The sequence below is a fragment of the Bombina bombina genome, unplaced genomic scaffold, assembly GCF_027579735.1.
Source record: "Bombina bombina isolate aBomBom1 unplaced genomic scaffold, aBomBom1.pri scaffold_538, whole genome shotgun sequence".
Taxonomy (NCBI): Eukaryota; Metazoa; Chordata; class Amphibia; order Anura; family Bombinatoridae; genus Bombina; species Bombina bombina.
The window spans coordinates 249,974-322,062 of NW_026511039.1; the positions used below are offsets into that span (position 1 = coordinate 249,974).

Here is a 72,089-nt window from a genome sequence, read left to right on the forward strand (position 1 = left end):
CTAGTGGAAAATGTTCTCTGATCTTAATCTAATTCTCGATTATAGGCCCAAATGTCAATGTGACTAAACTAATAAAACAGAAAGGGCGAGATTACAAGTGGCGCAGAAAATCTTAATTTTTTACTAGTGAAATGCTTTTTGCAATTCTCAGGATCCGCTCGTATTACATGTTGAAAAAAATATGTTTATTCGCTACCAGTAGCTCAAGAAACACAAAATTGCTAGCAGAATTTTTGTGATAGAAATCAATGGAGAAAAAAGTGGAAAAAACACACTACAGGGAAAACGACAACATTTTTTAAAAAACACCCTACCATAAGCACCTAGCATGATAACCCCTACTCCGCCACCCCCCCACATTGCAAATACTAAATAAAATGGTTAATCCCTAAACCGCCATCCCCCACATTGCAAACTAACTAAACAAACTATTAACCCCTAAACTGCCATCCCCCCACAACGCAAACTATCTAAATAAACTATTAACCCCTAAACCACCATCTCCCCACAGCGCAAAGTAATAAACAAACAACTAAATCCCCTAACCTAATACCCCCTAACTTAACCCCAATTAAAATACCCATAAATAAAATAAAAACTATACTAAATACCTTAAAATAAATAAAAACTTTCCTGTAAATTAAAACTTAAGTTTATCATTAAAAAAAACTAACATTACTTAAAAAAAACTACATTACCAAAAATAAAAAACCTACATTACAAAAAAAACAACTAATATTTACCAAAAATAAAAAACCTAACATTGACAAAAAACAAAAATAAACTACCATTACTGCCCATCATTATTGGTGAGTACCAATTTTGGGTTTAGACTTTTGGGGGTGGGGGGGGTTGTTATTAATTTTTTTATTTTTTTAAGATTAGGGATTTTTTAATTTTATTTGGGCAGAAAAAGAGCTGAGTGTCCATTCAAATGCCCTTTTCGGGGAAATAAGTAGTGTAGTTTTTTTTTTTAAATTAGGTTTTATTTTATTTTGGGAGGTAGCGGGGATGGGGGGTTGTAATGTCAGGGGGTAATTTTTTTCATGCAAAAGAGCTGTCTGCTTTAGGGCAATGCCCTACAAAAGGCCCTTTTAAGGGCTATTGGTAGTTTATTTGTAGACTAGGGTTTTTTTTTTTTTTTTGGTATTAGAATACAAATATTTTTTTATTTTTGGAGATTATGTTTTTTTTGTAAGGGTAGGTTTTGTTATTTTTTGTAATGGTAATTGTTTTGTGTGTAAATGTTATTTTTTTTTATTTTTGTAAAGGGTAGTTTTTTTTAATTTTTTCGTAATGCTAGGTTTTTTAATTTATTGTAATATCATTTTTTTTTAAAAGTAATGATATTTTTTTAGGGTAATCGTAGGTTTTAATTTAATTTTACAGGTAAGTTATTTTTTTAGAGGTAGTTAGGATAGATATAATTTCTAGGTATTTTCAATTGGGGTTAGGGGGTGTTAGGTTAGGGGTTTAGATGTTAGTTTATTACTTTGCATTGTGGGGGGATGGCGGTTTAGCGGTTAATAGTTTCTTTAGTTTGCATTGTGGGAGATAGCGGTTTAGGGGTTAATAGTTTGTTTAGATAGTTTGCACTGTGGGAAGATGACAGTTTAAGGGTTAAAAGTTTATTTATTTAGTTTGCATTGTGGGTGAAAGGCAGCATAGGGCTTAATAGTTTTATTTAGGTTTGGCAATTTAGGGTGATGGCGATTTAGGGGTTAATAGTGTAGTTTATGGGTGTAAGTGTACTTTGTAAGGTATTTTGATTGTGGTTTGTGCAACTTTTTTATTTCGGAACACAGTTTACCAGAGCTCTTAGATTGCAGTATGGTTTGAAGCGGAAAAGACTTTTTGCGCTAAAGCGATCGCAATTTCTCCTGACTTGTAATATTAGCGGGAGAAAAATGGATTGTGCAATTGCGCTAGCACAAAATCCCTTGCGCTTCACTTGTAATCTCGCCCCAACCCTTTTACTTTTAATTTTTTTTATTGAAGGTATTCCCAGTGCAGGCTGGGAAAAGTAAGAGAATCTCTGTTAACAACAGAACCTTTTTTGGAGTCAGGTGTAGAGGATGCGATTTTAAACAACCATATATATATACATATATATATATATATATATATATATATATATACACATATACACACACACACAGGTGTATACATATATATATATATATTTAACATATAAATTTTATATATACGTATATATATATATATATATATATATATATATAAACGTAACAAAAACTTGCACTCACTGGTCTTTCTTTCAAAGACACTCATTTCCTTCCTCAGAGGAGGAAGGTGGCTTTGAGGAGGTGGAAGACCAAACACAGCAAGCGTCCCAGGGGGCTTGTTGTCACCTTTCGGGGACCCTTGGTGTTGTACGTGGCTGGGTGGAGGAAGAGACCTTCAATGACATCAGTGAGGACAAGTACGGGACATGGCTAGCTTGGTATCCAACCTTGTGCAAATGGGGAGTTTGCGGTTGTGCAAATGGACTATTTGCGGTTGTTTGCGGTGCGTTAAACGGGGAGTTTGGTCTGTCACTGTGAAGCGGGCGTAACCCTTACACTACCTGATCGATACAACATCATACCTGATGTTTTAAAGCACGTTATTCCAAACAATTTAGGAATGTTAGGTGATTTATGCCCTTTATGGATTAAAACCAGCTGCATCAACTATGTAATTTTCCATGGTAGTTTTGCCATGGATCCCCCTCCGGCATGCCACAGTCCAGGTGTTAGTCCCCTTGAAACTACTTTTCCATCACTATTGTGGCCAGAAAGAGTCCCTGTGGGTTTTAAAATTCACCTGCCTATTGAAGTCTATTGCGGTTCGCCCAGTTCGCCCGTTCGCGAACAGTTCTGGAAGTTCGCGTTCGGCGTTCGCAAATCCAGAATTTTAGGTTCGCGACATCACTATATATATATATATATATATATATATATATATATATACTAGTTGAGGGATCCAAGCACTCACTGTTAGTTGTATTGCCTGGGTGCACTCTATGGTAGATAGGTAGAAACTTCTCAAGTAAAGAAGAGGCACTCACAGGTCTTGATAGGCATAAAGGTTTTATTAGATCATAGGTAAAGTCAATGTTTCGGTCCTCACAGGGGCCTTTGTCAAGACATAGATGTAAACCAAGAACAGTCTTGACAAGGGTCCCTGTGAGGACCGAAACGTTGACTTTACCTATGATCTAATAAAACCTTTATGCCTATCAAGACCTGTGAGTGCCTCTTCTTTACTTGAGAAGTTTCTATATATATATATTTCAAATTTTTATTATAATATATTATTAAAGTTGCTCAGATAGAGAGCTGATTAAAGAGTGAACTTGACCTCTGCTGACAGGCAATCTGTTCTGATGCCTCTATGTTGTTTTTGGCTTAGTTAAAAGAATAAGAAACCCAAAATGTTATTCATGATCCAGAGAGAGCATGCAAGGTTAAACAACTTTCCAATGTACTTCTATTATCTAATTTGCTTCATACTCTTGGTATCCTTGGTTGAAAAGCATACCTAGGTAGGCTTAAGAGCAGCAACAGTGCATTCCTGGGAGCTAACTGCTGATTGGTGACTGCACATAAATGCCTATTTTCATTGGTTCACCAGATGTGTTCAGTTATTTCCCAGTAGTGTACTGCTGATCCTTCAGCAAAGGATACCAAGATAATTAAACAAATTTGATAATAGAAGTAAATTGTAAAGTTGTTTAAAATCACATGCTCTGTCATGAAAGAAAAGAAAAAATAGAATTGCATGTCCCTTTAAATAACCTGAAGGGTGCTGGGTAATCAAGTGAACCCAGAAATATTAATGAACTGAAACAGATTTGTAGGGAAGAATAGTCCAAAATTCATCCTCAACATTGTGCAAGTCTTATCAGCAGTTACAGGAAATGTTTTGTGGAGATTGTGGCTGCTAAAGTTATTCAATTCAAGGCTTAATTTACTTTTTCTAGCCTGAGCTGTGAATGATTTACTCAATGTCTTCAATACAAAAAAATTTGTAAAAAGTACAACTGTTTGTGCGTTATTAGTTTAGTCAGATTGTATTTGTCTATAATTGTGATGAAGATTAGACAACATCTTATGTGTAATCAATGCAGAATTCAGGAAATTCCAAAGGGTTCACAAACTTTTTCTTGCACCTGTAGCATTTATACTGAAAGGGGAATTTTAGTGAAGTGTGGAGTTATTTGTAACTTTCCTCATGTATTCTGTGTGGCAGACTCACCTCCACCAGCACTTTCTTCCCCATCTTTATGTCACATGGATGTTTCCATTAGAGCGCATGCCCCTAGATCACTCCTGCTGCATTCTGGGAGTTCATTGTGCCAAATCTATCCTCATGGAACTTTAAATAATGATAATAATTACCTAAAAATTACAATACAAGCTTTTCTTAAAATTAAAAAACAAACAAACTCAGTACATCTAGCAAATACCTAAATCCCCAGCAATGTATAATAAACTAAGAAATGTGTTACTTAAAGGGATACTAAACCCACATTTTTTCTTTCATGATTCAGATAGAGCATGACATTTTTTAGCAACTTTCAAATTTACTGCTATTATCAATTTTACTTCATTCTCTTGCTATCTTTATTTAAAAAGCAGGAAAATAAATGTAAATTTTAGTAGCCAGACCATTTTAGGTTCAGCACCGGGGATAGTGCTTGCTTATTGGTAGCTTACATTTAGCCACCAATAAGCAAGCATAACCCAGGTTCTCAACCAAAAATGGTCCGGATCCTATGCATTTACATTCCTGCTTTTTAAATAATGATAGCAAGAAAATAAAGAAAAATTGATAATAGGAGTAAATTAGAAAGTTGCTTAAAATTGCATGCTCTATCAGAAACTGAAAATTTGGATTTAGTGTCCCTTTAAAATAAAGGTACTTTATCTTGGTGGGATACAATTCTTGAAATCCTTATGTTGAAAACTTATAAAAAGAATAAATCATGACATCAAAACTTGGAGGTAGTAAGTTTCCTTTTGAAATAGTTAATGGTACAATGGCGTTCCTCTTTTTCCTTTATATAATGTTATCTTAAAGTAAAGGTAAACTTTGATGAATGAAAGTCCGTTTTTTTAAAATACTATTAAAAACAGGGGCACTTTCATTCATCAAAGTTTAGAAGGCAGCCGTTTTGATTAAAAACTTACCTTTGTTTTTTTCACATTCAGAGCAGCTTCCCCCACCCGGAGATCCTCTCTTCACACATCATCAATGACTAATCCAGCTTCCTCCAATCACTGCATGGCCTCAGGCAATGACTACCCTGGGGGGAAAGCCGTGATTGGAGGAAGCTGGATTAGTCATTGATGATGTGTGAAGAGAGGATCTCCGTGTGAGGGAAGCTGCTCTGGCTGTTCAAAGAAGAGAGGTAAGTTTTTAATCAAAACGGCTGCTTTGTAAACTTTGATGAATGAAAGTGCCCCTGTTTTTAATAGTATTTTAAAAAAACAGCTTTCATTCATCAAAGTTTACCTTCATTTTAAGGGGACATGAAACCCCACATTTTTCTTTCATGAGTCAGATACAGCACGCAGTTTTAAACAACTTACTAATTTACTTCTATTGTCAAATTTTCTTATTTTTTTGGGGTAAAAAGCAGGACATAAGTTCAGTAGCATGCGCATGTCTGGAGCACTATGTGGCAGCAGTTTTGCAAGAATATAATACATTTGCAAGAGCACTAGATGGCAGCATGATCTCCTGCTATGTAGTGCTCCAGACACCTAACTAATGGCTAGATTACGAGTTTTGCGGTAAGAGTGGTGCGGTGCTAACTTGCACGTTATTGTCACCGCTCACTTCCCTACAGCGCTGGTATTACAGGTTTTCAAAAACCGGGCGTTAACAGGCAAGAAGTGAGCATAGAGCAAAATTGAGCTCCATACCGCACTCCAATACCAGCGCTGCTGAAAGCCGCGGTGAGCTGGTTGTATGTGCTCGTGCACGATTTCCCCACAGACATCAATGGGGAGAGCCGGCTGAAAAAAAGTCTAACACCTGCAAAAAAGCAGTGTTAAGCTCCGTAACGCAGCCCCATTAATTCCTATGGGGAAACAAAATTTATGTTTACACCTAACACCCTAACATGAACCCCGAGTCTAAACACCCCTAATCTTACACTTATTAACCCCTAATCTGCTGCCCCAGACATCGCCAACACCTTCATTATACTTATTAACCCCTAATCTGCCGCTCAGGACATCGTCGCCATTATAATAAACATATTAACCCCTAAACCGCCGCACTCCCGCCTTGCAAACACTAGTTAAATATTATTAACCCCTTATCTGCCACCCCTAACATCGCCGCCACCTACATTATACTTATTAACCCCTAATCTGTTGCTCCGGACATCTCCGCCATTATAATAAACATATTAACCCCTAAACCGCCGCACTCCCGCCTCGCAAACACTAGTTAAATATTATTAACCCCTAATCTGCCACCCCTAACATCGCCACCGCCTACCTACATTTATTAACCCCTAATCTGCCGCCCCCAACGTCGCCGCCACTATACTAAATGTATTAACCCCTAAACCTAAGTCTAACCCTAACCCTAACACCCCCTAACTTAAATATAATTAAAATAAATCTAAATAAAACCTATTATCATTACCTAAATTATTCCTATTTAAAACTAAATACTTACTTATAAAATAAACCCTAAGATAGCTACAATATAACTAATAGTTACATTGTAGCTAGCTTAGGGTTTATTTTAATTTTACAGGCAAATTTGTATTTATTTTAACTATTAACTACTAGTTAGTAAATAGTTATTAACTATTTGCTAACTACCTAGCAAAAATAAATACAAAGTTACCTGTAAAATAAAACCTAACCTGTCTTACACTAACACCTAACCTTACACTACAATTAAATAAATTACCTAAATTAAAAACAATTACCTAAATTACAAAAAAACAAACACTAAATTACACAAAATAAAAAAAGAAATTATCAGATATTTAAACTAATTACACCTAATCTAATATCCCTATCAAAATAAAAAAGCCCCCCCAAAATAAAAAAAACCCTAGCCTAAACTAAACTACCAATAGCCCTTAAAAGGGCCTTTTGCGGGGCATTGCCCCAAAGAAATAAGCTCTTTTACCTGTAAAAAAAAATACAAACACCCCCCCAACAGTAAAACCCACCACCCACACAACCAACCCCCCAAATAAAATCCTAACTAAAAAAACCTAAGCTCCCCATTGCCCTGAAAAGGGCATTTGGATGGGCATTGCCCTTAAAAGGGCATTTAGCTCTTTTTCAAAAGCCCAAACCCTAATCTAAAAATAAAACCCACCCAATAAACCCTTAAAAATAACCTAACATTAACCCCTGAAGATCCACTTACAGTTTTGAAGACCGGACATCCATCCTCAACGATACCGGGAGAAGTCTTCATCAAAGCGGCAAGAAGTCCTCAACGAAGCCGGGAGAAGTCTTCTTCCAAGCCGGCAGAAGTGGTCCTCCAGACGGGCAGAAGTCTTCATCCAGACGGCATCTTCTATCTTCATCCATCCGGTGCGGAGTGGCTCCATCTTCAAGACATCCGGTGCGGAGCATCCTTTTCCATCAAAGTCTTCTTCCAGAATGAAGGTTCCTTTAAATGACGTCATCCAAGATGGCGTCCCTTGAATTTCCGATTGGCTGATAGAATTCTATCAGCCAATCGGAATTAAAGGTGAAAAATCCTTTTGGCTGATGCAATCAGCCAATAGGATTGAGCTCGCATTCTATTGGCTGATTGGAACAGCCAATAGAATGCGAGCTCAATCCTATTGGCTGATTGGATCAGCCAATAGGATTGAAGCTCATGGAAGAGGATGCTCCGCGCTGGATGTCTTGAAGATGGAGCCGCTCCGCGCCGGATGGATGAAGATAGAAGATGCCGTCTGGATGAAGACTTCTGCCCGTCTGGAGGACCACTTCTGCCGGCTTGGATGAAGACTTCTCCCGGCTTCGTTGTGGATGGATGTCCGGTCTTCAAAACTGTAAGTGGATCTTCAGTGGTTAGTGTTAGGTTTTCTTAAGGGTTTATTGGGTGGGTTTTATTTTTAGATTAGGGTTTGGGCTTTTGAAAAAGAGCTAAATACCCTTTTAAGGCCAATGCCCATCCAAATGCCCTTTTCAGGGCAATGGGGAGCTTAGGTTTTTTTAGTTAGGATTTTATTTGGGGGGTTGGTTGTGTGGGTGGTGGGTTTTAATGTTGGGGGGTGTTTGTATTTTTTTTTACAGGTAAAAGAGCTGATTTCTTTGGGGCAATGCCCCGCAAAAGGCCCTTTTAAGGGCTATTGGTAGTATAGTTTAGGCTAGGGTTTTTTTTATTTTGGGGGGCTTTTTTATTTTGATAGGGCTATTAGATTAGGTGTAATTAGTTTAAATATCTGATAATTTCTTTTTTTATTTTGTGTCATTTAGTGGGGGGGGTTTGTAATTTAGGTAATTGTATTTAATTTTGGTAATTTATTTAATTGTAGTGTAAGGTTAGGTGTTAGTGTAAGACAGGTTAGGTTTTATTTTACAGGTAACTTTGTATTTATTTTAGCTAGGTAGTTAGTAAATAGTTAATAACTATTTACTAACTAGTCTACCTAGTTAAAATAAATACAAACTTGTCTGTGAAATAAAAATAAACCCTAAGCAAGCTATAATGTAACTATTAGTTATATTGTAGCAAGCTTAGGGTTTATTTTATAGGTAAGTATTTAGTTTTAAATAGGAATTATTTAGGTAATGATAGTAAGTTTTATTTAGATTTATTTTAATTATATTTAAGTTAGCAGGTGTTAGGGTTAGGGTTAGACTTAGGTTTAGGGGTTAATAACTTTAGTATAGTGGCAGCAGCGTTGGGGGCGGCAGATTAGGGGTTAATAACTGTAATGCAGGTTGTGGCAATTTTAGGGACAGCAGATTAGGGGTTAATAATATTTAACTAGTGTTTGCAATGCTGGAGTGTGGTGGTTTAGGGGTTAATATGTTTATTCTAGTGGCGGCGATGTCAGGAGTGGCAGATTAGGGGTTAATAAATGTAGGTAGGTGGTGGCGATGTTAGGGGAGGCAGATTAGGGGTTAATAATATTTAACTAGTGTTTGCGATGTGGGAGTGCGGCAGTTTAGGGGTTAATATGTTTATTATATTGGCGGCAATGTCGGGAGCAGCAGATTAGGGGTTAATAATTTTATTTTAGTGTTTGTGATGCTGGAGGGCCTCGGTTTAGGGGTTAATAGGTAGTTTATGGGTGTAAGTGTACTTTTTAACACTTTAATTTTGAGTTTTATGCTACAGCTTTGTAGCGTAAAACTCATAACTACTGACTTTAGATTGCGTTACGAATCTTGCGGGATAGGCTGTACCGCTCACTTGTTGGCCTCCCAGAAAAAGCTTGTAATATCGGCGCTATGGAAGTCCCATTAAAAAAAGACTTTATGCAAATTGTGTAAATTAATTTGCGTTACGGCCAAAAAACTGTGCGGTGCCCCTAAACTTGCAAGACTCGTAATACTAGCGGTAGTGAAGAAGCAGCGTTATGAGCCTTAACGCTGCTTTTTCACCCATACCGCAAAACTCGTAATCTAGCCGTAAGTATCTCTTCAACAAAGAATATCATGGGAACTTTTTTAAAAATGGTATTCTCTGTCTGAATCACAAAAGAAAATTGTTAGACATTTGATGATAACAGTGATGGAAAACAATAACCCTGGGATCCAGTTTTTATGTACAAAAACATAAAAAGCTGCATATATTCAAGTTACAAATTAAATCTTAGTATAAAAATGTACAGTAAATATAAGATTCTCATTATCATGTCAACTTAGACTATCTTATTAACTATATAGATAAATCTGCAGAGTTTAAAAAGAAAAAAGAAAATAGTGATTAGATACTTTGCCCATAATTGGTGTATGCTCAATATTTGTGGGATATGTAAATGGTTACTTTAGACAAGCTCCTTAGGGAATCTTTATATTATTAGAAGTAAAAGGAAAATATTTTTATATTAAAGGGATATAAAACCCAAAAATTGTCTTTTGTGATTCAGACAGACCATACCATTGTACATACTATGCATATCAAATAGAAGCCACAATATTATCTTATCAATATATGTAATTCCTTATTTGTTAGTTAAATTAATGCTGAAAATGACCTCCAACTGCAGCTTTCTGCTTTTTCCAGATTTATTAGTGAAAAACTGTATGACACAAATATCTGTGCAACTCCTGCACTGAAAAGAACCAATTGCCATAGACCACAGCCATTTTCTGCTTAGTTTAACCAAGTAACAGATTTCAAATGTATATTCTCTTATACAAAACTAGATGATAACTAGAAGATCAGTCAGGGCTAAACCATGACTATGGGGCCAATTTATCAAGTGCAGCGTGCATGATCCGCTGTAGCGAATCTTGTCCGCCACACATCAATAAATGCCGACAGCATATGCTGTCGGCATTTATCATTGCACATTTATCATTACACTGTTTCCGGTGAGCCTGGAGGCTCACACGGAAACAGGTGTATACCTCCCCATTCGGGCCATAATAAATCGCCCCCTATGTCTACTTATTCAGAAATATACAGAGGTAACACTATATAAAGTGCTTCAGATTCCATCAAACATAATACTGCTATAAATAGAAGCATCAGTTATGATAAGATAAAGGCGTATGTGAAAAGTACTTGAGGCAGTAACCTATTTATGGTAGCTACAAGGAAGATTTACTAAAAGCAGGCCAGAAGGAATTTTTTTTACAAGCCTCCTAACTAGTACATATTACCTAAAAGATGCTGCCAAGCCCCAAAGGTATCTTGAAGAAAAGAAAAAAAGAAAACTGAAAAAGAAAAATAACAGAAAACCTACTTTAAAATTCACAATTGATATAGCTGGTTAGGTTTCAGATTGCCTCCAAAGAGGAACATAGCCTTTTTGTTCACTTGTTTATGGATATTAAAGCCTAATAACATGTTTATACAATCAAATATTATGTGAGCACACATCTAAGACTAAAAAATACACATTGATTACCCTAAAGGGATATGAAACCCACATTTTCTCTTTCATGATTCAGATAGAGCTTGCGATTTTTAGCAACTTTCTAATTCACTCCTATTATCAATTTTTCTTCATTCTCTTGGTATCTTTATTTGAACAGCAGTGATGTAAGCTTAGGAACCGTCCAATTTTGGTTCAACACCTGGGTAGCGCTTGCTGATTGGTGGGTAAATCTAAGCTTACATTACTGCTTTTAAAATAAAGATACTAGAGAATGAAAAAAATTGATAATAGGAGTAAATTAGAAAGTTGCTAAAAATTGCATGCTCAATCTGAATCAGGAAAGAAAAAAAAATTGGGTTTCATATTCTTTTAAAGCATTCTGAAAAAACACTGGAAGAGTGAGCAAAATATAAGGAGCATAGACATTATGGAAAACTACTGTATAAGTAAAACACTGTAAAGTGGGGCCCTACTGTACAATATTGGAACTTGGCCTGTGCCCCTAGTTTTTGTTTATGCTTATGTCCCTTATTCTAAGTCCCTCTCTAACAGTGGCATCACTGGGGAGATTCCAGGGGAGGCACTTACCTTCAGCATAATGGTCCCCAATGTGTCCCCACAACTGTGGTAGGCCATTGTACCCCCCCCCCCACTCTCCCCAGTCTACATGGACCTACATGACTCAGATGACATGGACAGCCTTCCCACACCCCCTCATTCTATGGCCCCACCAATAAGAACAGTGGCCCCCCGGGATGTGTCCCCCCATAAAACTATCTTCTGGAGACCCCCCCCCCCCCCCGCTCTATAAGAGTGTAAGAGTGTTTTATCAAAGAATGGATAAGAAAAATCTTCATACATCTTGTCAGATATCAGATAACCAACCAACTTTACCAAAAAACTGCTCTTGACCATAACTAAGCCTGTATATGTATAAACATGCCGTATATGGTATATTAAGCTTTTGTGTGAAGTGAAATCAGATATATTGAAATTACACATGCTGTGCATATCAAATACCAGACACAATATTCTCTTATAAACATATGTAATTCCTTATTTCAGGGCTCGACAAACCCAGGAGCCAGGGAGCCACTGGCTCCTAGAATTTTACACACAAAAATATTAACCCTGAGAATATAGCCTAGCTACCCCTACAAAAGGTCTATCCCAGTCTTTTGAAAACATAAAAATATAAGAAAGAAGGGGTGCACCTGTAAAAGTCAGCTGTTTACCAAATGATAAGAAAAAACACCAATATAATATTGATACCGCTAAATGAATAACTTATGTTGAATAAAAAATGTATAATATTAATAATTGTGCAATTTATTAGAACAATACAATGTAATTTACAAATATAAAAGCATCCTAATAGAATATTGCAATATTCAAAACCACCAGTGGTCCGCTAAAAACTAGATAACATTTCTTACATAAGAAAGCTACTATATTGGAACACAATGGACACTATTGCCAAGTAAATAAAAGTACAAAGTTACTCCTGATGTTAGTCCGTTAGCAACATTGTTGTTAACTTAATGAAAGAGAGCAAAACTGAGATAAATCTCTATATGCCGTGAATGCAAGTACTGAAAGTGATAATAAATGTAAAATCCAGCGTATTTTGTAGTATATATGCAGTCAGTTTTAAATCACACGTTAAGTTATGTAACTTGTGCCGTGCTGGGGAAAAAGAAACTGGTATATATTTTATATGCAAAGTGATAAGATCCTTTCAGCCACAAATCTTTTGGCCCCACTGTTGTAATTTAACATACCATACGACTCACCAGAATCCGAAGAAATTAAGATCTTCACCGCTCTTACCCTTACTTTAGATACCCACCGACCTCACAGCGTCTTCCTCAATCAACTAGGACGCTCTCTCTGTGAGCTCCGATCACGTGACGGTCGGCTGGCCAATAGAAGTTGCCGTTGCAATTGGTTCCATAATCTTGACTGTTAGATTTCAAATATTTGTTAGAGTGCTCTGGTTATATGGAAATCTTCAATGTGCAAAATGATTCCTTGTGCGGCATGGACTCCTCATCATCACATCAATGCGTTTCAGCTAATACTAGCCTTTTTTTTCCTTAGAATTTTACCCCTGGCTCCTAACATTTTGGGTTATACTCTCTCTCTCTCTCTCTCTCTCTCTCTCTCTCTCTCTCTCTCTCTCTCTATATATATATATATATATATATATATATTTTTTATATATATATATATATATATATATATATATATATATATATATATATACATATATACACACACACAACTACCACTGTCTGGCTCCTAAATAGATTTGTCGAGCACTGCCTTATTTGTTAGTTAAACGAATGCAGAAAAGGACCTCCTTCTGCAGCATTCAGCTTTTTCTGGTGCCAGATTTATTGGGAAATATCTGTGCAAATCCTGCGCTGTAAAGAACCAATAACCACAGACCACAGCCATTTTCTGCATTTGTTTACTAACAAATGACGAATTGCAAATATACTCTATATTTTCTTATAAACAGCTTAAAGGGACAGTCTACACCAGAATTGTTATTGCTTAAAAAGACAGACAATGGCCTCTATTTATCAAGCTGTCAACCGCAAATACGCTGGAATTCCGCAGCGTATTTGTGGCGAGCCTGATTCGCCTTAGTTATCAAACCCTACAAACCGGCAAAAGTAGAATTTAGTGACGTAACATACAATCCGCTGGACTCAGTCCGACACAGATCGATGCTTACGTCACTACAGATGTTCTGAACGCAAGTTCGGCACTATCTGACTACTTTTGCTAGTTATCAAATAACTAGCAGGTACGCTCGGCACTTTTCCGGCCCAGCGTACCTGGTTTTCAATCTGCCGCCCTGGAGGCCGCGGATACCATAGGAATCAATGGGAGTCAGAAAGCAGCGAAAGCTTATGTTCACTGCTGCCCGATATCCCATTGATTCCTATGGTAATGTCTACACCTAACACCCTAACATGTACCCCGACTCTAAACACCCCTAATCTGCCCCCCAAAATAATAAAAAGCCCTACCCTATACTAAATTGCGAATAGCCCTTAAAAGGGCCTTTTGCGGGGCATGCCCCAAAGTAATCAGCTCTTTTACCTGAAAAAAAGTACAATACCCCCCCACAACATTAAAACCCACCACCCACACACCCAACCCTACTCTCAAACCGACCCAATCCCTCCTTAAAAAAACCTAACACTTACCCCTTGAAGATCACCTTGAGACGTCTTCACCCAACCGGGCCGAAGTCCTCCACGAAGCCGGGCGAAGTGGTCCTCCAGATGGGCAGAAGTCTTCATCCAAGCCGGCCAGAAGAGGTCCTCCAGACTTACAGAAGTCTTCATCCAGGCAGCATCTTCTATCTTCATCTATCCGGCGCGGAGCGGGTCCATCTTCAAGACATCCGACGCGGAGCATCCTCTTCCAACGACATCCGACGACTGAATGAAGGTACCTTTAAGTGACGTCATCCAAGATGGCGTCCCTTGAATTCCGATTGGCTGATTCTATCTATTCTATCTATTCTATCAGCCAATCGGAATTAAGGTAGGAAAAATCCTATTGGCTGATGCAATCAGCCAATAGGATTGAAGTTCAATCCTATTGGCTGATCCAATCAGCCAATAGGATTGAGCTAGCATTCTATTGGCTGTTCCAATCTTCAAGGGGTTAGTGTTAGGTTTTTTTAAGGGGGGATTGGGTGGGTTTTAGATTAGGGTTGGGTGTGTGGGTGGTGGGTTTTAATGTTGGGGGGGTATTGTACTTTTTTTTCCAGGTAAAAGAGCTGATTACTTTGGGGCAATGCCCCGCAAAAGGCCCTTTTACAGGCTATTCATAATTTAGTATAGGGTAGAACTTTTTATTATTTTGGGGGGCTTTTTTTATTTTATTAGGGGGATAAGATTAGGTGTAATTAGTTTAAAAACTTGTAATTATTTTATTATTTTCTGTAATTTAGTGTTGTTTTTTTTTGTACTTTAGATAATTTTATTTAATTTTATTTAATTGTAGTTAATTGTAGTTAATGTAGGTAATTAATTTAATGATAGTGTAATGTTAGGTGTAATTGTAACTTAGGTTAGGTTTTATTTTACAGGTACTTTTGTATTTATTTTAACTTAGTTATTAAATAGTTAATAACTATTTAATAACTATTGTAGCTAGTTAAAATAAATACAAACTTGCCTGTAAAATAAAAATAAACCCTAAGCTAGCTATAATGTAACTATTAGTTATATTGTAGCTATTTTAGGATTTATTTTATAGGTAAGTATTTAGTTTTAAATAGGAATTATTTATTTTGATTTAGTTAAATTATATTTAAGTTAGGGGGTGTTAGGGTTAGTGTTAGACTTAGGTTTAGGGGTTAATACATTTAATATAGTGGCGGCAGTGTAAGGGGGGCAGATAAGGGGTTAATAAATATAATGTAGGTGGCGGCAGTGTAGGGGGGGCAGATTAGGGGTTAATAAATATTATGTAGGTGGCGGCGGTGTAGGGGGGGCAGATTAGGGGTTTATAAATATAATGTAGGTGGCGGCGGTGTAGGGGGTGCAGATTAGGGGTTAATAAATATAATGTAGGTGGCGGTGGGCTCCGGGAGCGGCAGTTTAGGGGTTAATACATTTATTAGAGCTGCGGTGGGCTCCGGGAGCGGCAGTTTAGGGGTTAATACATCTATTAGAGTTGCGGTGGGCTCCGGGAGCGGCGGTTTAGGGGTTAATAACTTTATTTAGGTGCGGCGGGTCCGGGAGCGGCGGTATAGGGGGTAAACAGTATAGTATAGTGTGGGTGTTTAGTGACAGGGTACCAAGAAAGATGTAAAAAAGCCGAAGAGCAGCGAGATCGATGACTGTTAGTTAACAACAGTCCGCTGCTCATCGCCCCATACTTGGTGCGCGGCTTTTTGACAGCTTTTTTGATAATTTTGGAGAACGTATTCAGGTCCACGGCAGCGATGTTAGGCGAGCGTATTGGTGCCGTCGAATGCAAGTAAGTTGACGGCTTGATAAATAGAGGCCAATGTCTTTACTACCCATTCCCCAGCTTTGCACAGCCAACATTGTTAAATTAATATACTTTATAACCTTTAAACCTCTAAATTTCTGCCTGTTTCTATGCCACTAAAGACAGCCTCTTATCACATCCTTTTTTATTTGCTTTTCACAACAGGGGATTGCTAGTTCATGTGAGCCATATAGATAACATTGTGCTAACAAATGGGAATTAGTAATGTAAAGGTAACATTACAAAGAGCGTGTACGTGTTAGCACTCAGCTACTCTTAATGAACAAGGGAGACAATAGTTTAAATTTACCTAAACATAAGAACAAGAAGGTCTTAATAAAATATAACTTTTATTGAATATATATTATTAAAAAAAACAAAGAACCAATATAAAAACACAAATCATGCATGCACTGGGCAACTTTCTGCAATCAAGGAGTCAATTATGTTTATTGACTTTATATGTACAATGATAATAGTACACCTTTTATATGACAGAATAATAGTTATTTATCTATATAGATGAATATAATAAATCAAAATAATATAAATGGTGGGTGGCACAATTAGAACAATAGCACTGGTCTAAAGTAGTACTATCGGCGAGGGGAATAGAGTGCCGTAATTATTAACTGCTAATACGCAACAAAGAGGTAAAATATGATAAAGGAATATGTATATATGAAATAAGAGTCAGGGTGTACAGTGATCCTCTATTCTAAGAACATATATGTGTGTCACAACCAGTTATATAGGAACAAGAATGCCCATATTTTCCCATCTTTTTAATTATAGACATTATGGTAAGTTGATACCTCGTAGGTGGATATCTCACTCCCAGCTCAGAGATATACGTATGTTTACTGTGTAATACTGCTGGGTACGGTATTCATACTGGTGTAATATGTTGGCGCTTCATAAATAAAGTATAATAATGATAATAATTTTTGGTATAGATACAGTAGTGTATATACGCTTAATTCTAGATTAGGTATAAAAGCGTTACCATTAGTATTGGATAAGATTATACCACCAACTTATAATCAGACACTGGTATTGTGAGGTGCTAAAATGTCTGCAGTTAACACAGAACAGTAGGGTAAGGTGTAGAGCAAACGTGCGTTCTAATATGAATATACTGAGGATTGCACCCAATGGCTCTCTATACTCTGTTCAAAAGGGAGATTCATGAGAGGACAAAATAACCATGTATATTAGGTCGTAGTAAAACATCAACGCTATAGTATTAGTATTGATTATTTATGATATTGCCCTCTTAGGCATAGAAGAACTCCCTGCAAGATATATCGGAGTATCTATGTGTGATTAGTATAGCGTCAAACGATACTGCCCGCTGATACTTAAATTACTAAGTAGAATGGATACTACATAACGTGGTTAAGTCAGTCAACTTCCGATATTGCACGAGATGTTTTCGTGTCTATGTAATTAATATCAGAATAAGAGCAACCATGTTTTATACAGTATATATACTCACTCTGTTATGGATTAAAGATCGTAGGATAAACGATATGCTGATAGGATGTGGCTATTCTACCACCATTATGATAAACACATTCCCCAAAAGAGCAGGTTCTAACCTAAAGTAAGTCTAGTGATAACCTAGTACGGTATAGTGAGATTATGCCACTAGTGAAAATTAGTACTGAACGCTATTCCGATAGGTGAGTTGCTGTTAGCATACTCTTATTAGGACCAGTAGCAACAACAAAAAAATGTATATAATGTATATAATTGTTAAATAAGGATTGCTAAGAGTGCATGCTGATTTGCTGATTAAAAAGGAGAATCACTAGATTCTCGCTCCCCTGACATGTGTCGCTGAGAACGCTTTTTCAAAGGCGGACTCAGAAAAAGCGTTCTCAGCAAAACATGTCAGGGGAGCGAGAATCTAGTGATTCTCCTTTTTATTCAGCAAATCAGCATGCACTCTTAGCAATCCTTATTTAACAATTATAGCACCTAGTATTGTTATGTTGGTGGCATAGCCACATTATATACATTTTTTTGTTGTTGCTACTGGTCCTAATAAGAGTTTGCTAACAGCAACTCACCTATCGGAATAGCGTTCGGTACTAATTTGAGCATGAAACAATTAAGCAGAGTTTTGACTCCTTGTATAAGTGTAAAGTTCCAATAGCCTGGAAAGAATCGCACATGAAAATGATTAATAATTTCTATCTCTCACCATGGAAAATATCTAGATTTTATCCCTCGCTAACTAATCTATGTCCGCGATGTGCGCATGGCAAGGCAGATTTACTCCATATGTTTTGGACATGCCCTAAAATCAGACAACTGTGGCTGAAAATTATTTTTTGGTTTAATAAAATATATAAAGTAACAATAGCTCTAGCCGCGATAGATATTTTTTTTCTCCTTTCACCAAATGAGGCTATTAATTATAACACTATAAATAGTTTAAATACAATTATATTAGCAGTTAGACATTGTATATTGAAAAACTGGAAATCTAAGAGGGTCCCCGCTCTAACTTTGGTCTTTAAAATTTTACAAAATCAATTAGTGTTCGAATCATATCATCTTTACGATGCTGCAGAGAAAAAAATTCAGAAATTTTTGTGGAGATGGTCCCCGGTTATATTATCCTATCCTATTTCATTGCAAAAGTTGATTCTCTCCCCCTTCCTATCCTCTGTGAGTTTTGCAGAATTGACCCTACTGAATGTTTTTCCGCATAGCTGGCTGGAGCGGCAGGGAGGGAGGTCTCGGGCGAGGGCCTTGTAGTGGTGCTGGGGGGAGGTTGTGGGGGGGGGGGAGAGAGGGAGAGAGAATTTCCCCTTTTTTTTTTTTTTTCCTCCTTGTGGTTCGTATATTTTCAAGTTCTAAGTGGAGACATTTATATTAAATATAGGGATGAAGTGGGAGCTGTGTCTCCCCTAATTCATGGCTGTTTCGGAGCTGCGACTCCACCAATTATTTCCTTTTTTTTTTTTTTGTGACATATGCTTAACCTTCTTTTTCTTTCTTTTTGTATTATCATGTTGTAGATTTGAAAAAAAAATCTGCGGTGTATCTACTAAACTGTTTGTTGACATGGGAGCTGTGTCTCCAACAAAATATTTTTTGTTCTTTTTTTTTGTTGTTGTTTGTGAATTTGTTTGATGCTGAAAAATCTGATAAATAAAGATATAAAAAAAAAAAAAAGAAAATAGCATATGAGCCTACCTATGTTTAGTTTAAACTAAGAATACCAAGAGAAAAAAGCAAATTTGATGATAAAAGTAAATTGGAAAGTCAATTAAAATTAAAAGTCCTAGAAAAAAAAAAAAAAAAAAAAAAAAAAAAAAAAAACAATTATAGCACCTAGTATTGTTATGTTGGTGGCATAGCCACATTATATAAATTTTTTTGTTGTTGCTACTGGTCCTAATAAGAGTTTGCTAACAGCAACTCACCTATCGGAATAGCGTTCGGTACTAATTTTCACTAGTGGCATAATCTCACTATACCGTACTAGGTTATCACTAGCCTTACTTTAGGTTAGTATCTGCTTTTTGGGGGAATTTGTTTATCATAATGGTGGTAGAATAGCCACATCCTATCAGCATATCGTTTATCCTATGATCTTTAATCCATAACAGAGTGGGTATATATACTGTATAAAACATGGTTGCTCTTATTCTGATATTAATTACATACGGCTAGATTACGAGTTGTGCGTTAGGGTAAAAAAGCAGCGTTAAGAGGTCCTAACGCTGCTTTTTTACGCCCGCTGGTATTACGAGTCTTGAAGGTTTAGGGTGACCGCACACTTCTTTGGACTTACCGCAAAATGACTTACATAAACTTTGTAAAGTCTTTTTTCTATGGGACTTCCATAGCGCCGGTATTACGAGTCTGTCCTGGGAGGCCAAAAAGTGAGCGGTACACCCTACCCCGTCAAGAGTCCTAACGCATTTAAAAGTCAGTAGTTAAGAGTTTTATGGTACAACGCCGTAACATAAAACTCATAACTAAAGTGCAAAAAAGTACACTAACACCCATAAACTACCTATAAACCCCTAAACCAAGGCCCTCCCGCATCGCAAACACTATAATAAAAAATGTAACCCCTAATCTGCATCTCCGGACACCGTCGCCACCTACATTATATTTATGAACGCCTAATCTGCTGCCTCCAACATCGCCAACACCTACATTATATTTATTAACCCCTAATCTGCCACCCCCGACATTGCTGACACCTACATTATATGTATTAACCCCTAATCTGCCACCCCCAACGTCCCCGCCACTATATTAAAGTTATTAACCCCTAAACCTAAGTCTAACCCTAAACCTAACACCCCCTAACTTAAATATAATTTAAATAAATCTAAATAAATATTCCTATCATTAACTAAATTATTCCTATTTAAAACGAAATACTTACCTATAAAATAAACACTAAGCTAGCTACCATATAATTAATAGTTACATTGTAGCTAGCTTAGGGTTTATTTTTATTTTACAGACAAGTTTGTATTTATTTTAACTAGGTAGAATAGTTATTAAATAGTTATTAACTATTTAATAACTACCCAGCTAAAATAAAGACAAATTTACCTGTAAAATAAAACCTAACCTAAACTAACACCTAACACTACACTATAATTAATTAAATTACCTAAATTAAATACAATTACCTAAATTAAATTAAATTAGCTAAAGTACAAAAGAAACCCCACTAAATTACAGAAAATAATAAACAAATTACAAGATATTTAAACTAATTACACCTAATCTAATAGCCTTATTAAATTAAAAAAGACCCCAAAACAAAAAAAAACCCTAGCCTAAACTAAACTACCAATAGCCCTTAAAAGGGCCTTTTGCAGGGCATTGTCCCAAAGTAATCAGCTCTTTTACCTGAAAAAAAAAAAAAAAAAAACAACCCCCCCAACAGTAAAACCCACCACCCACACAACCAACCCCCCAAATAAAATACTATCTAAAAAAAACATAAGCTCCCCATTGCCCTGAAAAGGGCATTTGGATGGGCATTGCCCTTAAAAGGGCATTTAGCTCTTTTGCCACCCAAACCCTAAGCTAAAAATAAAACCCACCCAATACACCCTTAAAAAACCTAACACTAACCCCCTGAAGATCGACTTACCGGGAGACGTCTTCATCCAAGCCGGGCTGAAGTCCTCAACGAAGCCGGGTAGAAGTCTTCATCCAAGCCGGGCGAAGTGGTCCTCCAGATGGGCAGAAGTCTTCATCCAGACAGCATCTTCTATCTTCATCCATCCGGCACGGAGCGGGTCAATCTTCAAGACATCAAACACGGAGCATCCTCTTCATCTGGAGTCTTCTTACTGAATGAAGGTACCTTTAAGTGACGTCATCCAAGATGGTGTCCCTTAGATTCCGATTGGCTGATAGAATTCTATCAGCCAATCGGAATTAAGGTAGAAAAAATCCTATTGGCTGATGCAATCAGCCAATAGGATTGAAGTGCAATCCTATTGGCTGATCCAATCAGCCAATAGGATTGAGCTCGCATTCTATTGGCTGATTGGAACAGCCAATAGAATGCAAGCTCAATCCTATTGGCTGATTGCATCAGCCAATAGAATTTTTTCTACCTAAATTCCGATTGGCTGATAGAATTCTGTCAGCCAATTGGAATCTAAGGGATGCCATCTTGGATGACGTCACTTAAAGGTACCTTCATTCAGTAAGAAGACTCCGGATGAAGAGGATGCTCCGCGTCGGATGTCTTGAAGATGGACCCGCTCCAGATGGATGAAGATAGAAGATGCCGTCTGGATGAAGACTTCTGCCTGGCTTCGTTGAGGACTTTGGCCCGGCTTGGATGAAGACGTCTCCCGGTAAGTCGATCTTCAGGGGTTAGTGTTAGGTTTTTTTAAGGGTGTATTGGGTGGGTTTTATTTTTAGGTTAAGGTTTGGGCGGCAAAAGAGCTAACTGCCCTTTTAAGGGCAATGCCCATTCAAATGCCCTTTCCAGGGCAATGGGGAGCTTAGGTTTTTTTAGTTAGTATTTTATTTGGGGGGTTGGTTGTGTGGGTGGTGGGTTTTACTGTTGGGGGGTTGTTTGCATTTTTTTTTACAGGTAAAAGAGCTGATTACTTTGGGGCAATGCCCCGCAAAAGGCCCTTTTAAGGGCTATTGGTAGTTTAGTTTAGGCTAGGGTTTTTTTTATTTTGGGGGGCTTTTTTTTATTTTAATAGGGCTATTAGATTAGGTGTAGTTTAAATATCTGTAATTTGTTTATTATTTTCTGTAATTTAGTGTTTTGGATTTTTGTACTTTAGCTAATTTAATTTAGGTAATTGTATTTAATTTAGGTAATTTATTTAATTATAGTGTAGCGTTAGGTGTTAGTGTAACTTAGGTTAGGTTTTTTTTTACAGGTAAATTTGTCTTTATTTTAACTAGGTAGTTATTAAATAGTTAATAACTATTTAGTAACTATTCTACCTAGTTAAAATAAATACAAACTTGCCTGTAAAATAAAAATAAACCCTAAGCTAGCTACAATGTAACTATTAGTTATATTGTAGCTAGCTTAGGGTTTATTTTATAGGTACGTATTTAGTTTTAAATTGGAATAATTTAGTTAATGATAGGAATATTTATTTAGATTTATTTAAATTATATTTAAGTTAGTGGGTGTTAGGTTTAGGGTTAGACTTAGGTTTAGGGGTTAATAACTTTAATATAGTGGCAGCGACGTTGGGGGCGGCAGATTAGGGGTTAATAAATATAATGTAGGTGTCGGCGATGTTGGGGGCAGCAGATTAGGGGTTCATAACTATAATGTAGTTGGCGGCGGTGTCCGGAGCGGCAGATTAAGGGTTAAATATAATGTAGGTGTCGGCGATGTCGGGGACGGCAGATTAGGGGTTAATAAGTGTAAGATTAGGGGTGTTTAGACTCGGGGTTCATGTTAGGGTGTTAGGTGTAGACATAACTTTTATTTCCCCATAGGAATCAATGGGGCTGCGTTACTGAGTTTTACGCTGCTTTTTTGTAGGTGTTAGACTTTTTCTCAGCCAGCTCTCCCCTTTGATTCCTATGGGGAAATCGTGCACGAGCACGTACGACCAGCTCACCGCTGACTTAAGCAGCGCTGGTATTGGAGTGTGGTAATGAGCAAAATTTTGCTCAACGCTCACTTCTTGTCTTTTAACGACGGGTTTCTGAAAACTCGTAATACCAGCGCTGCAGGTAAGTGAGCGGTGAGAGAAAACTGCTCGTTAGCACCGCACAGCTCAAAAGGAAAAACTCGTAATCTAGCCGATAGTTTACTGTTCTGTGTTAACTGCAGACATTTTAGCACCTCACAATACCAGTGTCTGATTATAAGTTGGTGGTATAATCTTATCCAATACTAATGGTACAACGCTTTTATACCTAATCTAGAATTAAGCGTATATACAATACTGTATCTATACCAAATATTATTAATATTATACTTTATTTATGAAGCGCCAACATATTACACCAGTATGAATACCGTACCCAGCAATATTACACAGTAAACATAAGTATATCTCTGAGCTGGGAGTGAGATATCCACCTACGAGGTATCAACTTACCATACTGTCTATAATTACAAAGATGGTAAAATATGGGCATTCTTGTTCCTATATAACTGGTTGTGACAGCATATATGTTATTAGAATAGAGGATCACTGTACACCCTGACTCTTATTTCATATATACATATTCCTTAATCATATTTTACCCCTCTATTGCGTATTAGCAGTTGATAATTACTGCACTCTATTCCCTTCTCCGATAGTACAAATTTAGACCAGTGCTATTGTTCTAATTGTGCCACCCACCTTTTATATTATTTTGATTTATTAAATTCATCTAAATATATAGATGAATAACTATTATTTTGTAATATAAAAGGTGTACTATTATCATTGTACATATAAAGTCAATAAACATAATTAACTCCTTGATTGCAGAAAGTTGCGCCAGTGCATGCATGATTTGTGTTTTTATATTGGTTCTTTGTTTTTTTTAATAATATATATTCAATAAAAGTTATATTTTATTAAGACCTTCTTGTTCTTATGTTTAGGTAAATTTAAACTATTGTCTACCTTGTTCATTAAGAGTAGCTGAGTGCTAACACGTACACGCTCTTTGTAATGTTACCTTTACATTACTAATTCCCTTCTCGTATTAATTGTGTACAGCACCTCTCCCCCTAATTAAAGTTTACAGTTGGAAACATAATAATATCCAACAATCAATAATAAATAGGGGACTACTCCTGGTAGTGCCGCTATTCTCTCCCTCTTGAAAGTAACATTGTGCTAACGCCCGTGGTTTGTGACAGACACTGCACTAATTGACTAAAATGCAAGACAATAGATAATAAATAAAAAGTCATGTGATCAGGGGGCTGTCAGAAAAGGCTTAGATACAAGGTAATCACAGAGGTAAAAAGTATATTAATATAACTGTGTTGATTATGCAAAACTGGGGAATGGGTAATAAAGGCATTATCTATCTTTTTAAACAATAACAATTTTGGAGTAGACTGTCCCTTTAAATGATAACTATAAGATTAGTTAGGGCTAAACCATGACTATGTCTTCTTATTCAGAAATATACAGAGGTAACATTATATAAAGTGCTTCAAATACCATTGAACATAAAATTGGAAACCACATGGGTGCAGTTTGGTATTGAACAGAAGCAATTTTGTAATATACATGAATTAGCAAAAATGCTTCTAATAAAAGCTATAGCTGTTTCAAAAGTGTATTTAAGTATGCACTGTGCACCAGCATTTTAAACACAGCACTTGCTCAGAGAGCCTATGGTGCTTGTAACATCTTGTAATTACTCACACCTAGATTTGGAGTTTTGCGTTAGAAGGGGTGCGTTAGCTACGCGTGCTTTTTTTCCCCCGCACCTTTTAAATACCGCTGGTATTTAGAGTTCACAGAAGGGCTGCGTTAGGCTCCAAAAAGGGAGCGTATAGCATAATTTACCGCCACTGCAACTCTCAATACCAGCGGTGCTTACGGACGCGGCCAGCTTCAAAAACGTGCTCGTGCACAATTCCCCCATAGGAAACAATGGGGCATTTTGAGCTGAAAAAAAACCTAACACCTGCAAAAAAGCAGCGTTCAGCTCCTAACGCAGCCCCATTGTTTCCTATGGGGAAACACTTCCTAAGTCTGCACCTAACACCCTAACATGAACCCCGAGTCTAAACACCCCTAACCTTACACTTATTAACCCCTAATCTGCCGCCCCCGCTATCGCTGACCCCTGCATTACACTTTTAACCCCTAATCTGCCGCTCCGTACACCGCCGCAACCTACATTATATCTATGTATCCCTAATCTGCTGCCCCTAACACCACTGACCCCTATATTATATTTATTAACCCCTAATCTGCCCCCCACAACGTCGCCGCCGCCGCCTACCTACAATATTTAACCCCTAATCTGCCGACCGGACCTCACCGCTACTATAATAAATGTATTAACCCCTAATCCGCCTCCCTCCCGCCTCACTAACCCTATAATAAATAGTATTAACCCCTAATCTGCCCTCCCTAACATCACCGACACCTAACTTCAAGTATTAACCCCTAATCTGCCGACAGGACCTCACCGCTACTCTATTAAATTTATTAACCCCTAAAGCTAAGTCTAACCCTAACACTAACACCCCCCTAAGTTAAATATAATTTTTATCTAACAAAATAAATTAACTCTTATTAAATAAATTAATCCTATTTAAAGCTAAATACTTACCTGTAAAATAAACCCTAATATAGCTACAATATAAATTATAATTATATTGTAGCTATTTTAGGATTAATATTTATTTTACAGGCAACTTTGTAATTATTTTAACCAGGTACAATAGCTATTAAATAGTTAATAACTATTTAATAGCTACCTAGTTAAAATAATTACAAAATTACCTGTAAAATAAATCCTAACCTAAGTTACAATTAAACCTAACACTACACTATCAATAAATAAATTAAATAAAATACCTACAATTATCTACAATTAAATAAACTAACTAAAGTACAAAAAATAAAAAAATAATTTACAAACATTAGAAATATATTACAACAATTTTAAGCTAATTACACCTACTCTAAGCCCCCTAATAAAATAACAAAGCCCCCCAGAATAAAAAAATGCCCTACCCTATTCTAAAATACAAATAGAAAAGCTCTTTTACCTTACCAGCCCTTAAAAGGGCTTTTTGCGGGGCATGCCCCAAAGAAAACAGCTCTTTTGCCTGTAAAAATAAACATACAATACCCCCCCCCAACATTGCAACCCACCACCCACATACCCCTAATCTAACCCAAACCCCCCTTAAATAAACCTAACACTAAGCCCCTGAAGATCTCCCTACCTTATCTTCACCACGCCGGGTATCACCGATCGGTCCAGGCTCCGAAGTCTTCATCCAAGCCCAAGCGGGGGCTGAAGATGTTCATAATCCGGCTGAAGTCTTGGCCCAAGCGGGGGATGAAGATGTCCATGATCCAGCTGAAGTCTTGGCCCAAGCGGGGGCTGAAGATGTCCATGATCCAGCTGAAGTCTTGGCCCAAGCGGGGGCTGAAGATGTCCATGATCCGGCTGAAGTCTTGATCCAAGCGGGAGCTGAAGAGGTCCATGATCCGGCTGAAGTCTTCTATCAAGCGGCATCTTCAATCTTCTTTCTTCCGGATCCATCTTCATCCCGCCGAGCGGAACATCCATCCTGGCCGACGACTTCCCGACGAATGACGGTTCCTTTAAGGGACGTCATCCAAGATGGCGTCCCTCGAATTCCGATTGGCTGATAGTATTCTATCAGCCAATCGGAATTAAGGTAGGAAAATTCTGATTGGCTGATAGAATCAGCCAATCAGATTCAAGTTCAATCCGATTGGCTGATCCAATCAGCCAATCGGATTGAACTTGAATCTGATTTGCTGATTCCATCAGCCAATCAGAATTTTCCTACCTTAATTCCGATTGGCTGATAGAATCCTATCAGCCAATCGGAATTCGAGGGACGCCATCTTGGATGACGTCATTTAAAGGAACCGTCATTCGGCGAGTAGGCGTCGGTAGAAGAGGATGGATCCGCGTCAGCTGGAAGAAGATGGCTCCGGAAGAAAGAAGAATGAAGATGCCGCTTGATAGAAGACTTCAGGCCGATGATGGACTTCTTCAGCCCCCGCTTGGATCAAGACTTCAGCCCGATGGTGGATGTCTTCAGCCCCCGCTTGGGCTTGGATGAAGACTTCGGAGGCTCCTCTGGACCGATCGGTGATACCCGGCGTGGTGAAGATAAGGTAGGGAGATCTTCAGGGGCTTAGTGTTAGGTTTATTTAAGGGGGGTTTGGGTTAGATTAGGGGTATGTGGGTGGTGGGTTGTAATGTTGGGGGGGTATTGTATGTTTATTTTACAGGCAAAAGAGCTGTTTTCTTTGGGGCATGCCCCGCAAAAGGCCCTTTTATGGGCTGGTAAGGTAAAAGAGCTTTTCTATTTGTATTTTAGAATAGGGAAGGGCATTTTTTTATTTTGGGGGGCTTTGTTATTTTATTAGGGGGCTTAGAGTAGGTGTAATTAGCTTAAAATTGTTGTAATATATTTCTAATGTTTGTAAATTATTTTTTTATTTTTTGTAACTTAGTTCTTTTTTTATTTTTTGTACTTTAGTTAGTTTATTTAATTGTAGATAATTGTAGGTATTTTATTTAATTAATTTATTGATAGTGTAGTGTTAGGTTTAATTGTAGATAATTGTAGGTATTTTATTTAATTTATTGATAGTGTAGTGTTAGGTTTAATTGTAACTTAGGTTAGGATTTATTTTACAGGTAATTTTGTAATTATTTTAACTAGGTAGCTATTAAATAGTTATTAACTATTTAATAGCTATTGTACCTGGTTAAAATAATTACAAAGTTGCCTGTAAAATAAATATTAATCCTAAAATAGCTACAATATAATTATAATTTATATTGTAGATATATTAGGGTTTATTTTACAGGTAAGTATTTAGCTTTAAATAGGAATAATTTATTTAATAAGATTTAATTTATTTCGTTAGATAAAAATTATATTTAACTTAGGGGGGTGTTAGTGTTAGGGTTAGACTTAGCTTTAGGGGTTAATAAATTTAATAGAGTAGCGGTGAGGTCCGGTCGGCAGATTAGGGGTTAATACTTGAAGTTAGGTGTCGGCGATGTTAGGGAGGGCAGATTAGGGGTTAATAATATTTATTATAGGGTTTTTGAGGCGGGAGTGAGGCGGATTAGGGGTTAATAACTTTATTATAGTAGCGGTGAGGTCCGGTCGGCAGATTAGGGGTTAATAATTGTAGGTAGGTGGCGGCGACGTTGGCGGCGGCAGATTAGGGGTTAATAAATATAATATAGGGGTCGGCGGTGTTAGGGGCAGCAGATTAGGGGTACATAGGGATAACGTAGGTTGCGGCGGTGTGCGGTCGGCAGATTAGGGGTTAAAATATTTAATAGAGTGGCGGCGATGTGGGGGGGCCTCGGTTTAGGGGTACATAGGTAGTTTATGGGTGTTAGTGTACTTTAGAGCACAGTAGTTAAGAGCTTTATGAACCAGCGTTAGCCCAGAAAGCTCTTAACTCCTGGCTTTTCTCTGCGGCTGGAGTTTTGTCATTAGATTTCTAACGCTCACTTCAGCCAAGACTCTAAATACCAGCGTTAGAAAGATCCCATTGAAAAGATAGGATACGCAAATGGCGTAGGGGGATCTGCGGTATGGAAAAGTCGCGGCTGCAAAGTGAGCGTTAGACCCTTTCCTGACTGACTCCAAATACCAGCGGTAGCCCAAAACAAGCGTTAGGAGCCTCTAACGCTGGTTTTGACGGCTAACGCAGAACTCTAAATCTAGCCGTCAGTTTGTTCATTGCTGGCATGATTAAAGCCCCAGTGATGAACTGAGCAGCTGCATTATTTAAAATGTGGGTGCAGTGACAACATCTAGCTATAAAAAAGATATAACACTCTAAGGTGTAAAAACAGGTGCGCAATCACAGCAAAGATGAATATAACACAACTTAGAAACAATCCACTGTCAATATTCATATATTCATAAATAGTCAAAACAATTGACACAACTCTATTGCATTAGTGTACACAAACCACATATGTACTAGACCGCATATAGAGTCCAATTAAATGCGTGTTAATATTGTATAAGTTGGCTGCTCTCCTCGAGGTATAAGGCCATCCAGTTCAAGGTTATTCTATAAAAGAGTAGAGAAGGCGGCACATAGTATAATTCTGTATGCGATATCAGAAAAAACATAATTTATGCTTACCTGATAAATTCCTTTCTCCTGTAGTGTGGTCAGTCCACGGGTCATCATTACTTCTGGGATATTAACTCCTCCCCAACAGGAAGTGCAAGAGGATCACCCAGCAGAGCTGCTATATAGCTCCTCCCCTCTACGTCACACCCAGTCATTCGACCGAGAACCAACGAGAAAGGAGAAGCTAAAGGGTGCAGTGGTGACTGGAGTATAATTTAAAAATTTAGACCTGCCATAAAAAACAGGGCGGGCTGTGGACTGACCACACTACAGGAGAAAGGAATTTATCAGGTAAGCATAAATTATGTTTTCTCCTGTTAAGTGTGGTCAGTCCACGGGTCATCATTACTTCTGGGATACCAATACCAAAGCTAAAGTACACGGATGACGGGAGGGACAGGCAGGATCTTTATACGGAAGGAACCACTGCCTGAAGAACCTTTCTCCCAAAAACAGCCTCCGAAGAAGCAAAAGTGTCAAATTTGTAAAATTTGGAAAAAGTATGAAGAGAAGACCAAGTTGCAGCCTTGCAAATCTGTTCAACAGAGGCCTCATTCTTAAAGGCCCAAGTGGAAGCCACAGCTCTAGTAGAATGAGCTGTAATTCTTTCAGGAGGCTGCTGTCCAGCAGTCTCATAAGCTAAACGTATTATGCTACGAAGCCAAAAAGAGAGAGAGGTAGCAGAAGCTTTTTGACCTCTCCTCTGACCAGAATAAACGACAAACAGGGAAGACGTTTGTCGAAAATCTTTAGTTGCCTGTAAATAAAATTTCAGGGCACGGACTACATCTAGATTGTGTAGAAGACGTTCCTTCTTTGAAGAAGGATTAGGACACAAAGATGGAACAACAATCTCTTGATTGATATTCCTGTTAGTGACCACCTTAGGTAAGAACCCAGGTTTAGTACGCAGAACTACCTTGTCTGAATGAAAAATCAGATAAGGAGAATCACAATGTAAGGCAGATAACTCAGAGACTCTTCGAGCCGAAGAAATAGCCATTAAAAACAGAACTTTCCAAGATAATAATTTGATATCAATGGAATGAAGGGGTTCAAACGGAACACCCTGTAAAACGTTAAGAACTAAGTTTAAACTCCATGGTGGAGCAACAGTTTTAAACACAGGCTTAATCCTGGCCAAAGCCTGACAAAAAGCCTGAACGTCTGGAACTTCTGACAGACGTTTGTGTAAAAGAATGGACAGAGCTGAGATCTGTCCCTTTAAGGAACTAGCGGATAAACCCTTTTCTAAACCTTCTTGTAGAAAAGACAATATCCTAGGAATCCTAACCTTACTCCATGAGTAACTTTTGGATTCGCACCAATATAAGTATTTACGCCATATTTTATGGTAAATCTTTCTGGTAACAGGCTTCCTAGCCTGTATTAAGGTATCAATTACTGACTCAGAAAATCCACGTTTTGATAAAATCAAGCGTTCAATTTCCAGGCAGTCAGCTTCAGAGAAATTAGATTTTGATGTTTGAAGGGACCCTGGATCAGAAGGTCCTGTCTCAGAGGCAGAGACCAAGGTGGACAGGATGACATGTCCACTAGATCTGCATACCAGGTCCTGCGTGGCCACGCAGGCGCTATTAGAATCACCAATGCTCTCTCCTGTTTGATCCTGGCAATCAATCGAGGAAGCATCGGGAAGGGTGGAAACACATAAGCCATCCCGAAGGTTCAAGGTGCTGTCAAAGCATCTACCAGGGCCGCTCCCGGATCCCTGGATCTGGACCCGTAACAAGGAAGCTTGGCGTTCTGTCGAGACGCTATGAGATCTATCTCTGGTTTGCCCCAACGTCGAAGTATTTGGGCAAAGACCTCCGGATGAAGTTCCCACTCCCCCGGATGAAAAGTCTGACGACTTAGGAAATCCGCCTCCCAGTTCTCCACTCCCGGGATGTGGATTGCTGATAGGTGGCAAGAGTGAGACTCTGCCCAGCGAATTATCTTTGATACTTCCATCATCGCTAGGGAGCTTCTTGTCCCTCCTTGATGGTTGATGTAAGCTACAGTCCGACTGAAACCTGATGAACCCCCGAGTTGTTAACTGGGGCCAAGCCAAAAGGGCATTGAGAACTGCTCTCAATTCCAGAATGTTTATTGGCAGGAGACTCTCCTCCTGAGTCCATGATCCCTGAGCCTTCAGAGAATTCCAGACAGCGCCCCAACCTAGTAGGCTGGCGTCTGTTGTTACAATTGTCCAATCTGGCCTGCTGAATGGCATCCCCCTGGACAGATGTGGCCGAGAAAGCCACCATAGAAGAGAATTTCTGGTCTCTTGATCCAGATTCAGAGTAGGGGACAAATCTGAGTAATCCCCATTCCACTGACTTAGCATGCACAATTGCAGCGGTCTGAGATGTAGGCGTGCAAAGGGTACTATGTCCATTGCCGCTACCATTAAGCCGATCACCTCCATGCATTGAGCCACTGACGGGTGTTGAATGGAATGAAGGACACGGCAAGCATTTTGAAGCTTTGTTAACCTGTCTTCTGTCAGGTAGATCTTCATTTCTACAGAATCTATAAGAGTCCCCAAGAAGGGAACTCTTGTGAGTGGAAAGAGAGAACTCTTCTTTTCGTTCACCTTCCACCCATGCGACCTTAGAAATGCCAGTACTAACTCTGTATGAGACTTGGCAGTTTGAAAGCTTGAAGCTTGTATCAGAATGTCGTCTAGGTACGGAGCTACCGAAATTCCTCGCGGTCTTAGTACCGCCAGAAGAGCACCCAGAACCTTTGTGAAGATTCTTGGAGCCGTAGCCAATCCGAATGGAAGAGCTACAAACTGGTAATGCCTGTCTAGGAAGGCAAACCTTAGATACCGGTAATGATCTTTGTGAATCGGTATGTGAAGGTAAGCATCCTTTAAATCCACTGTGGTCATGTACTGACCCTTTTGGATCATGGGTAGGATTGTCCGAATAGTTTCCATTTTGAACGATGGAACTCTTAGGAATTTGTTTAGGATCTTTAAATCCAAGATTGGTCTGAAAGTTCCCTCTTTCTTGGGAACCACAAACAGATTTGAGTAAAACCCCTGTCCGTGTTCCGACCGCGGAACCGGATGGATCACTCCCATTAGTAAAAGATCTTGTACACAGCGTAGAAACTCCTCTTTCTTTATTTGGTTTGTTGACAACCTTGACAGATGAAATCTCCCTTTTGGGGGAGAGGATTTGAAGTCCAGAAGATATCCCTGAGATATGATCTCTAACGCCCAGGGATCCTGGACATCTCTTGCCCAAGCCTGGGCGAAGAGAGAAAGTCTGCCCCCCACTAGATCCGTTCCCGGATCGGGGGCCCTCAATTCATGCTGTCTTAGGGGCAGCAGCAGGTTTTCTGGCCTGCTTGCCCTTGTTCCAGGACTGGTTAGGTCTCCAGCCTTGTCTGTAGCGAGCAACAGCTCCTTCCTGTTTTGGTGCAGAGGAAGTTGATGCTGCTCCTGCCTTGAAATTACGAAAGGAACGAAAATTAGACTGTCTAGCCCTAGGTTTGGCTCTGTCTTGAGGCAGGGCATGGCCTTTACCTCCTCTAATGTCAGCGATAATTTCTTTCAAACCGGGCCCGAATAAGGTCTGCCCTTTGAAAGGTATGTTAAGTAATTTAGATTTAGAAGTTACGTCAGCTGACCAGGATTTTAGCCACAGTGCTCTGCGTGCCTGAATGGCGAATCCGGAATTCTTAGCCGTAAGTTTAGTTAAATGTACTACGGCATCTGAAACAAATGAATTAGCTAGCTTAAGTGTTTTAAGCTTGTTTGAAATCTCATCTATAGTTATTGAGTCAAGAGTCTCTTCCAGGTACTCGGACCAAAAAGCGGCCGCGGCCGTGACAGACGCAATACATGCAAGGGGTTGCAATATAAAACCTTGTTGAACAAACATTTTCTTAAGGTAACCCTCTAATTTTTTATCCATTGGATCTGAAAAGGCACAGCTATCCTCCACCGGGATAGTGGTACGCTTAGCCAGAGTAGAAACCGCTCCCTCCACCTTAGGGACCGTCTGCCATAAGTCCCGTGTGGTGGCGTCTATTGGAAACATTTTTCTAAATACAGGAGGGGGGGAAAAGGGTACACCGGGCCTATCCCACTCCTTAGTAATTATCTCTGTAAGCCTCTTAGGTATAGGAAATACGTCAGTACTCGCCGGTACCGCATAGTATCTATCCAGCCTATATAATTTCTCTGGGATTGCAACGGTGTTACAATCATTCAGAGCCGCTAATACCTCCCCTAGCAGTACACGGAGGTTTTCAAGCTTAAACTTAAAATTAGAAATGTCTGAATCCACTCTATTGGGATCAGAACCGTCACCTGCAGATTGAAGCTCTCCGTCCTCATGTTCCGCATACTGTGACGCAGTATCTGACATGGCCCTAGTATTATCAGCGCACTCTGTTCTCACCCCAGAGTGGTCACGCTTCCCTCTAAGTTCTGGTAATTTAGACAAAACTTCAGTCATAACATTAGCCATGTCCTGCAATGTGATTTGTAATGGCCGCCCTGAAGTACCCGGCGTTACCATATCACGCACCTCCCGAGCGGGAGATGCAGGTACTGACACGTGAGGGGAGTTAGTCGGCATAACTTTCCTCTCGTTGTCTGGTGAATGATGTTCAATTTGTACAGATTGACTTTTATTTAAAGTAGCATCAATGCAATTAGTACATAAATTTCTATTGGGCTCCACTTTGGCTTTAGCACATATAGCACAAAGATATTCCTCTGAGTCAGACATGTTTAACACACTAGCAATTAAACCAGCAAACTTGGAAATACTTTTCAATTCAATTTACAAATAGTATGAAAAAAACGTACTGTGCCTTTTAAGAAGCACAGAAAGTTATGACAGTTGAGAACAATAAAACGGATAAACTATAAAATCAAATTCTTTCCGGTAAAAATACAATTTTAGCAAAGGATTGCCCCCATTAGCAATGGATAACTGACCCTTAAATAGCAGAAAAAATGTACAGAATATAACGTTTTTTATCACAGTCAAAGCACAATCTCACAGGTCTGCTGTGAGTGATTACCTCCCTCAAAATAACTTTTGAAGACCCTTGAGCTCTGTAGAGACGAACCGGATCATGCAGGGAAGAAAAACAGACTTGTGACTGAATTTCTGATGCGTAGTAAAAGCGCCAAATTAAGCCCCTCCCCCTCACACACAACAGTGAGGGAGATCAGTAAACTGTCATAAATTAAATAAAATGCCCGCCAAGTGGATAAAATTAGTGCCCAAAACAATTTTTCACCCAGTACCTCAGAAAATTAAACGATTTAACATGCCAGCAAAACGTTTAACATCAAATAAATGAATTGTCATAGAAAGCCTGCTGCTAGTCGTTCTCACTGCAAGATAGGCTAAAGTTTTATGCATACAGTATCATTCCAGTGAAGTGCCATTCCCCAGAATACTGAAGTGAAAATATACATACATGACAGCCTGATACCAGTTGCTACTACTGCATTTAAGGCTGAACTTACTTTATATAGGTATTTGCAGTATTTTCTAGTCAATTCCATTCCTCAGAAAATAATATGCTGCTACATACCTCTTTGCAGGTGAACCTGCCCGCTGTCCCCTGATCTGAAGTTTACCTCACTCCTCAGATGGCCGAGAACAGCAACATGATCTTAACTACTCCGGTTAAAATCATACAGAAACTCAGGTAGATTCTTCTTCAAATTCTCCCTGAGAAGGAACAACACACTCCGGTGCTGTTTTAAAATAACAAACTTTTGATTGAAGTTATAAAAACTAAGTATAATCACCACAGTCCTCTCACACATCCTATCTATTAGTTGGGTGCAAGAGAATGACTGGGTGTGACGTAGAGGGGAGGAGCTATATAGCAGCTCTGCTGGGTGATCCTCTTGCACTTCCTGTTGGGGAGGAGTTAATATCCCAGAAGTAATGATGACCCGTGGACTGACCACACTTAACAGGAGAAATTAATCAAAATCTGATACACTCACATTTGGTGAAGCAGTAAGATGTAGTGCAGGCTGGGCAGACCGGATCATCAGAGTTGTCCGGTAAAAACACATATAATATACAGCAACGCGTTTCTCAGTATTAAATACTGTTTCTTCAGACTGATACAAACATATCAAACATGCTACTTAATATACACAAATAAATCCAATAAAAATGTCTGCTAAAAAACACCCCCCCTTTCAGCTAATTAGTCACATGACTCTCATAGGGTAGTGTGTTACAATAAAACATATTGTACATTAAATTAAATAAAACCAAGTCAACATAATAAATGTGTATACAATATATATCCAAACTTAAAATATGTAAAATATATATATTCCTATTTATCCAAAATGATGTAGAATTACATGGATGGTTATTTATTTGATTTATACACTGGAGGCTAGATAATTGCATTTTTTGGACCATAGTCCATATTACTTATAAGTAGGGTTGCCACCTTTCTTGGAAGAAAATACCGGCCTTGCTCATTAACATAAATTTGAATAAATAATTAAACACCAAAACTCAAAAACTAAAGCTGATAGGACTAATTTTAAATGCTCATTTGTTTATAACTAGTATTTATCACACTCAGAAGAAGTATCACTTTTACAGGGGCTTTCTTTTAATATTTATTCTTTATTTTCTACATTGACATGAACCTTAAAAATACCGGCCGTGTCGGTAAAATACCGGCTGGGTGGCAACCCTACTTATAAGTTGCAATGGGGTTTATTTATAATGTGACCGAGATTGGTCATCAATCTCTACTCTTGTGATTCAATCTATAGTGAAATACCTGCATATTATTGGCCATGAAAACTAGTTAAGTGCTTGCACGAATTGTTTTATTCAGGCGCTCTCAATAGTGATCTAGCGGTTGAGCTTTAAGTGTTTTATTCTTACGATGTATGTAGTGAACGCCCTGTGGGTGGGATCGGTGTCTGTCTGTAAACCAGTAACGCTGTAGTAGTCTTATAGACTTGCAGCTAATAATCAACATCCATCGTTTGAGACGTCCCAGTTGGATTGTCTCCAAATTCTAAAGCTCTTAGTTCACTTACTCTAACTTTGCTTGCAAGTGCTCCCAATCCTTATACGATGGGCGGCACATACTTACCGAATGCAAACTGGTATTTTGCTTCTCAGCCAATCAGCAATCACTGGCTGACGCTCCAGTTTCTAATTTGATTGTGGAGATATAAAGTTTTTAAGGATTTGTATATCTCCTATGTTAGTTTTAGTCGTAATGAACGCCCTATGGACAGAGTCAATATTTGCTCGCAGATACACTGTGAGAGTCTTTATAGACTTACAGCTTATGGTCGAACTCTTTTGTTTTGGGTATCATAATAGGTTACTAAAAATATACCAAACTCTTCATTTACTTCAAGCGCTCTCAATCTCTATATATAAAGAGACACATACATACTATGTGCATTATGTGCATAATAGTGCTTTATTTGCCAGCCAATCCGTAATCACTGGCTGACGTTTTAGTTTCTAACTGGGACCTGGGGATGTGACGTTTTAAGAAAAAATTTGCATCACTCCTAAAAACGTCACACTTTGAGAGAGTAATAGAAAATGATAAAACATATATATATAAAAAGAACTGCAATATACTTTCATTATTTATTTTGTCCCTTTTTAGTGTAAGTCCGTTCTGAAAATGTGAGCTTTTCAGTTCCTGTTAGAAAAAGAAGTGCAGGACACTGTAATATTACACACAGCCATTGGCTGCACATGCTAGTGACCTATTTATAACTGTCTTTAATTGGCTAGAGCAGAGAAGGTAACCTAAGTTACAACATGGCAGCTTATTGTTTATATTGTATGCAATGTAACTATGCTGTAGTCCTCTCTAATATGTGTAACTATAGCACAGTATGTAAATCTGACATTTAGAATCTAAAAGAGTGGATGTTTCATAGAATTGTTTGTTATATTAAAATGTATGTTTTCATTTAATAAAATGATCACATGTGTTCTTATTAATAATAATAAAGACAATAAATAAAAATAATGACAATTATTATGTGAATGAGAATGATGCAAGCCATAATGAAATTCCATCTCCATATCCCACATCTGTCCTTATGCTCCAGGATAAAACATTGTCTCTCACAGTTCACCAGAACTACTTGTGCAATGCCGCCCCCTGCATATTCAGGCGGTGTCAATCAGCCCGATCGTATAGGATCAGGTGGATTACAGACCGCAGCCTCCTAGGCAGCGGACCAGTTATGGAGCAGCGGTCTTAAAGGGACAGTCTACAATAGAATGTCTATTGTTTATACATAATCCCTTTAATACCCATCCCCCAGGTTTACATAACCAACACTGTTATATTAATACACTTTTTACCTTTGTGATTACCTTGTATCTAAGAACCTTCTGACAGCCCCCTGATCACATGACTGTGACTATATAAAATCTATTGACTTGCATTTAGCATTGTGTTGTGCTAACTCTTAAATAACTCCCTGTGCCTGAACACAGTTGGCTAGATTACGAGTTGTGTGTTAGGCTTAAAAAGCAGCGTTGGCCGGTCCCAACGCTGCTTTTTAACGCCCGCTGGTATTACGAGTCTTGAAATGACAGGCTCACCGCTCACTTTTTTGGCCAGACTTGGAAATACCGCAAATCCACTTACGTCAATTGCGTATCCTATATTTTCAATGGGACTTGCATAGCGCCGGTATTACGAGTCTGACCAAAAGTGAGCAGTAGACCCTCTCCTGTCAAGACTGGTACCGCATTTTAAACTCAGTAGTTAAGAGTTTTACACTACAACACTGTAGCATAAAACTCTTAACTAAAGTGCTAAAAAGTACACTAACACCCATAAACTACCTATTAACCCCTAAATCAAGGCCCCCCACATCGCAAACACTAAAATAAATATTTTAACCCCTAATATGCCGAACTGGACATCACTGCCACTATAATAAATAGATTAACCCCTAAACCGCCGCACTCCCGCATCGCAAACACTAGTTAAATATTATTAACCCCTAATCTGCCATCCCTAACATCGCCGACACCTACCTACATTTATTAAACCCTAATCTGCCACCCACAACGTCACCGCCACTATATTAAATGTATTAACCCCTAAACCTAAGTCTAACCCTAACCTCCCTAACTTAAATATAATTACAATAAATCTAAATAAAATTACTACAATTACCTAAATAATTCCTATTTAAAACTAAATACTTACCTCTAAAATTATCCCTAAGCTAGCTACAATATAACTAATATTTACATTGTAGCTATCTTAGGCCTAGATTTGGAGTTTTGCGGTAGAAGGGCTGTTAACGCTCCGCGGGCTTTTTTCTGGCCGCACCATAAATTTAACTCTGGTATCGAGAGTTCAAACAAATGCTGCGTTAGGCTCCAAAAAAGGAGCGTAGAGCATTTTTACCGCAAATGCAACTCTCGATACCAGAGTTGCTTACGGACGCGGCCAGCCTCAAAAACGTGCTCGTGCACGATTCCCCCATAGGAAACAATGGGGCTGTTTGAGCTGAAAAAAAACCTAACACCTGCAAAAAAGCAGCGTTCAGCTCCTAACGCAGCCCCATTGTTTCCTATGGGGAAACACTTCCTACGTCTGCACCTAACACCCTAACATGTACCCCGAGTCTAAACACCCCTAACCTTACACTTATTAACCCCTAATCTGCCGCTCCCGCTATCGCTGACCCCTGCATATTTTTTTTAACCCCTAATCTGCCGCTCCGTAAACCGCCGCAACCTACGTTATCCCTATGTACCCCTAATCTGCTGCCCCTAACACCGCCGACCCCTAGATTATATTTATTAACCCATAATCTGCCCCCCACAACGTCGCCGACACCTGCCTACACTTATTAACCCCTAATCTGCCGAGCGGACCTGAGCGCTACTATAATAAAGTTATTAACCCCTAATCCGCCTCACTAACCCTATCATAAATAGTATTAACCCCTAATCTGCCCTCCCTAACATCGCCGACACCTAACTTCAATTATTAACCCCTAATCTGCCGACCGGAGCTCACCGCTATTCTAATAAATGTATTAACCCCTAAAGCTAAGTCTAACCCTAACACTAACACCCCCCTAAGTTAAATATAATTTAAATCTAATGAAATAAATTAACTCTTATTAAATAAATTAATCCTATTTAAAGCTAAATACTTACCTGTAAAATAAATCCTAATATAGCTACAATATAAATTATAATTATATTATAGCTATTTTAGGATTAATATTTATTTTACAGGCAACTTGGTAATTATTTTAACCAGGTACAATAGCTATTTAATAGTTACCTAGTTAAAATAATAACAAATTTACCTGTAAAATAAATCCTAACCTAAGTTACAATTAAACCTAACACTACACTATCAATAAATTAATTAAATAAAATACCTACAATTACCTACAATTAACCTAACACTACACTATCAATAAATTAATTAAACACAATTCCTACAAATAAATACAATTAAATAAACTAGCTAAAGTACAAAAAATAAAAAAGAACTAAGTTACAAAAAATAAAAAAATATTTACAAACATAAGAAAAATATTACAACAATTTTAAACTAATTACACCTACTCTAAGCCCCCTAATAAAATAACAAAGCCCCCCAAAATAAAAAATTCCCTACCCTATTCTAAATTAAAAAAGTTAAAAGCTCTTTTACCTTACCAGCCCTGAACAGGGCCCTTTGCGGGGCATGCCCCAAGAATTTCAGCTCTTTTGCCTGTAAAAGAATAAATACAATACCCCCCCCCCAACATTACAACCCACCACCCACATACCCCTAATCTAACCCAAACCCCCCTTAAATAAACCTAACACTAAGCCCCTGAAGATCTTCCTACCTTGTCTTCACCATACCAGGTTCACCGATCCGTCCTGAAGAGCTCCTCCGATGTCCTGATCCAAGCCCAAGCGGGGGGCTGAAGAGGTCCATGATCCGGTCAAAGTCTTCATCCAAGCGGGGCAGAAGAGGATCTTCCATCCGATTGAAGTCATCATCCAGGCGGCATCTTCTATGGTCTTCCATCCGGAGCGAAGCGGCAGGATCCTGAAGACCTCCAGCGCGGAACATCCATCCGGCCCGACGACTGAACGACGAATGACTGTTCCTTTAAGGGACGTCATCCAAGATGGCGTCCTTCGAATTCCGATTGGCTGATAGGATTCTATCAGCCAATCGGAATTAAGGTAGGAATTTTCTGATTGGCTGATGGAATCAGCCAATCAGAATCAAGTTCAATCCGATTGGCTGATCCAATCAGCCAATCAGATTGAGCTCACATTCTATTGGCTGATCGGAACAGCCAATAGAATGCGAGCTCAATCTGATTGGCTAATTGGATCAGCCAATCGGATTGAACTTGATTCTGATTGGCTGATTCCATCAGCCAATCAGAAAATTCCTACCTTAATTCCGATTGGCTGATAGAATCCTATCAGCCAATCGGAATTCGAGGGACGCCATCTTGGATGACGTCCCTTAAAGGAACAGTCATTCGTCGTTCAGTCGTCGGGCCGGATGGATGTTCCGCGCTGGAGGTCTTGGTATGGTGAAGACAAGGTAGGAAGATCTTCAGGGGCTTAGTGTTAGGTTTATTTAAGGGGGGTTTGGGTTAGATTAGGGGTATGTGGGTGGTGGGTTGTAATGTTGGGGGGGGTATTGTATTTATTCTTTTACAGGCAAAAGAGCTGAAATTCTTGGGGCATGCCCCGCAAAGGGCCCTGTTCAGGGCTGGTAAGGTAAAAGAGCTTTTAACTTTTTTTATTTAGAATAGGGTAGGGAATTTTTTATTTTGGGGGGCTTTGTTATTTTATTAGGGGGCTTAGAGTAGGTGTAATTAGTTTAAAATTGTTGTAATATTTTTCTTATGTTTGTAAATATTTTTTTATTTTTTGTAACTTAGTTCTTTTTTATTTTTTGTACTTTAGCTAGTTTATTTAATTGTATTTATTTGTAGGAATTGTGTTTAATTAATTTATTGATAGTGTAGTGTTAGGTTAATTGTAGGTAATTGTAGGTAGTTTATTTAATTAATTTATTGATAGGGTAGTGTTAGGTTTAATTATATCTTAGGTTAGGATTTATTTTACAGGTAAATTTGTTATTATTTTAACTAGGTAACTATTAAATAGCTATTGTACCTGGTTAAAATAATTACCAAGTTGCCTGTAAAATAAATATTAATCCTAAAATAGCTATAATATAATTATAATTTATATTGTAGCTATATTAGGATTTATTTTACAGGTAAGTATTTAGCTTTAAATAGGATTAATTTATTTAATAAGAGTTAATTTATTTCGTTAGATTTAAATTATATTTAACTTAGGGGGGTGTTAGTGTTAGGGTTAGACTTAGCTTTAGGGGTTAATACATTTATTATAGTAGCGATGAGCTCCGGTCGGCAGATTAGGGGTTAATAATTGAAGGTAGGTGTCGGCGATGTTAGGGAGGGCAGATTAGGGGTTAATACTATTTATTATAGGGTTAGTGAGGCGGATTAGGGGTTAATAACTTTATTATAGTAGCGCTCAGGTCCGCTCGGCAGATTAGGGGTTAATAAGTGTAGGCAGGTGTCGGCGACGTTGAGGGGGGCAGATTAGGGGTTAATAAATATAATATAGGGGTCGGCGGTGTTAGGGGCAGCAGATTAGGGGTACATAGGGATAACGTAGGTGGCGGCGCTTTGCGATCGGAAGATTAGGGGTTAATTATTTTAAGTAGCTGGCGGCGACGTTGTGGGGGGCAGGTTAGGGGTTAATAAATGTAATACAGGGGTCGGCGGGGTTAGGGGCAGCAGATTAGGGGTACATAAGTATAACGTAGGTGGCGGTCGGCAGATTAGGGGTTAAAATATTTTAATCGAGTGTCGGCGATGTGGGGGGAGCTCGGTTTAGGGGTACATAGGTAGTTTATGGGTGTTAGTGTACTTTAGGGTACAGTAGTTAAGAGCTTTATGAACCGGCGTTAGCCCAGAAAGCTCTTAACTACTGCTATTTTCAGGCGGCTGGAGTTTTGTCGTTAGAGCTCTAATGCTCACTTCAGAAACGACTCTAAATACCGGCGTTAGGAAGATCCCATTGAAAAGATAGGATACGCAAATGGCGTAGGGGGATCTGCGGTATGGAAAAGTCGCGGCTGAAAAGTGAGCGTTAGACCCTTTAATCACTGACTCCAAATACCAGCGGGCGGCCAAAACCAGCGTTAGGAGCCTCTAACGCTGGTTTTCACGGCTACCGCAGAACTCTAAATCTAGGCCTTAGGGTTTATTTTTATTTTACAGGCAACTTTGTATTTTAACTAGGTAGAATAGTTATTAAATAGTTATTAACTATTTAATAACTACCTAGTTAAAATAAAGACAAATTTACCTGTAAAATAAAACCTAACCTAAGTTACAATTACACCTAACACTACACTATAATTAAATTTATTAACTAAATTAAATACAATTAATTACAATTAAATAAAATTATCTAAAGTACGAAAAACAAACACTAAATTACAGAAAATAATAAAATAATTACAAGATTTTTAAACTAATTACACCTACTCTAATCCCCCTAACAAAATAAAAAAGCCCCCCAAAATAAAAAAGCACTACCCTACACTAAATTACAAATAGCCCTTAAAAGGGCCTTTTGCGGGGCGTTGCCCCAAAATAATCAGCTCTTTTACCTGTAAAAGAAAGTACAAATACCCCCCAACATTAAAACCCACCACCCACACAACCAACCCCCTTGAAGATCACCTTACCGTAAGACGTCTTCACCCAACCGGGCAGAAGTGGTTCTCCAAACGGGCAGAAGTCTTCATCCAAGCCGGGCAGAAGAGGTCCTCCAGACGGGCAGAAGTCTTCATCCAAACGGCATCTTCTATATTCATCCATCCGGCGCGGAGCGGGTCCATCTTCAAGACATCCGATGCGGAGCATCCTCTTCATCTTACTTAAGACTGGAGTCTTCTTACTAAATGACAGTACCTTTAAGTGACGTTATGCAATATGGCGTCCCTTTAATTCCAATTGGCTGATAGAATCAGCCAATCGGAATTAAGGTACAAAAGAATCCTATACTGTGGGGCATATTTATCAAAGTGCGAGCGGATATGATGTAGCGTATTATGTCCGCTGCACATCAATAAAAGCCGACAGCATAAGCTATCGGCATTTATCATTGCAACAAGTAGATCACCAGAACTGCTTGTGCAATACATCCCCCTGCAGATTTGCAGCCAATCGGCCGCTTGCAGGGGTTGTCAATCAACCCGATCGTATTCGATCGGGTTGAGTTCTATCTGCTGCCTCAGAGCAGGCGGACAAGTTATGGAGCAGCGGTCTTTAGAGCGCTGCTTCATAACTTCTGTTTCCGGGGAGCTTGAAGGCTCGCCGGAAACAAGGGGCATCAAGCTCCATTCGGAGCGTGATAATTCGCCCCTATGAGTTGAAAGTAAACTGTTTTCACTAACCCGATGCGCGTAAAGAGCTGAACTTAGAATATTACCTATTCCCCCATAGAAGTCAATGGAGTGACTACTCACATGCAAACACGATCGCATATTCTCAAGTGTACTAACCAGACATGAAAATATGAATATTTCACACTCCAATGTTCTGCACATAGCTTAGTTATTCATAAATACATATTTCCAGGGTCGGCCTGGGAATAAAAAGCAGCCCTGGAAAAATATGAAAACCTATTTTCCCGTTGAGTCGGTAGAATGCACATGCCCCATTTTCCTCAAAGGGGATTACTGAGATACTCCTTCCCCAATATGTTTTTCAAAAGTAAATGATATTACTTTGCATTAAATAAAAAGTTCCAGATTGATGTTATATAGGCACCCTTCAAATGCAATTTCATCCATTAATCACCCCTTTAAATTGTAGCTTTCCAGCCCCAGCTGCTGCAGCCCACTGGGAAATCTTCTGGTATCCTGATATATATATATATATATATATATATATATATATATATATATATATATACAGTATATATATAAAATGTTGATTTTGAAGAACAAGTGGGCATTTTAGAAGATAGTTTCATTGAAATGGGTTATAAAAGGAATATAACTGAGACTGCTATAAAGACAAGCAAGATTTTACATTAGAAGGAAGCTCTTAAAGGGACATGAAAACCCAATTTTTTTTTTTTCGTGATTCAGATAGAGCCTAATGTTTTAAACAACTTTCCAATGATCTTCTATTATCTAATTTACCTGGTTTTCTTAGTATCCTTTGTTGAAAAGCATGCCTGGGTAGGTTCAGGAGCTGGGAGCTAGCTGCTGATTGGTGGCTGCACATGAGTTGCCTCTTCTCATTGGTTTATCAATGTGTTCAGTTGGCTCCCAATAGAGTATTGCTGTTCCTTCAATAAAGGAAATTTGATAATAGAAGTAAATTGGAAAGTTGATTAAAATTGGCTGTTCTATAATGACAGAGAGAACACTTATAAAGATAAGGTACCTTTTATTTCATCCTATAACTCCCAACACAAACATATTGCAAATACATTTGCATATTCTGAAGAAAGACTCTATTACTGGGAATTATATGAGCAACTGACTTGATATTGTTTATAGGAAAACCAAAAAGCTAACCAAATACGATCTACAGTAACAGGGGAAATTCATAATATTAAGGAGACTATAAGATCCCAAGACAAAAATGTATATTTGACACAATGTGTCTGTCATAAGCAGTATTTAGGGGAAACCACAAGAGAAGTAAGGGAGAGAATTAGAGACCATCTCATTAATATTAAGAACAGTAATGAACAAAATTTACTCTCTGAACATTTCAAAGGATTTCACAATCAGAAAACTAAAGGTTTGAAATATTGGGTTATTGTGAAAATAGAAAAATACATTGATTTATAGAAAAGTTGAAATCATATATAAATTTAAAACACTTTACCCCAAATGTTTGAATGTAGAACATGATCATTTTGCAACTTTTGTTTATATATATATATATATATATATATATATATATACACAGACAGAGTAGAGAATGAGCGCACTCACGGGAATGAACAACCAGCACAATAACATTGTTAGCCAAGATTGGCTCCTCCAAATAAGGCAACTGGTGGTTGAAAAATAATATGCAGAAAAAATTATGTTAATTTGTTTTAAAAATGTTAAGACTTGGCTGATATGTTATTCTATAGCAACACCACCTAAATGTCTTGTAATTACAAGGAGTTTATTGTCCCTTTAATACTGAGCACTCTACTAAAAGCATTATAGTTTGTCACAGACAGTTATTCAGTGTTGCTTTGACTCACAGAAAACACACTTTGAAGTTAAAAGATTGTAGTTAATATTAAAATACAAAAGACCAGAGTTCATGTCAATGCAAATCAACTCTACCCTTGAATGCAGAAGTGAAAAATGTCTGTTACCTTTAACTATTCAAATGCAGAATGTCAGCGTAGCCTGATACCTGTAGAAAAAAAACTAACAGAGCATGATACAATAATAAATGCAATATTCAAGAAAAACAAAAAACCTAAGGGGATATATACTTCTTTTCTAACCATATTTACTGAGACCCATATCAACTGAAATCACGCAGAGCTAATATGTAGTTATAATTAGATTGACAATTATTTTACCTGTATTGCATACAATATATTTGTATATTTCTCTTTTAAAAATTAGAGGTTTTTTAGCTTTTAAATAATATACATATATATGTATATATATATATAAATATATAAAAAATAAGGTAAGGTTACATCAAGCCTTCATTATAGGAATCAGACTGAGACGAGAAGTGCAAAAATAATCACACCTTTATTAAAAGCAAAAAATAATAAAAAGTCCACAAGTCAAGTAACAAGCCAAGAGTCAAAACCAGAGCTGGTAGTCAGACGAGCCGAGTCAGGAGCCAAAGCTAATAGTCAGACGAGCCGGAATCAGAAACAAGGAAAATAGCAGAGTCAAGAACAAGTCAGGGATCAGGAACCAGGAAGGACGTCAGGCAGCCAGGTAATACACAGGAACTCTCACAAACAGGTCTGAGACAACGCAAAGGCAAAGCATACTGAACAGAGGCCCTTTAAATAATAAGTGATGACATCACAATTCTGAGACTGCATCCTGCCTCCCATGGATGATGTACACCAGTCTGGCCATAAAAGGAAGTGTAGGAAATGAGCAGCATCCCCCACAATGCACCATAGTCAGGAAGAGAGGTGAGTAAAATGGCTGCCAGCAGCACATGGCAAACAACAGGGAAAAAACCCTGACACCGTGAGTCGTGACCCATCCCAATTCTTTGATCTGTGCAAGGGTTGCCACCTCAGCCATGTTTTCCTGGACACTTATGAGTTACACATGCTGCAGGCTGTGCAGGGAGGAACATGTATTGTGTTTCTGGAGAGCACTATTCATATTCCTCCCTGCACACCCTGCAGCATGTGTAACTCATAAGTGTTCTGTATTTTAAGGGACGGGTGGAAACCTGTGCGGCAGCGTGGTGCTGGTGTCTGTGTATAGAAGACAAACCTTACGTTACCAAGTAAGTAAGATGCCATTAACATCAAGGTGGGTAGGTTTGGTCAGGAGTTGCAGGCAGGGCCAGATTTCCCATTAGGCGCAGTAGGCATGTGTCTACAAGCGCATTGCAGTGAGGGGCGTCTGCCTGTCAGTGTATCTTAAAGGGCCATGATACCCAAATGTGAAACACTTGAAAGTGATTTAGCATAGCTGTAAAAGGCTGATTAGAAAATATCACCTGAACATCTCTATGTAAAAAAGAAAGATATTTTACCTCAAAAATTCTTCAGTAGCCACATCCCATTGTAAAGGACTTCTAAGCAGCAAATCAGTATGTCTGTCTCGGGACAGCTAAGGGAGCAAGGGTGCACACTCATCTTATTTCCCTATTCAGTTTAAGGAAGTTTACTATGAAATCTCATGAGAGTTAAGTCAAATCTCATGAGATCACAGTAAAAGAGTTCATGACCTCAGCACTGTTGATTCTGATTGGCTGCTGTTCATTTCTTCATTTTTTATTTTTTTTTATCTGCAGCTGAGCAACAGCTGAAGTATTTTTTTTTTACACAGAAATAACTGATGAGCTGAGGAAGTTGTGAGGTAAAAATATCTTCCTTTTTTACATAGAGATGCTCAGGTGATATTTTCCTGTCAGCTTTTACAGTTATACTGCATCAGTTTCAAGTGATTTAGCATATGAGTATTATATCCCTTTAATAAAAAAATATTTATTTATTTTTTCTGAGGGCATTAATTTTAGTAAGAATTGTGCTGCCAGCTGCTTACAGAGTTGAGTGTTTCATTGTGAATATGTTACAGCAGTCCAGAGAGCCATGAAGGAGAGAGTGGCAAAGATTAAAACTAAACCCCTCCCATTTTCGCCAGGCATAGTTTACTGTGAAAGTTTCACTTTTATTTTCTGTACTTCTGTTGCCTCCCTCACACAGCCAAGCTCCATGCTGATGTGGAGCAGACACTTTTTGTTGAAGGAATGAAGGCTTCAGGACAGGTTAGGACTATACAAGGCTTCTAAATGCTGCCTAGAATGACAACATAACAAGCAAAGCACACTTTAACCCCTTGGCGACCAGAGAAGATTGCAATGTATTCACTTGTTATGTGCTGTATTCCTTTTTTATAGTCAGGGGGTTAAATTCTGCTTCAGGATGAATGTTTTTGTTCTATAAAGGCCTTGGAGGTGAGGAGGTTATGTGGGACTCGCTGCTCTGCTCTTTATTACAAGCTGCCGATTGTGATTTATAGCCTTTAGGGCACTTTGACAACAATGTTTGTAGACTGTAAGGCTGTTGCTATAAATGAAGAGCTTGATTACTAAAGGTTAACTAGCAAAATCAAAATGTGTATGTGTGTAAACCACTCACATGGCATATTTGTGTGTGTGTATATATATATATATATATTTATATATATATATATATATATATATATATATATACACAATATACATACACATAACATTAAAAATTGTTCATCTGTTCTTTTATCAAGTGAGTGTGGTATGTTTGTGTTTTGTGGTAAGTTGAATTTTACCCCTGCATTTTTTGGATTATTTACTATAGATCTATATACAAATACCACTGTCTGGGTCCTAAAAGTAGAGCTCCAAAATATTCTTACTGCCTTCTAATGTTAAACACATTTGTTGACCCCTGGATTACATATAATCTACAACATTACATTTTTTTCCCTTTGAGAGCAACATCATATTATATTTATATTTCAGAACAAAATAAATTTAACATCTGTGTGTATTTGTACTAAAAATATCAGAGTTCACAAGATTTTTTTCATGTAGTGGAAAAAAGACCCACATTTTATATTTTTCTTCCACTGGCTGCAAAGGTTGTTGATGAGCTTGCATGCTGCTAGTTTTAATATTGCTATTGTTTACCCAAAACTGTGTTGAACTCTAACAAAATGTTAAGCACATAGTCAAAGTCATCTCCAGAAAAGCAATACACTAATTGCTTGTTAGTAAACATCTCCTATGAGCCCATCTGGGTCTGCACAGATGTGTATTGCTGTCTCAGAACTGACATTAACTATCGGCTAGATTTAGAGTTTTGTCGGTAACGACCCGCGTAGCTAACGCTGGCTTTTTTCTGGCCGCACCTTTAAAATAACTCTGGTATTAAGAATCCACAGAATGGCTGCGTTAGGCTCCAAAAAAGGAGCGTAGAGCATATTTAACGCAACTTCAACTCTCGATACCAGAGTTGCTTACGGAAGCGGCCAGCTTCAAAAACGTGCTTGTGCACGATTCCCCCATAGGAAACAATGGGGCTGTTTGAGCTGAAAAAAAACCTAACACCTGCAAAAAAGCCGTGTTCAGCTCCTAACGCAGCCCCATTGTTTCCTATGGGGAAACACTTCCTACGTCTGCACCTAACACTCTAACATGTACCCTGAGTCTAAACACCCCTAACCTTACACTTATTAACCCCTAATCTGCCGCCCCCGCTATCACTGACCCCTGCATATTATTATTAACCCCTAATCTGCCGCTCCGTAAACCGCCGCTACTTACATTATCCCTATGTACCCCTAATCTGCTGTCCCTAACACCGCCGACCCCTATATTATATTTATTAACCCCTAATCTGCCCCCCACAACGTCGCCTCCACCTGCCTACACTTATTAACCCCTAATCTGCCGACCGGACCGCACCGCTATTATAATAAAGTTATTAACCCCTAATCCGCCTCACTCCCGCCTCAATAACCCTATAATAAATAGTATTAACCCCTAATCTGCCCTCCCTAACATCGCCGACACCTAACTTCAAACATTAACCCCTAATCTGCCGACTGGAGCTCACCGCTATTCTAATAAATGTATTAACCCATAAAGCTAAGTCTAACCCTAACACTAACACCCCCCTAAATGAAATATAATTTTAATCTAACGAAATTAATTAACTCTTATTAAATAAATTATTCCTATTTAAAGCTAAATACTTACCTGTAAAATAAATCCTAATATAGCTACAATATAAATTATAATTATATTATAGCTATTTTAGGATTTATATTTATTTTACAGGTAACTTTGTATTTATTTTAACCAGGTACAATAGCTATTAAATAGTTAAGAACTATTTAATAGCTAAAATAGTTAAAATAATTACAAAATTACCTGTAAAATAAATCCTAACCTAAGTTACAATTAAACCTAACACTACACTATCAATAAATTAATTAAATAAAATACCAACAATTACCTACAATTAAACCTAACACTACACTATCAATAAATTATTTAAATACAATATCTACAAATAAATACAATTAAATAAACTAACTAAAGTACAAAAAATAAAAAAGAACTAAGTTACAAAAAATAAAAAAATATTTACAAACATTAGAAAAATATTACAACAATTTTAAACTAATTACACCTACTCTAAGGCCCCTAATAAAATAACAAAGCCCCCCAAAATAAAAAAATGCCCTACCCTATTCTAAATTACAAAAGTTCAAAGCTCTTTTACCTTACCAGCCCTGAACAGGGCCCTTTGCGGGGCATGCCCCAAAGAATTCAGCTCTTTTTCCTGTAAAAAGAAACATACAATACCCCCCCCCCCAACATTACAACCCACCACCCACATACCCCTAATCTAACCCAACCCCCCTTAAATAAACCTAACACTAAGCCCCTGAAGATCTTCCTACCTTATCTTCACCCTGCCAGGTTCACCGATCCGTCCTCGGAAGTCTTGATCCAAGCCTCGGAAGTGTTGATCCAAGCCCAAGCGGGGGGCTGAAGAGTGACGTCCATCCTCGGGCTGAAGTCTGGATCCAAGCGGCGACTGAAGAAATCCATCCTCGGGCTGAAGTCGGAAGTCCATCATCTGGATGAAGTCTTCTATCAAGCCGCATCTTCAATCTTCTTTCTTCTGGAGCGGAGCGGAACCATCTTCTTCCAAGCCGACGCGGAACATCCTCTTCAACCGACGACTAGACGACGAATGACGGTTCCTTTAAATGACGTCATCCAAGATGGCGTCCCTCGAATTCCGATTGGCTGATAGGATTCTATCAGCCAATCGGAATTAAGGTAGGAATATTCTGATTGGCTGATAGAATCAGCCAATCAGAATCAAGTTCAATCCGATCCCTTAAAGGAACCGTCATTCATCGGGAAGTCGTCGTCGGAAGAAGATGGGTCCGCGGTGGAGGTCTTCAAGATGGAGCCGGTCCTCATCGGATGAAGATAGAAGATGCGGCTTGGAAGAAGATGGTTGCCGGTCCGGATCTTCTCTTATTCCCGGATAGGATGAAGACTTTGGAGCCTCTTCTGGACTTCTTCAGCCGTCGGATGATGGATGTCTAGCCCCCGCTTGGGCTTAGATGAAGATATCGGAGCCAGGATGGATCGGTGTGATACCCGATGGGGTGAAGACAAGGTAGGAAGATCTTCAGGGACTTAGTGTTAGGTTTATTTAAGGGGGGTTTGGGTTAGATTAGGGGTATGTGGGTGGTGGGTTGTAATGGGGGGGTATTGTATGTGTTTTTTTACAGGAAAAAGAGCTGAATTTCTTGGGGCATGCCCCGCAAAGGGCCCTGTTCAGGGCTGGTAAGGTAAAAGAGCTTTGAACTTTTGTAATTTAGAATAGGGTAGGGCATTTTTTATTTTGGGGGGCTTTGTTATTTTATTAGGGGGCTTAGAGTAGGTGTAATTAGTTTAAAATTGTTGTAATATTTTTCTTATGTTTGTAAATATTTTTTTATTTTTTGTAACTTAGTTCTTTTTTATTTTTTGTCCTTTAGTTAGTTTATTTCATTGTAGTTATTTGTAGGTATTATATTTAATTAATTTATTGATAGTGTAGTGTTAGGTTTAATTGTAGGTAATTGTAGGTATTTTATTTAATTTATTTATTGATTGTGTAGTGTTAGGTTTAATTGTAACTTAGGTTAGGATTTATTTTACAGGTAATTTTGTAATTATTTTAACTATTTAAAATAAATACAAAGTTACCTGTAAAATAAATATAAATCCTAAAATAGCTATAATATAATTATGATTTATATTGTAGCTATATTAGGGTTTATTTTACAGGTAAGTATTTAGTTTTAAATAGGAATAGTTTATTTAATAAGAGTTAATTTATTTCGTTAGATTTAAATTATATTTAACTTAGGGGGGTGTTAGTGTTAGGGTTAGACTTAGCTTTAGGGGTTAATACATTTATTAGAATAGCGGCGAGATTCGGTCGGCAGATTAGGGGTTAATAATTGAAGTTAGGTGTCGGCGATGTTAGGGAGGGCAGATTAGGGGTTAATAAATATAATATAGGGGTCGGCGGTGTTAGGGGCAGCAGATTAGGGGTACATAAGGATAACGTAGGTGGCGGACGGCAGATTAGGGGTTAAAAAAATGTAATCGAGTGGCGGCAATGTGGGGGGACCTCGGTTTAGGGGTACATAGGTAGTTTATGGGTGTTAGTGTACTTTAGAGCACAGTAGTTAAGAGCTTTATAAACCGGCGTTAGCCCAGAAAGCTCTTAACTACTGACTTTTTTCTGCGGCTGGAGTTTTGTCGTTAGAATTCTAACGCTCACTTCAGCCACGACTCTAAATACCGGAGTTAGGAAGATCCCATTGAAAAGATAGGATACGCAATTAACGTAAGGGGATCTGCGGTATGGAAAAGTCGCGGCTGAAAAGTGAGCGTTATACCCTTTTTTGACTGACTCCAAATACCGGCGGTAGCCTAAAACCAGCGTTAGGAGCCTCTAACGCTGGTTTTCACGGCTACCGCCAAACTCCAAATCTAGGCCTATGTGTTTAACTCGTTTGCAAGAGGCTAACACACCTCTCTCCTCACTAGTGCAATAATAAAATGACCTAGCAAACTGTCACATTTTATGTCCCTTTAAATAGGGTTTTCTTTAGAATATTTTGCATTGAACATGATTTGTTTTTGTTATACATAATAGAAATTGTATGGCCATTTGAGTTAAGTGAATACTGATTTTTGGTGTAGCTTCCATTACAACAAATATTGCGATTGGTGTATGTATTTGTGTATCTCCATAAAAGGGAAAATATAATTACCTTAAGCTTTAATGTTTTACATCTAATATTTATTTTTAGTTGTCCTAAATAATAATAAAAAATGTCGTCAGTTTTTTTCACTTTTTGGGGGGGAGGGGAGGGGGCTTCAGGTTGTTGTGCCTACAGGCACCTGAGATGTAAATCCGGCACTGGTTGCAGGCTTTCAATATAACCAAAAAATACCACAAGCAGTCTTTATATTAATGTTATTTTAAACTTGTTTGATTAGATGACTAATTTGTACTTGTGGAACTAGACCAGGGGCGTCCAACGTGCAACCCATTTGACAGCAAAGTGTTGCTCTCCTGACTTATAGAGATATAGAATGTGTCGGCAGATAGCACCCATTCAGCCTATCTAGTCTGCCCAAGTTTCTGAATACTTTCATTAGTTCCTGGCCTTATCTTATATCTAGCATAACCTTATGCCTATCCCATGCATGTTTAAACCACTTCACTGTCTCTACCACTTCTGCTGGATGGCTATTCCACTATGTATCCATTACCCTCTCTGTAAAGAGAGTGTTTTTTGATGTTTTTAATTTGAAATGTACCTTGGTATCCTTCACTAACGTCTGTACTTTGGAAAATGTCCGCCACAGCCTTGGTTCGTGCCTATCCCTGGTCATAACACCATGTTTATCGGGTCACGACTAATATGTGTGTGTTGTAGGAGAATGTGTTTGGTTTGTGTGTTATATGAGAGTATGTGTGTGTATTGTATGAGAGTGTTTGTGGTGTGTGTGTTATATAAGAGTGTGGGTATGTGTTGTATGAGAGTGTTTGTGGTGTGTGTGTTATATAAGGTGTGTGTATGTATTGTATGAGAGTGTTTGTGGTGTGTGTGTTATATAAGAGTGTGTGTATGTATTGTATGAGAGTGTTTGTGGTGTGTGTGTTATATAAGAGTGTGTGTATGTGTTGTATGAGAGTGTTTGTGGTGTGTGTTATATAAGAGTGTGTGTATGTGTTGTATGAGAGTGTTTGTGGTGTGTGTGTTATATAAGGTGTGTGTATGTGTTGCGTGAGAGTGTGTGTGGTATGTGTGTTATATAAGGTGTGTGTATGTGTTGTATGAGAGTGTTTGTGGTGTGTGTGTTATATAAGAGTGTGTGTATGTGTTGTATGAGAGTGTTTGTGGTGTGTGTGTTATATAAGAGTGTGTGTATGTATTGTATGAGAGTGTTTGTGGTGTGTGTGTTATATAAGAGTGTGTGTATGTGTTGTATGAGAGTGTTTGTGGTGTGTGTTATATAAGAGTGTGTGTATGTGTTGTATGAGAGTGTTTGTGGTGTGTGTGTTATATAAGGTGTGTGTATGTGTTGCGTGAGAGTGTGTGTGGTATGTGTGTTATATAAGGTGTGTGTATGTGTTGTATGAGAGTGTTTGTGGTGTGTGTGTTATATAAGAGTGTGTGTATGTGTTGTATGAGAGTGTTTGTGGTGTGTGTGTTATATAAGAGTGTGTGTATGTGTTGTATGAGAGTGTTTGTGGTATGTGTGTTTTATAAGGTGTGTGTATGTGTTGTATGAGAGTGTTTGTGGTGTGTGTGTTATATAAGGTGTGTGTATGTGTTGCGTGAGAGTGTGTGTGGTATGTGTGTTATATAAGGTGTGTGTATGTGTTGTATGAGAGTGTTTGTGGTGTGTGTGTTATATAAGAGTGTGTGTATGTGTTGTATGAGAGTGTTTGTGGTGTGTGTGTTATATAAGAGTGTGTGTATGTGTTGTATGAGAGTGTTTGTGGTGTGTGTGTTTTATAAGGTGTGTGTATGTGTTGTATGAGAGTGTTTGTGGTGTGTGTGTTATATAAGAGTGTGTGTATGTGTTGTATGAGAGTGTTTGTGGTGTGTGTGTTATATAAGAGTGTGTGTATGTGTTGTATGAAAGTGTTTGTGGTGTGTGTGTTATATAAGAGTGTGTGTATGTGTTGCGTGAGAGTGTGTGTGGCATGTGTGTTATATAAGGTGTGTGTATGTGTTGTATGAGAGTGTTTGTGGTGTGTGTGTTATATAAGAGTGTGTGTATGTGTTGTATGAGAGTGTTTGTGGTGTATGTGTTATATAAGAGTGTGTGTATGTGTTGTATGAGAGTGTTTGTGGTGTGTGTATGTGTTGTATGAGAGTGTTTGTGGTGTGTGTGTTATATAAGAGTGTGTGTATGTGTTGCGTGAGAGTGTGTGTGGTATATGTGTTGTTCATGAAAGTTCAATTTTGACTTTAGTGTTTCTTTAATGCAATATGGAAATGGGATTCTATGCTAGATCTTTAAATGGCTGGTATAAGACGTCACTGGACCCTAGGGCAAATTCTATGGAGGGGCCCACTATTTTAACAGCACCCTTTCTGTTGGTTTATAATAAGCACAAGCTGAGCCAGAAGCTGCTATGACCGTGAGCCATTTTCAGTCCCAACAAGTTATTCATATGTTAAAGACTAAAATGATACAAATGTATTTCACTCAAATTTCAACAAAGCAAAAATTGGTCTGATGGGGAAACCACCCAACAAAAAGATCCCACGACTCCAGTTGTATAAAGCACTAGAACTCTTTCACCTCACTTCTTATGTAATTGTCTTTTTGTCATGATGATTGACAATGCCTTTAATTTTTTTTTTTTTAAAATAGGTCTAGTTGACGATGGGACGGGCCCTAAATAATTCAAACGGCCCGACACATTTGAGGAATGGCATCAGTGTTTCTGGGTATATGCCACATGCTATCTGGAGAGGTTCCCAGATCAGGGTACCACATTGTTTAAGTATGTTGACACGATACGATAGATGCAATACGTAGGAAATTTGCAGATGGAGTCTGGAGGGAGTATGACATGATCTACTGTAAAAAGAAGGTGGGTAACCCATTGCTGGACTTTGGGACCATGGATCTCCACCTCTGGGCACATCTTGATGTGGAACGGGGGGTGCAAGTGGACCCAGGAGTTCCAACGGTGGCAAAGGGGAGTGTGCTGGCATTACCATGATAAGGCCTGTGAAAGGGGTACGTCCTGCACGTTCAAGCACGTCTGCAAGTTCTGCAGTGGTCAACACCCTGGGGCTGATTGCTCCTAGAAGCGGGACTCCCAAACTGAACGGTTTGGGTCTAAAGGAAGCACTGTGGGAAAGGGCGGCTTCGCCTCTTAGGTTCCCTGTTATCGGTAAGTGGTTGAGCAGGTACCCGAACAGGGCGACTGCTAGATTGCTGGACGCCGGTCTGCGCCTTGGTTTTACTATTCCGGTAGTGGGCCAGGTGCTGGGGTCTAAGGTTAAGAGGAACTTGAAGTCTGCCTCTCAGTTCCCGGAGGTGGTCAGGGAAAAGCTGGGTATGGAAGTAGCTCTAGGCAGGGTCACAGGCCCTTTTGAGGACTTGCCAATTCCGTATTTGGTAATTTCTCCACTAGGAGTGGTTCCCAAAAAGGAGACGGGTAAGTTTCGGCTCATACAACATCTATCCAACCCGAAGGGGCAGTCTGTGAATGACGCCATTCTGGAGGTTTTGAGCTCGGTCCACTACCATTCTTTTGACAACGCGCTGGCTATTGTGAGGGAAAGGGGGCCCAGAACCTTGATGGCAAAACTGGACATAGAGTCCGCTTTCCGTCTTCTCCCAATCCACCCGTCATGCTTCAGATTGATGGGGTGCTGGTTCAAAGGGGGTTACTATGTAGACCATTGCTTGCCTATGGGCTGTTCTATATCTTGTGCTTATTTTGAGGTGTTTAGTACTTTCCTCCACTGGGCGGTTGCCTCACCCGCGGGAAGTGACGAGATCGCACACTATTTGGATGATTTCCTTCTAGTGGGGTCTGCCAATTCAGGGGAATGTGCCTCCTTGTTGAACGTCATCAGGTTTATGATGGCTAGGTTCGGGGTTCTTCTCGCTGAGGATAAAACGGAGGGACCTTGCACGTGTTTGACGTTTCTGGGCATAGAGATAGATTCCCTGGCAAGGAAATAGCCTCTAGCTTGGAATCCATATTCTGCAGCTGCATGGTATGGGTTCCCAACATCTGTCCCTGAAGATAAACAGCTTGTGCCACCTCATCTGGCTGCATGGCCCAAGTATAATGTAAGGCTCGTGGGATACTCCTCTATCAGACCGAATTCGTCCAGTAGTCTTGTTATCCCGGCATTGAGCCAGAAAGATAGGGAATATCCCAGAGCAGAGAATATTAGACAAATGAGGAGAGTGGCAAATACCACAGGCAGGGAAGCACAAGGCAAGCTACGAGAATGGTCAGGCAGGAAGGGATCAGTAACAATAAATCAGTCCAGCAATAAAGGGGTTAACCAGGTAGCGTAGTGAGACAGGCAGAGTTCAGCAACAATGTATCAGTCAGTAATGAAGGGGTTAACCAGGTAGCGTAGTGAGACAGGCAGGGATCAGCAACAATAAATCAGTCCAGCAATACAGGGGTTAACCAGGTAGCGTAGTGAGAGAGGCAGAGTTCAGCAACCATGTATCAGTCAGTAATGAAGGGGTTAACCAGGTAGCGTAGTGAGACAGGCAAGGATCAGCAACAATGAATCAGTCCAGCAATTCAGGGGTTAACCAAGTAACAAAGTGAGACAGGCAGGGATCAGCAATGGTGTATCAGTCCAGCAAACAATCTATCACACACAGGAGTACACGAAGTAGCACCTATACTGTACTTGGGCAGTGATAGATTGTTTGCTGTCCATTTAAATAACTGAGGATTAGCGAAACAGGACTGGTCGGCATCAGGAGCGTGCGGCGATGACGTCAGCGCTGCACGCCTCCAGAGCCGACACAGCCCTAGGCAACAAGCAGTAAGGAGACGCCACGCCCCTAGCAATGGCTAGAGCGGTGCGGCGTGACAGCAGGCTGCCTAAAGAGAAGGTGGCTAGAATGTTGATGGCTACAGCACAATCGTGTTCCCTGAGGGAGTTGCAGTTGCTCCTGGGTCTCCAAAACTTCACAGGGAGAGTCATCCCATGGGGCAGGATCTTTAGCAAAAGGTTAGAATGGAGATTAGGGGGCGGCAGGACAGCATCATCGCGCATCCGGATCATGGGAGATCTCGTGGCGGATTTGAAGGTCTGGGAACAGTTCCTACAGGATTGTAATGGTGTCTGCATGTGGAGGGGTGACCCAGTGTCCAACCAGTCTTTGCATCTGTTTACGGATGCGGCAGGGGCATCCGAATATGGTGCATACTTTGAAGGGGCATGGAGTGCGGAGCCGTGGCCGTCTGAGTGGGTGGGCCTAGGGCTTACACTCAACCTTTGCTTCTTGAAACTGTTTCCCATTGTAGTGGCAGTTGAGCTGTGGGGGACCTTTTCAGCAACAGGGCTGTGATTTTCTGGACGGATAATCTCAGTGGGTTTTTTGCCATCAACAGACTTTCAGCTTCATCGCCTGTGGTAGTGCATTACCTGTGGCACCCGGTGTTAAGATGTCTGCAGTTGAACATTGATTTCAAGGCTCGTCCTTTTCCCGGGGTGCAGAACATAGTGGCGGACGCATTATCTCGCTTCCAGTGGGAGGCGTTCAGGGCGGCGGTGCCGACTGCAGCTCCTAATGGTCTTTCTTGCCCTCCCTTTCTGTGGCAGATGGCGAAGGACTGCAGTGGCTGATCCCCCTATTGCGGGCTTCTTTGGCACCCAACACCTGGTCGGCCTACGTGAGGTATTGGAGCGAGTGGGTAAGTTTCGGCGACCTCCGTGAGTTTCCTTCTTGCGAAGGTGAACAGGGATTCCTTCTGCAGTGGCTGGTTGACATGAGAGGTAAGCAAGTAAAGAAGGGGGCAGTGGTCTCTAGGTTATCGGCTGTAGCCTTCTTTTGCAGGTTGTATGCATTTCAAGATGTGTTGCGCTCCTTCCTAGTGAAACAGTTAATTTGGGGGTGGGGCCGAATGGAGGTTCCGAGGCATGATGCTAGGGAACCCATTATAGCACGGCTGGTCAAATTGCTGGTGGTACTGCCAGAGATCTGTTCTTCGCCTTTTGAGGCTCAGCTCTTTGGGGGCATTTGGGCTGGCGTTTCACGGGGCACTGACAGTGGGGGAGCTAGTCCCACACGGACTCATGCACAATCACGTTAGGGTGGTGGATGATTCAGCGCTTCTTTTTATCCCCAGGTCTAAGATGGACCAGGAGGGCCTGGGAGCCTGGCTTTCCCTGCCGGTGCACCAGGGGTCACCTGTTGCTTATTACGTCTGGTCTCTTCATACCTGGAAGTGCGGCCAGGAGGCTCCTCCAGTTTTCTTATACATGCGAATGATGACCCGCTGACGAGATACCAGTTGAGGAAGGTGTTAGGTTGAGTAGCGCAATGGGCGAGTCTCAATGGGTCGTGTATTGCCCCCCACTCATTCAGAGTGGGGGCAGCGACGACAGCGGCTGGGTTGGTCCTTGGATCGCATTCGCTCCTTGGGGCGTTGGAGATCTCAGCAGTACAAATCCTATGTCAGGCCTCTGCACGCATAAATGTATAGGTTGATAACGAGGGGCCATCAAGGGAATTGCGCTTGCATGGGTAAACAAAAAGGGGGGTTGGCCATGGTAAATTGTGGTCAGGTCCAGTAAGTGTGCAAGCTAACTCTTTTTCTTTGTTTCAGGCATACGTCCAGGTCCTGTAGGGTGTGGATCGTCGGCCATTCATACGTGCACTGGGCTGCAATTCGAGTTGCTGCCATGCCAGGAGGACAGCAGCTGGGATTTTCATCGTCCAAGGCTGTGTTGCATTGGCTAGGGTGCAGGGCTTTGTCCTGGGCAGATCTGCCTGTATTGTTACAGGATGCCGCAAGAAGGTGGGGAAAACCCCACGTTTTAATCTTACATGCTGGCGGCAATGACGTGGGGGCCATCCCCACATTAGATTTAATCCGGGCAATGCAGGCGGATCTGCGGCAGTTCTGACCCTGGTTTCCAGGTGTGCGAATCGGGTGGCCGAATGTGATCCCTAGATTGAGGTGGAAGCACATGGTGTGCCATAAAGCGGCTTTCCAGGTCAGAAAAAAGATAAATAGGCACCTGTGGAAGCAGGTTGGGGACCTTGAGGGTTTTGTTATCGAGCATGGGAACATCTCCCAGCAGCCCATAAGTGTTTATATAGGCAGGATGGGGTTCATTTAAAACTGGCAGGAGTAAATCTGTTCCTTCAGAACATCAGGCAGGCGTTACTCCTAAGGGTGTAGTGGTGGCGGCAAGAGACTGGACCATTTAATTTGCAGGTCTGTCTCTTATGGCGGGTGGTCAGGCTCACGACTGCAGGCTAGAAGGAGGTTTGAATGACGGCCATTGCAGTCAGGGTGACTCCACAGGCTCCGTATGCTTGGGTGTGCTGTGGTTGATTATTAACGGGCCGAGAACCACCTACATTTCATAGCTGCGTTGAGTATCTCCGCCTTGTGGTCTGCAGCAGTGTCCCTTGGCCATTTTTCTAGAAAGGGTTATGTATAGTTAGTTATGTAGGCCCCGATTGCAGCCACCCGTGTTTTTTATTACCTGTTGTTGCCAGTTCCCATTGCTGGTATTAATAAATACGACCCACGGGTCTTTCACCCACCTAATGTGTCACGTTTTATTGACAAAGTTATTGAAGTTCAACTGTTAAGTTAAGTGTTAAGTTGTTACTTAGTTATGTTACAAGCAGACACTCAGGAGATGTAGGGCATTTAGAGTTTTGACGGTAAAGACCCCCGGTGCTAACGAGGCATTTTTTTCCAGTGCACCCTTAATACAACGCTGGTATTTAGAGTTGTCTGAATGGCTGCGTTAGCCTCAGAAAAGGGAGCGTTGAGCATAATTTAGCTCCACTTCAACCTTCAATACCAGCGTTGCTTAAGTCAGCGGTAAGCTGGAAAAACGTGCTGGAAAAACAATGGGGCTGAGCTGGCTGAAAAAAAAACTAACACCTGCAAAAAAACAGCGTTCAGCTCCTAACGCAGCCCCATTGTTTCCTATGGGGAAACATTTTCTAAGTCTACACCTAACACCCTAACATGAACCCCGAGTCTGAACACCCCTAATCTTACAATTATTAACCCCTAATCTGCCGTCCCCACTATCGCTGACACCTGCATTATATTATTAACCCCTAATCTGCCGCTCCGGACCCCGCTGCAACCTACATTATAGCTATGAACCCCTAATCTACTGCCCCTAACATCGCCGACACCTATATTATATTTATTACCCCCTAATCTGCCCCCCAACTGTCGCCGCCACCTACCTACACTTATTAACCCCTAAACTGCCGGCCGGACCTCGCGGCCACTATAATAAATGTATTAACCCCTAAACCGCTGCACTCCCGCCTCGCAAACACTATAATAAATTGTATTAACCCCTAATCTGCCCTCCCTAACATCGCCACCACCTACCTACAAATATTAACCCCTAAGCTCCCGCCCACAACGTCACCGCTACTATAATAAATGTATTAACCCCTAAACCTAACCCTAACCCTAACACCCCCAAACTTAAATATCATTTAAATAAAACAAACTAAATTTACTATAATTAAATAAATTATTCCTATTTAAAACTAAATACTTACCTATAAAAAAAAACTAATATAGCTACAATATAACTAATAGTTACATTGTAGCTATTTTAGGATTTATATTTATTTTACAGGCAACTTTGTATTTATTTTAACTAGGTACAATAGCTATTAAATAGTTAATAACTATTTAATAGCTACCTAGTTAAAATAATTACAAAATTACCTGTAAAATAAATCCTAACCTAAGTTACAAATACACCTAACACTACACTATCAATAAATTAATTAAATAAATTACCTACAATTAGCTAAACTAAAATACAATTAAATAAACTAATCTATAATACAAAAAAAAACCACACTAAACACTAAATTACAGAAAATAAAAAAAATTACAAGAAGTTTAAACTAATTACACCTAATCTAAGCCCCCTAATAAAATAAAAAAGCCCCCCAAAATAATAAAATTCCCTACCCTATTCTAAATTAAAAAGTAACCAGCACTTTTACCAGCCCTTAAAAGGGCCTTTTGCGGGGCATTGCCCCAAAGTAATCAGCTCTTTTACCTGTAAATAAAAATACAATACCCCCCAACATTAAAACCCACCACCCACATACCCCTACTCTAACCCACCCAAACCCCCCTTAAATAAACCTAACACTAACCCCCTGAAGATCTCCCTACCTTGAGTCTTCTTCACTCAGCCGAGCCGAATTCTTCATCCAAGCGGAGAAACAAGATGTCCTCCATCCGGTAGAAGTCTTCATCCAAGCGGGGCAAGAAGATGTCCTCCATCTGGTAGAAGTCTTCATCCAAGCGGGGTCTTCATCTTCATCCATCCGGAGCGGAGCCATCTTCCAGCCAGCCGACGCGGAGCAATCCTCTTCAACCGACGGACTAACGACGAATGACGGTTCCTTTAAGGGACGTCATCCAAGATGGCATCCCTCGAATCGGAACAGCCAATAGAATGCAAGGTCAATCCTTAAAGGAACCGTCATTCGTCGTTAGTCCGTCGGTTAAAGAGGATGGCTCCGCGTCGGCTGGCTGGAAGATGGCTCCACTCCGCTCCGGATGGATGAAGATAGAAGACCCTGCTTGGATGAAGACTTCTACCGGATGGAGGACATCTTCTTGCCCCGATTCGATGAAGACTTCTACCGGATGGAGGACATCTTGTTGCTCCGCTTGGATAAAGAATTTGGCTCGGCTGAGTGAAGTCTTTTCAAGGTAGGGAGATCTTCAGGGGGTTAGTGTTAGGTTTATTTAAGGGGGGTTTGGGTGGGTTAGAGTAGGGGTATGTGGGTGGTGGGTTTTAATATTGGGGGGGTATTGTATTTTTATTTACAGGTAAAAGAGCTGATTACTTTGGGGCAATGCCCCGCAAAAGGCCCTTTTAAGGGCTGGTAAAAGAGCTGGTTACTTTTTAATTTAGAATAGGGTAGGGCATTTAATTTTTTGGGGGGTCTTTTTTATTTTATTAGGGGGCTTAGATTAGGTGTAATTAGTTTAAACTTCTTGTAAAAAAATTTAATTTTCTGTAATTTAGTGTTTGTTTGTTTTTGTATTATAGATTAGTTTATTTAATTGTATTTTAGTTTAGCTAATTGTAGGTAATTTATTTAATTAATTTATTGATAGTGTAGTGTTAGGTGTATTTGTAACTTAGGTTAGGATTTATTTTACAGGTAATTTTGTAATTATTTTAACTAGGTAGCTATTAAATAGTTATTAACTATTTAATAGCTATTGTACCTAGTTAAAATAAATACAAAGTTGCCTGTAAAATAAATATAAATCCTAAAATAGCTACAATGTAATTATTAGTTATATTGTAGCTATATTATGGTTTATTTTCTAGGTAAGTATTTAGTTTTAAATAGGAATAATTGATTTAATTATAGTAAATTTAGTTTGTTTTATTTAAATGATATTTAAGTTTGGGGGGTGTTAGGGTTAGGGTTAGACTTAGGTTTAGGGGTTAATACATTTATTATAGTAGCGGCGACATTGCGGGCAGGAGCTTACGGGTTAATATTTGTAGGTAGGTGGCGGCGATGTTAGGGAGGGCAGATTAGGGTTAATACAATTTATTATAGTGTTTGAGAGGCGGGAGTGCGGCGGTTTAGGGGTTAACACATTTATTATAGTGGCGGTGAGGTCCGGTCGGCAGATTAGGGGTTAATAAGTGTAGGTAGGTTGCGGCGACGGTTGGGGGGGGCAGATTAGGGGGTAATAAATATAATATAGGTGTCGGCGATGTTAGGGGCAGCAGATTAGGGGTTCATATGGATAATATAGGTTGCGGCGGTGTCCGGAGCGGAAGATTAGGGGTTAAAAAAAGATAGTGGGGGGGCCTCGGTTTAGGGGTTCATAGGTAGTTTATGGGTGTTAGTGTACTTTATAGCACAGTAGTTAAGAGCTTTATGTTCCCGCGTTAGCCCATAAAGCTCTTAACTACTGACTTTTTTTTGCGGTTGGAGTCACATTTTGTGGCAGTGTTCTCACATATTATGATAGAATACATAATATAATGGTATAATATGAGTCTGCTTAAAAAAAAAACCAATATAATTTAAATGGTTGTCTCACTAAAAATGACCTACTGTAATGTCTTTTATACTATTGCATTCTTTGGTGTTAATCTGTTGAAGCTTTACAAATAGGTTATGAGTCATAAATGTTTTTCTTTAATTGCTAACTTGTCAGAAATGGAAAGACAAAGCTTATAAACATCCTGCAAATTGCTGTGCAGTTTGATCCCAGATAAAGCTTTGCAAAAAGAAAGGTTTGTACAGCTTCCTTCATAGATAGCTAGAATTTTGTTCCTCTTTTTTCCTGAAACTATTGTTGATCGTTCTTTTAAAGGGACATGGGGTTCAGACAATAAAAAATTAAACTCCAGTCTACTTTTATTATTTCCTTCCATTAGGGCATACTCAGGTATATTCAGTAGTATATATATGTCTTATTTTTTTATAAGGCAACCAATAAAAGTGATACTGCTTGTGCTGTGCATTATTCACATGCACAGTGTCACTTCTTTCTGGCACTTATTTCTTTGTAAAGGATGAAGGTTTCAGATGAATATCACCTAGATTATGAGTTTTGCATTAGCCTTAAAAAGCAGCGTTGAGAGGTCCCAACGCTGCTTTTCTCCTAACGCTGGTATTACGAGTCTGGCAGGTACAGGTGTACCGCTCGCCATTTTTCCACGACTCGAACATACCACAAATCCACTTACGTCAACTGCGTATCCTATCTTTTCAATGGGAATTTCCTAACTCCGGTATTACGAGTCATGGAAAAGTGAGCAGTACAGCCTCTCCTGTCAAGACTCCTTCCTACCACATTTAAAAGTCAGTAGTTAAGAGTTTTATGGGCTAACGCCGTCACATAAAACTCTTAACTAAAGTGCTAAAAAGTACACTAACACCCATAAACTACCTATTAACCCCTAAACCGAGCCCCCCCCCCATATCGCAAACACTTAAATAAAAATTTTAACCCCTAATCTGCCGACCGGACATCGCCACCACTTTAATAAATATATTATCCCCTAAACCGCCGCACTCCCGCCTCGCAAACATTAGTTAAATTTTATTAACCCCTAATCTGCCGTCCCTAACATCGCCGACACCTACCTACATTTATTAACCCCTAATCTGCCGCCCCCAACGTCTGCTGCAACTATATTAAATGTATTAACCCCTAAACCTAAGTCTAACCCAGTGACGTGCAGTGACGTCAGAGGCTGGTGAGGCAGTGGCTAGGATACGCCTTCATTCTTTAGATTTCCTTTGTTGAAGAAATAGCACTGCACATGGGTGAGCCAATCACATGAGGTATCTATGTGCAGCCACCAATCAGCAGCTACTGAGCATATTTAGATATGATTTTCAACAAAGGACATCAAAAGAATGAAGAAAATTAGATATTAGATGTAAATTGGAAAGTTATTTAAATTTGCATATGGGTTTCATATGGGTTTCATGTCCCTTTAAATGGTGTCTTGGAAAACTGGTCAACTTAGTAAACATCTGATTTTAGTCTAAAAGGATTGTAACAGAAACTCTTGCCAGATAACACAATGCTTGCTCTGATTATGAGATCTAGAAATCCATGCCCATTAAAATATGTTTAAAACATACTTTTTACTTTAATGCTGCAAATTATGCTTATAGATTCTTTCATTACATAAGTGATGAGAGTCAGAGGGGGAGGAAGAGAGACAGAGAGAGAGAAAGAGACCATGGGGGAGAACAACACATAAGGAGAGAGATGGATAGATAGAGAGAGACACACACACACACAAGGGGGGGGGGGAATCACTGCATTTTAAAGTAATAAAACAGCAGAGCTACAGAGAGTTCAGAAAATTAGTCTATAATTTAGTGTGAAGTACAGAGGCAAGCTGCTAAGTTAGTGGGTGTAAAGTTTGAGTAAACAAAATACAAAAACGACCCTGCTGTAAAAGAGTAAAAAAACACTAAACCACATTCATTAAATTATCATTTTCACTAACAGAATCCCTTTCAGTAAAATCTTACTTTAATAAGATGTGGCTGAAACAGTGCAGTGCTCTCTCTGCCTCTATCCCTGCTCTGTAAGGATTCAGGAAGTGACAGTGGAACATTCCACTGCACTTAGAGGGGAAGAACAGAACTCTCTTTTTCACTTTAGCAAAGCTAGCAGGTTCACAGGACAGCAACAAAATATATGAAAGTTGTTTTTTTTCCGTTTTTGTTTTGTTTTATATGATTTAACATCCAGCCCCAACCCTATGTTCCACTTACTAATGCCTCTCGCTGGATTGGTTCAGCCCAAATAGGACTGCCTCAAATAAAGCACTTATGGGCCATGCAATGATCTTAACCACTTTCATCCAGTAGGTGGTGCAGAATGTTGTGTAATGGTGGGCAGACCTGCTTGTGCCTCTGCATTGCACAACATATAGCTGTGAGAGAAAAAAATGCTGGGGGAAAAAAATTACAATTTTGTTTTTTTTAAAGCCAATAAAAAATATATATTTTTGCCCATATGAGAGGTGAAGCACTGCCTCACCTGCCTCTAGTGACTGCACATCACTGGTCTAACCCTAACACCCCCCTAACTTAAATATTATTTAAATAAATCTAAATAAAATAACTATCATTAACTAAATTATTCCTATTTAAAACTAAATACTTACCTATAAAATAAACTCTAAGATAGCTACAATATAACTAATAGTTACATTGTAGCTATCTTAGGGTTTATTTTTATTTTACAGGCAAGTTTGTATTTATTTTAACTAGGTACAATAGTTATTAAATAGTTATTAACTATTTAATAGCTACCTAGCTAAAATAATTACAAATTTACCTGTAAAATAAAAATAAACCTAAGTTACAATTACACCTAACACTACACTATAATTAAATTAATTCCATAAACTAAATACAATTAAATACAATTATCTAAATTACGGAAAAAAACAATCACTAAATTACAGAAAATAATAAAATAATTAAAAAAAATTTAAAATAATTACACCTAATCTAATCCCCCTAATAAAATAAAAAAGCCCCCCAAAATAATAAAAATCCCTACCCTATACTAAATTACAAATAGCCCTTAAAAGGGCCTTTTGCGGGACATTGCCCCAAAGTAATCAGGTCTTTTACCTGTAAAAAAAGTACAATACCCTCCACCCACACACCCAACCCTACTCTAAAACCCACCCAATCCCCCTTAATAAAACCTAACACTAACCCCTTGAAGATCACCCTACCTTGAGACGACTTCACCCAACCGGGCAGAAGTGGTCCTCCAGATGGCCAGAAGTCTTCATCCTATCCGGGCAGAAGAGGTTTTCCAGACGGGCAGAAGTCTTCATCCAGACGGCATCTTCTATCTTCATCCATCCGGAGCGGAGCGGGTCCATCTTCAAGACATCCGACGCGGAGCATCCTCTTCCTTCCAACGACTAGTGTTATGTTTTATTAAGGGTGGATTGGGTGGGTTTTAGAGTAGGGTTGGGTGTGTGGGTGGTGGGTTTTAATGTTGGGGGGTATTGTATTTTTTTTTACAGGTAAAAGAGCTGATTACTTTTGAGCAATGCCCCGCAAAAAGCCCTTTTAAGGGCTATTTGTAATTTAGTATAAGGTAGGGATTTTTATTATTTTGGGGGCATTTTTATTTTATTAGGGGGATTAGATTAGGTGTAATTATTTTTTAAAAAATTGTAATTATTTTATTATTTTCTGTAATTTAGTGTTTGTTTTTTTCGTAATTTAGATAATTGTATTTAATTGTAGTTAGTTTAGGGAATTAATTTAATTATAGTGTAGTGTTAGGTGTAATTGTAACTTAGGTTTATTTTTATTTTACAGGTAAATTTGTATTTATTTTAGCTAGGTAGCTATTAAATAGTTAATAATTATTTAATAACTATTGTACCTAGTTAAAATAAATACAAAGTTGCCTGTAAAATAAAAATAAACCCTAAGCTAGATACAATGTAACTATTAGTTATATTGTAGCTAGCTTAGGGTTTATTTTATAGGTAAGTATTTAGTTTTAAATAGGAATAATTTAGTTAATTGTAGTAATTTTATTTAGATTTATTTAAATTATATTTAAGTTAGAGGGGTGTTAGGGTTAGGGTTAGAGTTAGATTTAGGGGTTAATACATTTAATATAGTGGTAGCCACGTTGGGGGCGGCAGATTAGGGGTTAATAAATGTAGGTAGGTGTCGGCGATGTTAAGGACGGCAGATTAGGGGTTAATAAGTGTAAGATTAGGGGTGTTTAGACTCAGGGTTCATGTTAGGGTGTTAGGTGTAGACATAAATATATTTCCCCATAGGAATCAATGGGGCTGCGTTAAGAGCTGAACGCTGCTTTTTTCCAGGTGTTAGGTTTTATTTCAGCCGGCTCTGCCCCATTGATTCCTATGGGGAAATCGTGCACGAGCACGTTTAGCCAGCTCACCACTACCGTAAGCAGTGCCGGTATTGAGGTGAGATGTGGAGCAAAATTATGCTCTTCTCACACTTTTTTGCAGCTAACGCCGGGTTTAGAAAAAGCCGGTAATACCAGCGTTACTGTAGGTGAGCGGTGAGGGAAAACTGCTCGTTAGCCATGCACAGCTTTACCTACAAAACTCGTAATTTAGCCGTATTTGTTTAAAGGATGGGATAGACATAACAGGTAACCCTATTAAAATTCTTTGCTACTCCTAATTGGCTAATCGGCTATGATCATCTTGGAAACTGTAATGTATGTAACTCCTGTGCAGGGGTTAAGCGCATAATATGCTTGAATCAGTAAAGCAAAAATAATATGCTCTAACGGAATTTAATCATTTAATTTTTTTTTCCACAAAAGAATGTCCCTTTAATAACTATAGAATTACTAGAAAAAAGGGAAAAGTACTATTTATACCTAATTTGGTGACATGTTAACAGTTCTACCCATCCACAGACTAAGAGCTAAATTAATTATGCGGCAAATGCCCCAATCGGTTGTAGGCATGCTTATTTGAGCCTGCAACTGGAGTTGGCAGATGAAAATCACTGTGGATTCATTTGACTGGGTGATTGGCAAGCCTTACTCTCACGCAATTGGTTGCTTGAGGCTAGAGGGGTGGTATTGCACAAGTGTTCCCGCGTTCAATGATAAATATGGGGAATACATTTGTCCCACAGTATGGGATAAGATGCGGACAGGTTTACAATGTGTGAATCTTGTCCTTTCGCAAATGTATAAATCTTGCCCTAAATCTAATTAAGTTAAGGGATGTTCCCTGCTTTTAAAGGGACATGAAACTCAAGATTTGTCTTTCATAATTCAGATAGATCATACAATTTTAAACATATTTCCTATTGACTTCTATTATCTGATTTGCTTCATTCCCTTGGTATCCTTTGTTGAAGGAGCAGCAATGCACTACTGGGAGCTAGCTGAACACATCATGTGAGCCAATGACAAGAGGCATATATGTGCAGCCACCAATCAGCAGATAGCTCCCAGTAGTGCACTGCTGCTCCTGAGATTACCCAGGTATGCTTTTCAACAATGGATACCAAGAAAACAAATCAAATTAGATTATAGGACTTATTTAAAAAGTTGTTTAAAATTGGATGCTTTATCTGAATCATGAACGTTTAACTTTGACTTTACAGTCTCTTAAAGTATGTCAAGGCAATGCATATATTACAAAAGCTCACACAAAAAAACGTAACTTAAAAATCATATGAAACAAAAATAAATGTAGCCTCTTGAAAAACAGAATAAAAAATGTATTGTTAAATCACATTTTAATTTATGACAAACTAGCTCTGCAAAAATTATATTTCATGGAGAATTTTTTTTTTTATTTACACAGAAAAAGAAAATTCATACACACAGTAAAAATCTAATAAAACTACATTGCACATGCAAAAAACACTGTGCCATTCCTACTTATAATACAAAATTCATATTGTTTTCCTTATTGTAAAATTAATTTTCTCTACAAGGGCCACATATTCTATAAACATTTTCCCTCTACAGATCTCGCAGTTTCATTTTTCAAACTGAATGGTGGCAATATTGGGTCAGATAAAGAGTGGAGCGCAAAATATCGCTTACTTGAGCACGATATCTGCGCTCCACTGAGTAATACCAGGGCACGCAAATGTGTGCTGGTATTACAAGTTGATGAGTGCAATGTGAACGTGACCTTGTGTTGACATTGTATTTGCTTTGCGCTCATCGGAGCGGACTTTCATAGGCTCGAATGGGAGCCTCGTTCTGATGCCGTCATACATGGCTCAGAACCTAGCGCAGAGAAGGGGGTAACTCGTGCAGCAATGGGCAGAACATTTAAAATATATACAGTATGTATATGAATATATACATATATATGTATGTATTTATATGTGTATATACACATATTAATAACACACACACAGACATATATATATATAAACAATTTTTTTCTAACACCCCACGCCCACTCACTTTCAGCCCTTAAAACTGCATTATGTAGTTTTTATTTAAAATAATAAAAATGCTACATTTTTTATTTAAAAAAAACACTACACTTTTTTGGGGGGGCAATCGGGTGATATTTTGAAAAAAAATTGAGCTCTAATTGCTACCACAAGTTTGCGGTAAATTAGCGCTCCACTTGTAATCTAGCCCATTATGTCAAAACATTCATTACCCTACTAAAAAAAAATTCATATGAAAATAGAGGCGATTGTAAGAAACAATAGTCTGACACCAAACTAATCTGATTTGTATTGGCAGCCGTATTTATTTTTTTAAATGCCCCCCTGCTTCCTGCTATGTTCACTTAGGGATGCCACTTCAGCCATGTTAACCTGGGCAGTTATGAATTACACATGCTGCAGGGTATGTACAGGTGTCGTGCCTCTGGATAACACATCAATATAGTGCAATTGGACAGCACTAGTGATGTTCCTCACAGCACACTCTGCAGCATGTGTAACTCATAATTGTCCAGGTTAAAATGGCTGAGGTAGCAAACTTATTTTCAGTCTCCCCTGCAAAGCATTTCATTCTAGAATTCTATTACTTTCTATGGGAGGCAGGAAAAGCCTCTTTTTTAATAGACTTCCCTGAGGGCAGCCCTGCACTTGTCAGCCATGTTGTTCATGTATCATCTAATGAATGTTACATAATCAGGCCCATGGTTTTATAATTATGGTGTGATATAATTTCCCAGACAAAGAGTTACTACTGGTATATTGCTCCAGATATGTAAAACACTTTTATGAATCAAAAGTATGTACAATCTAACTGAAACTGTCATATGAGTGATTTGATGCCAGATATTTACAAGTAAACAAACTGGTTTTGCAACTATAAGGTCAATGTTAACAGAGAGTTCGTTACTTAAATTCCCCAAGACACGTGGTCACCAACACGCAGACTGCCTGAAGCTCAGTGAAGGGGGAGCACTGGCCTAGATGCAGGAATGTCTGTTTGCCCTCAGATTTAAAACTGAGGACTAAAAATTCCCCAGAAGTATGCAAAAAAAGAATGACATTGAACGCTATGTATCTTATAGTGGGACATTCTCTAAGTTTCTCCCTTAGAAAGAGACACAAAGTACAAATGAATATTCACATAATTTAACCTTAGATCAGGGTTCTTCAAACCACGGGTTGGGACCCATTACTGGGTCGAAACACCATGTTTACTGGGTCGCGACTTGGAGACTTGTGTGTGTGGTGTGTGTTTGTGTTGTATGAGAATGTGTGTGGTGTGTGTTGTATGAGAGTTTATGTGTGGAATGAGAGTGTGTGGTGTGTATGTGTGTGTTGTATGAGAGGGTGTGTGTTGTATGAGTGTGTGTGGTGTGTATGTGTGTGTTGTATGAGAGTGTGTGTGTTTTATGAGAGTGTGTGGTGTGTGTGTGTGTGTGTTGTATGAGGGAGGGCACGCAATGTGTGTGTATTGTATGAGAGTGTGTGTGGTGTGTGTGTTGTATGAGAGTGTACGCAATGTTTGTGTGCATTGTATGAGAGTGTGTGTGTGTGTGGTGTGTGTTTCATGAGAGTGTGTGTGGTGTGTATG

At 39.1% G+C, this 72,089-nt stretch overlaps 1 long non-coding RNA gene across 1 annotated transcript; it reads right to left on the reverse strand.

Annotated features, from left to right (window-relative positions):
- Positions 1-29,289: 29,289 nt before the first annotated feature.
- On the reverse strand, positions 29,290-45,894 carry LOC128643572 (uncharacterized). Its single transcript, XR_008399839.1, has 3 exons — positions 45,867-45,894; positions 44,680-44,828; positions 29,290-29,349 (listed from the first exon to the last, which is right to left on the reverse strand). It is a non-coding gene; the product is annotated as an uncharacterized LOC128643572 (long non-coding RNA).
- Between the last annotated feature and the right edge of the window lie 26,195 nt (positions 45,895-72,089).